Genomic DNA, 70,161 nt, shown 5'->3' with positions numbered 1-70,161 from the left:
GTCTCAAAAGCCCCAGCAGGAGAATGACCAAAGCATCTTCTCTTAGCAAATCAATGGTGGGGCTTTCTGTGTTTGCAAATAAAATAGACCTCAACCATGAAGAGTCCTGGCTTCTGCAGTATCTATCTGCATTGTAAATCCAGCTGCGAAGACCTGCTCAGGATCACTGCCAGATGTGACTGACCCCATGAGAAGAATGCTGTTGTGGGAAGGAATCTGTAAGGGGAAAACAAAATAGGATCAGTGAGAACCTGGAGGTGGAAAATACCTGTTGGATCATCCACCCCTTCTCATTCAGCTGGGCAAGCAGCAAGGATACAAAGTCAATATACATCCCCCTTTTGCTTGGTAACAAGTTGCTCCTTGTTCAACACAACCTCCCTGCATCCCACCTCTGACCCATGGATGCTTCGCTCCTGCTCTAAGGCTGCTGCCTTCAGCATCCCAGCTGGCTTGGCAGCAGCCCATGGCCACAGGCGTTTCATAGCTGCAAGCGGGTGAGGGGAGGTGTTGGAGAAACCATCACGGCAAGCCAGCAGGACTTGGTGTCTAGAGGGAGCAATACTGGCCCACAAGCCACCTCATTTGCAAGCAAAGTCCCTGGAGGGAAATCCAAAGAGGTCACTGAAACCTTCAGGCAGCAACATCTTATAGGAACATGCAGGGAGGCAAGGAGAGGGCAGAATCCAGCCCCATTCCCCACGCAAGCAGAGCCAGGGCAGACTGGCTGCAAACCCGGAGCTGGGTCAGCTATAGGTAGAGAGCCTGAAAGGAGATGTCGGAAGGAGATGTCATGGAAAATATTTACTCTGTGAGGTCAGTGCACCCTTGGCTTGTCTTTGGAGGGGACTTTGAACACAGGAGGGCAGACGTTTCCCGCATGCTTCTGCAGATGAGAGACTGTGGAAAGCAGGCACTTCGCTTGGTTGGAAAGCGGAAAACCACAAGTGGAAAGTTCTGTGCATTAGGCAAAGCAACTGAGCCTTCAGCTGCTGATTGATGGGTGCTTGCTATTAGTGGAACAGCCTACTTTGGGAAAAAAAGGAATGAATCTTTGACAAGGCTTACCAAAACAGAGAGGATGCCTCGGAGCAGAGCCATGGACCAGCAGCAGTTTGACACCCTGGAGGTGCAGGCAGGCACTGGGTTCTGTACTAGAGGGAAAAAAATCACCCCCAAACTGTAGAGTGTTGGAGGTGAGGTGTGAGCACAGGGTGAGGGGAGCCCTTGCTCTCAGCACAGACAGGCGGAAAGGACTCAGTGGGGCATCCCCTGCCTATTCTGCTGCCCTATGGAGGCAGCCATCCTCTCCCCATCACATCATCCTGTGCCACCACACCAGGGAAGGGTGGCTCAGAAAAGAGATCCCAGTCTCCAAGTCTGAGATGAAACAACAGGCCATGCATAACAGGGTACATATTCCCTGATGCTAGCCCACACAGCAGCCCTGGCAGCCACAGCTCATGCCCTATTTCTAGCAATACCAACAGGGCTTTGCATCCCCTTCTCCTGGGGTTTGGCTCCCTGGCACAGAGGTGCTCATCCTTACCTTTGAGGCTCAAGCTGTGGTTTGAATATTGATCCAACTGACTCTCATCAATGTATGTATCTCTGGATGAAAACAACTGGCCCCATGTAGATGTGATCACTCCTGGGTGTTCAGGCCACCTGAACCAGATGATGCCAAGCATTTGAGTAGCTCAAACAGAGAAAACCATCTTCTAAAGATTATAAGGAAAAGCAGACGAAAACGCTTCACACCTCCCAAGTAGCAGCTTCAAACAACAGCTCTCAGCACATCGTGCTTGTCCTAATTGCTGAGCAAATTGCTTGCCTTAAAGCAACCAAAGCAATGATCTGATACTCTTTGCTCTTCCTATACTTTCCAGTTGAGTAAGCATCTCAGGGGACAGTTTCTCTCTTTATTTCAGGTTGAACTTATAAAGTGGCAATTTTGCCCTAGGGGGCTGTGGCTCCATCACTCCTTGCAAGTGAAAGCAGCCAGTGGAAGCTCCCAGAGCTGAGGCCAGGTCCAGCAGCACTGCCAGCGGTGATTCAAAAGGTAGGACTCCCACCCATCTGACTCATTTGACATCATTCCCAAGCCCTAGTGACATACTTCCTTTGCATCACTTGTTGCTGGAGATGATTAAGAGATCTGAGGTATGTTCTCAAAAAGATGTTCTATATCATTTTAAGCCCCCACACATTCCTGTTTGCTAGATTCCTTCCCCCTCCTCAGCTTTGACTCACTACATTGCCTGTCACTCCATTCAGCAAGCATGGTACACCTCAGCCTCCTCTTAGATGTATTTCAGCTCCTCACCCCTCCCCAGCTTGTCCCAGTCTCATCTCAGCATCCCCACAACACATCTCCCTTGGGGCGGGGGGTGGGGGAGGGGGTGGGGGGAAGAGGGGTGTGTGTGTGTGTGTAAAAGGGAGGGGACATTTTCCTAACAAAAAAAAATTCCCCTCTGAGATCATTTGCGCCAAGAGCCCTCTGGCACTCTGTGCCCGCCTGGGACAGGGTCTTCAGCACCTGACTGCCAGGGTGCTCTTCTAGGAGCAGTAATGGCAGGAGTGTGGTCCCCAGCTCTTCCACCCACAGCCTTGGCACCCACCCATCCAGGTGCCCCTCACCTTAGCTGAGCACCACCATGGCTGGGACACTTGAGCTCTGGCTCAGCTATTGACTCCAGCTTACCCCTAAGGAGAAGGATGGGGACCAGGAACTACTCCAGGCTCCAGGGTGGAATTTCACTCACTTCAGTGACCTCATGCCTGCAGCACACTCTAAAAATACAAATAAACAAACAGGCAGCACAAAACCCACCCTGATTCCCACAGAGGGTGGCTCAGCCAGGCCCTCCCTGCCCTGGCTGCTTCCTCTTTTGTGAAAAAAATTGAGATGAGGGAAAAAAAAACCAACCCAGATAGGCCAGATCCTGTCCTTCCCTGCTCTAAGCTGAGGAATATATTTAGAAATTGATTTGGGTCAATTTACTGAATACCTGGACATGGGGTCAGAAGAAGGCATGTTCCATGTCCTCTTCATACTCCTTGCTGTGCTATGCCAGACCAGTCAAACTCTTCCTATCTCACATGGGCCCTCCTGTCCCTCTGACTACCCTGCTGTCCCTCTCATCCAAAGCTCTCTGCTGCAGATAGTCCAGGCTGGGTGCAGCAGCCCCCCATGCCATGGCAAAACCATCCCTACCCACCAAGAGCATCTCATCCTCATAGTATCATTGCCTTCAGACATCTCCTGCCACTTCAACAAAACCTTTTCTTCCCCATCCTCACCTAAGCAGCTTCATACTCTGTGTTAACTAATTTCATCCCCACTCCTACCTTCCCAGGTCTCCCCAGCTGCCACACGTCATGGGCTCATCAGCACTCAGTCCCCACTGGGAGGTTGTTAGCAGAAACCACCCATAAGCCCCACACTGCTCTACTTGATATAACTTGTGACTGAGAAGTCTTCTTCCTACCCTCCTCCTCTTGCATCTGGGAACACAGCAAACTCAGGATGGAGGTGCCCTGCCCTGCCTTTGCCCCTGCATAGCAGCACATGTCCCCTTGCATGTCCCCAGCCAGTATGCCACCACTCCCAGGGACTGGCAACTGAAGGGGACAGCAGACAGCGGAGGTCATGGTTTCCCTTGCACCCAGCAGTAAATAAGCTCTCCAGAGCAGAAGGGGAGGGAGGAGGGCAAAAAGCCCAAGCAAGATGTATTTTTGCAAGCAGGCAGATTAGGAGCTGGCAGCAGGCACAGCAGAGCTGGTGTTATCTGTGAATGGGTGCAGGCTGTTACCCGCAGCTCCGGCTGCGGCCAGAGCAGGGAAGTGGAGAACGGGAGGTTGGGCTGAGATGTTTGCTCCTTGGCCAATGGCTATTTCTGACTTTGAGAGCCTGCAGCTGAGACCAGAGAGGGTTTACAATCAGCACCTGGATGCTTACAACTCAAGGAATATCCACCCACCCTGGGCTGGAGAAGCTGCCCTGCCTTCAGACCCTTGGAGCAAGCTCCCCCCACCCTTCCCATCACTCCTGAACCCCTGCTGATAATGCCCCATGCTTAGTGACATGCTGTTCCATGCACTGACACCTCAAGGAGCCACCAGGCTAGTGAGGTCCCCGGGCAGGGAGCAGCTAATACAGGGAGCTGATTGAGTTACAGGCCAGCAGTTGTATCAAGTTTACCAGCTCCCTGCTGCATATCCTGTACTGGGAGGATTCCTGGAAGCAGGAGCTGATTTCACACACCCTCCCCATGCTGCACAAACACACGGGCTACACCAAAGGCTGATCTCTGCACGTGACCACTGCTGCTATTACCCAAGTGGCTGGCATGGAGCAGCCACCCCCTTCTTGCTCTCCTCATCCTCCCCTGGCTGTATGCCTCTCATCTGCAGCACAGGGCTGGCCACATGCCTTTTTTTATTCTTCTTCCCCCCCTCTTAACACTGTTTAACTTTTACCATCTCTCTCATCTTAAAGCAGAGGTGGTGGCCCTGCCAAAGGTGCTGGAGGTTTCCAAACCTTTGATGGGGTGGTTAAATCCTGGGTTTTCTCCACCCTGTGCCATTGGACTGCTCAGGTGAGCAGAGCATCAGCCAGCCACTCTGGGAATGAATAAAGTCCTGGAGTCCAGACTCTCTAAGTCATGTATAAACACTTTACCTGTGCAGGGAAACAGGGTGTGAGTGTTGAGAAATTAGTGGTTTAGAGTCACTCAAAGAACCACAATCATAGGCATTAGCAAAAGTAGTTTTAAATTAATTAAAAGCATGATTTAAGTTTGATGTCAAGGTTCACTCTATTACTTATTATGTGGGTGAAACATACAAAGGAAAATTGACAGGCTGAAAGAGCTGGGCTTATTCAGCCTGGAGAGGAGAAGGCTCTGGGGAGACTAAAGAAGCTTTCCAATACCTAAAGGGGGCCTAAGAGCAAAGCTGGAGATGATTTTTTTGCAAGAGCATGTAGTGACAGGACAAGGGGGAATGGCCTTTAACTGAAAGAGGAGTGATTTAGATTAAATACTAGGAAAAAGTTCTTCACTGTAAGGGTGTTGAGACACAGGAACAGGTTGCCCAGAGAAGGTGTTACTGCCCCATCACTGAAGTGTTCAAGTTCAGGCTGAATGGGGCTTTGAGCAACCTGGTCTAATGGAAGATGTCTCTGCCTGTGGTGGGGATTGGAACTAGATGATCTTTAAGGTCCCTTCCAACCCAAACCATTCTATGATTCTATGAAAATTGAGTTAAAATTGAGCTAAAATGATTGATACGGAGACCAAAGATACAAAAGGCTAAGGGAGACTCTCCCTTTGAGTCATTATGTCCAGATTAGACCCAGTTGCTCTCTAAACTCCTGGTGAAGTTTAGGTGTGGCTAGGTATAATTTTACTCTCAGACTTGGTCAACAGTTTATATCTAAAGGGCTACATATGTTATCAGTTAGGATCGCATAAAGAATCATTGTATCAATCCAACACAGACACACACATACACACAAACCCCTACTGTTAAAAATTCCAGTTGAGTTCATGCTTTCACATTACTCAACAGGTGAGGGTTGAGCCTTTAGAAGTGGAGAGTCTTCAGCCCAGGTCCCATCAACAGCTTTTGGGAACAGTCCTCTCATTATTGCCAACTGGAGAGTCTGCAGGCTCTGAGAGGCATCCCACTCAGAGGGAGGTGCTGGCCGCAGCCCACTGCAGTCCAGGAGAGCTCAAAGGGTCTCACTTATGACCACTATTTATACAGTTGCAAGATGATTTGTTTTAGTCATTAGTAAATGTCCATCCTGGCCACAACCTGAGTCAGTAATTACTGAAACTGTTTCAAAACTCCGGTGAGAATGGTACCAGTCCTCTTGGGCTACGATCAAGGGAAGGAATGCTCCAAGGCTGTCAGGATGACTGATTATCCCCCTCTCATTTACCACCTTAACCAGGCAACAGGAGTCCTGGTGTGGTCCGTGCCACCTCCCACCTTAGCCATGCAAGAGCCCCCAGTAGGCCACCCAACTCATTACACAAGGCAAAGGACTGACAGGCATTCCTGAGATCACAGAGCAGCCCAGAAGAGGCAGGGAGAAATGCACCACCACAGTGGGTCAGTTGCAAGAGTATCACTTGCAAACCCAGGCACTAGGACAGCAGTTTCCAGCCCTGGGGCACTGGGGTCTAAGGTTGCTGCAATACCTTCCCTCCATCTGGCAGGTAGGGATGGAGACAGAGCAGGAAGATTTTCCTGGCTCCCCTGGGCTATGCATTGACACACTACACATCTCTGATACTGTACTCTGCTACTCAGAAACTCAGCCTGGAAATTTTCCATGCACAGCTTCCAAAAGCATCCTCTCATATGGAGTTCAGGTTCTTTCTGCAGCCCTACCAACATGTCTTCTCCCTACCAGCAGATGTTGGGGTGGCAGTTGCTTGGTCAGTAGGGGCTACCTCTGTCTTTCATATCTGGGCCAGCTGACTCAGCAAGATGGCAAGGTGCCCAGGGACTACCACCCATCCTTGGTGATAACACTGCACAGGAGATCTTCTTCTGCCTAGTGTGACACTGGGCAGAAGGGCTGGGAATGGGCAGACACATCACTGCTGGGGAGTCTGGGAAAAGGCTTGGATTTCTCCTAGCCAGCCTCTCCTGCATCCCCATCAACATTCCAGCAACACCCCTAAGAAAAGGGAAAGGTTGGCCCAGCCAGGAACTGTGCCCCTGCTCTGAGATCTAGCTTTTTTAGCCTCAGTGCTCACAGGCATGCAAAAGACACAGCTTGCCACAAGCTTGCTTGCACTCTCCCTTCCCTGAGCCCCTCCATGCCTCTAATCCCAGCAGTGCAGGGCAGAGTGAGGTGAGTGCTTGCAGATGCCCTTGTACCCTGTTTGCACATGTGAGCTGTTCTGGATGGGGATCACATAACTAGCATCAAGCAATATGCAAGTCCATGGCCAGGCACAGTGCAGCCCTGGCTTTACAACCCAGTATAAAATGTTTATTCTTCTTCCTTCTTTGGAGCAGCATCGTCTACAGCTGGTCTTTACCGGGTATCCCACCTGAATCACCCTCATTTGTGTAATGTCTTCCAGCATAAGATTTCAGGTGTCCAGCATCCTCTTAGGGCTCCTGCTTTTAGAATCATAAAATAATTTGGGTTGGAAAGGACCTACAAAGGTCACCTAGACCAACTCCATCTCCCACCCCCATTACTTGCTCTCTGATTTGCTTTAAATACATCCCTTCTTAAGACATATTGTTTATGTCTTTCAGAGTGGTTTGTGTGTCTAAATCTTTCTTTTTTTATCCAAGATTTCTTTTTGAGATAGGAAAACTAGGAATCTATCCTGAGCTGCCACCAGGGCAAAGGTTTCCTTCAGATATATTTACACATTCAGGAAGAAGATAAGGAAAATTTAATCTTGCATGTATTTGACTTGAGACACCTGCACCATTCCTTCATGGCAAGTGAAACATCTTCAAGCTGAAAGTTTACCTACACCTAAGGTTTTAGGTTTGTTTGGTTTTTTTTTGTTAGTTTGTTTGGGTTGGATGTTCTTTATTTGTGTGTGTGCATTTTTCCCATGTAAACAAAGAATTTTGGAAATAAATTGTTGGATTTGCAAAGGGTCAGCACAGCATTCAGCCTGAGTGGGCTATAGGAACACAGCTAGTGAATACTGCTGCATAAAAACAAGGGAAAAGGAGAAAGGGAAGGACGGGAAAAAGAAGAGTAGGAAGCATATGCAGCACTGAAGAGAAATGCCATGAGCAGCCCACTTTTGAGATTAAGTCTCCCAATGCTCAGCTCTGTTGCCACATGGGGATGGATCAGTTCTAATACCATGTTGGGTCTGGGTCCCTATCCCATATATATGAACACCCTGTCCCCAGCACACCAATAACATGTGAGGGAACCCACACTGAATGTCACAGAGGAGTAATCTCAATGCTGACTTTTAGTGTAAGCATCCTTTCCTGTGACCTCTTCAGAGAGCCCCAGCTCCTCTGCAGGCTCTGTCTCTCCCATCACATCTGTGTGCTTTTGCCCCCTTCCTCAATCACACCACCCCCTCCCCCCTTCCTTTAAGTACAAACATCATGTAAGAACAGGCGAAAACGCAGTTAGCAGCCAGGCTCCTGTCAGCACCCGTTATCTCTGTGTATTAGCTGCATCCTTAGTGAGCTGCTTAAAAATAAAGGCAGAAGGCCATTGCCCATGGACAGGAATTTTCCACCAGGTAGGTACAGCCAAGCTGGGTCACGCGATGCAGTGCCCTGGCTTGCGCTGTGTGCCATCACCATGAGAGGCAGCTGTGCCCATGGGCAACCCCTTCCTGCACTGCCTAAATCGCACTGCCCAAAAAAGGCACTTTTCATGGGCCAGTCGAACCCGAAACACCCATGACCTCGTCTGAGGGGGACAGTCTCCAATCTCCAAATTAATCCTGCATGGCCACTAGCTCACTTGAGACTCAGAATGACTTTGACACAAGGCCTCATGCATGAAATGGTTTAATGCTGACCTTTGTCCTTGCAACATGAGGACTAAGCAAAGGGATGGCTTTCTCAGTGATGGGTGTCTCTGTTCCATCAAGTTGCCTAAAGAGTTTTACTAGAGTCCAGCCCCAGTGGTGTTGCTCGGGATGGGGACTGTGGGCTCTTTGAGGCTAAAGACATATCTGTGTGGGAAAGCATCCTCAAATTTGCTGGAGGGGCACTTCCTCTGCAGCACAGAAGCAGCCCGCTCAAGCTGTCAGAAACCAGCTGAATAGCTACCAGGGCAGCCTAAACTGCTTCCTCTGACCATGAGCAGTGAAATTAGAGGGTTTCCAGTGGAAAACTCCACTGCCTGCTCCCCAGCCCACTTTCCAAGCAGCAGGACTGCCTCTGGCTCCCTGCCACTCCACATCTGGAAGGGAAGCATCAGAAACAGACATGCTGGGTACTTCCGTCCTGCAAATCTGGGAACTGAGAATGCTGTTTCATTGTGCTGGGGCAGGGAGGGTTTCACTGGTATTATTATTCCAAGCTGCCTTCAAGTTCTAGGAAAACAAAAGCTTCTTCCTTGCCAAAGGGAGGACTGGCTAGAGGCAGCCACTGGAGAGGAGGGCTGGGCTTCTAAATGCTACATTTTGGTGCTTAAATTTAGCCCTAGATTGAAATTCTGCAGACGAGGTTTTTTTGGCTGTCTGATCTGCATTGAGACAAAGACAGATGACCAGCTTGACCAAAGAGGACTTTCCAGAAGCAATAGAGATGTCAGATATTGATAGCTCTGGCTGTGCCACCTGCTTTTTTCCTGGGGCACAGAAAGTCATTAGGCTTTTGGCCTCTTGTACTCCAGCCTTTAAGCTTTACAATGCCAGTCCTTAAGCTTTAGGATGCTAGTCCTTGCCTGGGAAGGGAACCAAGCCCACACTTCTATTTTATCATTGTTATTGCTGTCTATTTCCCCCACCTTTAGTGCAGAGCATGGTCAATAGCTTCAAGTTAAAAAAGTCTTGTTCACAGCAGGTCTCCCCTGTAAGTTTAGGCCCCCTAAAGATGTGTTAGACACTCTTTTTTTTCCTCCCAAATACATAATTTAAAGGCTCCAACCAGAAGTTTTTTTTTAATAGTGCTTGATCATAGCACCTGGGAAGCTGGGCATTGTCCAATACTTGCCAAATGCTGTCACCACCCACGGCCAAGCTCTGTGGCCTCTGCTTGGGTTGGCCATTGCAGTAAAAGCCGGCAAATAAGAAAGCAGGAGGAATTCTGTTTATTTGCTGGAGTTCTGCAGACAATTAATATGGCCTTGTCCTTTGGATGAACCTGGTTTGATAAGGATCCTATTCATACTCCAATGATTCCTTAAGAACAGAAAGTTGAACACAAGTGAGCAATCCAGCTCTTGTCTATTCTATGCCTGAAAGGGAAACACGCCTCCAGGCTTGTACCCCTGGGAAAAGAGAGGTGCTCCAAGCTTTCAAGGCTTTTCTGCACAAATCTAGTGCTGCATGAGAAGTACCCTATAAATGAGGCAGAAGGAACAGGGAAAGGTGGGGAATCACTCCGATATAACATGACACAAGGTCACTTCATACAGAGGCTCTCCTGCAGCTGCTTTCCCCAAATAGCTATTCAGCCCCAAATCCAGACCTCTGGATTTGTTCAGAGATGCTGTATGTGACCACTGGCTGACTGATAAGCACTGGAAGTAGTGTGTGTCTGAAGAAACATCCTTACTTTAAAGGGCACCTAAGAATAAAAATATAATGGTAGAACTTCTTTAAGATGAATGGACTACAAATTGCAAATATTTTTTATACACAGAGTGCTAGAATAATGTAAACAACCAAACACCCAGTTTCATGGCTTATTAAAATCCAGGGGAAGCTGATCCTCTTTGCACACGGCTCCCTAGGGATGAACTGTCTCACTATGGAAGGGCTAAAATGCTACAGGGATGCACAGAAAGCTCTTGAACACAGAAAAGTCTCAGCAAACACAAAGGTAGCTTTGCCTGGAGTATATCTGCCCTCTCTTTTCTTAAATACTAATTCTGACTTAAAGGTAAATGTATAACACACACAGAAATATGTGTTCCTGTCTAGGAAAAGAACTGCAAATACACACTGCCATGCACAAGCTAGGAAGAGCAGAAATGCAATCAGCTTCACGTTGAGAAACTTTTCCCTGCTGCCTGCATAAGGAGAATCAAGTGGATTCAGTGAGTTGCTTAAGCATATGCTTTTCTAAACCTATGGCTCATTGAGAAAGAAGGATCAAGGAAAGGTGCTGCCCACTGCATGAGAACTGTAATACAGATGAAATCAAACTTAGCTGCTCTGCCAAAGCTTTGAGTGATCCTGAAGATATGGGGAATAAAGACTAGCTCTATTTAAATCAACTCAATTGCTCCTCCAATCCCCATCTTCTTCCTGGCAAGTGCTTTTGCTTTTAACCACTTTTATTGCTTCATTTCCCTGAGCAGTCACTACCATGACAGGATCAGCACTGTCAGAAATACTCACATCTTCAGATTAAAATCCAATTCTGCTCTGAAGAGCAGCTGTGGGAGTGTTGAAGGTGATTTGATTTCGATGACCTGCAGAAACTGGTCATACAAAGCATCAGCTTTGCAGCCCTACCAAGGAGTAGAAGGGGATGGTGCCACCAAAGCAAGAGGTTGCTGCTCAGAAGACTCATGGGCAGCACATCCAAGTTTCATCATGTCTTTTCTCCATAGAGACTCTGTCATGCTTCTTCAGGGTGGGCTCCACTTGTAAATAGTTGAACCATCCTAATGAATCCAAAAGGAGAATTAGAAAGCTATAGGCATAACAAGAACATTGTGTAGTTTTATTGCCCAAAGTCACACCTTTGCTTTTGGTTTGCATGAATTCCTGATATTTTTGCAAAGGCTTATTTGACCATGGTAAAAGGAATGTATCACTGGACTCAAGCTCCTTTGGGCCAAATTTTTCCTTTTCCTGCAAGCGCCACCCCCTCTCACTTCTACATGGTTATACAAATATACATGAGAACTCTCTGAGTTTTTACCACCCTGTTAATTTCTAGCAGGTCTTCCTGAAAACAGCCCTTCCTGGATGCCCTCTGATTTCACAAGTGCCAAGACCTTTTTAAACAACCCATAGAAACTAGGGGAAACAAACTTGAAACAAGAAAGGCAATCAGCTGGAAAAAAACCATAAGCACATGCCTCAAGCTCATCCTGTGGAGTGGACCAGGGGAAGGGGAGGCAGAAAGCCAACAGTGGCCTCGATGCCGGCTGCATCCCACCCGCAATGATGTTGGCTGGGAGGGCAGCCCGGCACAGCCTGCTGCCTCCAATCACACTGCCGGCAGCTCCTGTTGCTATGGCCCTCAGGTCTGAAACTTTGGAAATTAGGTAAAAGGTCTAAACAAGAAGCTTTTTTTTCCACCTCCCCCCACGAAATGGTGCCCCTTGCCTAGCACAATCCCTCTTCCTGCTGAGCTCTAGGAGGAAAGCAGCTGGGATGAAGAATTAACTCTCGCAGTCCCAGGGGCTTTCCAAAACAGGAGCAGCAACATGGGGAAGAGGGAATGTACAAGCAGATCTTGCTTCTTACCTGCCCTGTAGTGATGAACAGGAGAAAAAAAATACATGTGTGAGGATAGAGGCCCCCAGAACGGAGATGGATTTTAAATGGGTTTCATGCTGGTGGAACAAGCTGCCTGGTGATCCCAGGGAGTGGGAATTTTCCATTCCCTGGGTACAATTTGGCATTTCTGAGGCTGCATCCTACACCTGGAGGGACTCATCTTCCCTCCTAGAGCAAAAGATAGTCCTGACACCTGTGCACACAGGTCCCGAAGCTCTCCCTTTAGCCTAGCAAGGGGGCAGCTCTGCTCAGCAGAGGTCAGTTTGGTCCAGGCCAGACCAAGGGCATCTCTGTCTGAGGCTGGAGTGCTGGTGATTAGAGACAGTGCTAAACTGGCAATGCACCTGCCTGCCACAGGCCCACAAACTGACCTGATGCTCGTCCTGTCCCAGAGGCAGCCTGCAGGCATCCACCTGTGCTCTGTGCTACATGGCATGCCTGCAACCCCCTGCCCACTGAGGCCACCCCAAGCATCACACAGATGTACCTCAAGAGGCCACCCATCCCGCTATGAACATCTCTGCCACATCAAGGTGGGCTCACAGGGAAGGTGCTGGCCCTGTCAGCAGTTTTAGGGGTTACCCCATCCAAGCCCCATTGCACTGCTGCTCTCTTCAGCTGAGAAGCTCTTGGCTACTCAGCCAGCCTTTCCAAAACCTCTTGTCTCAGCAGTGAGCCAGGCACCCTCATGGCACAGGGCCAGGCAGCTCCACAGAGTACAGGAACTATGACAAAGGCATCTTTGTTTCTCTTGTCTGCTTGCTACTTCATTCCAGCACTGGGTGACACCTATGAGGTGGAGCCATCATTCCACAGAAAGCCTCCAGCAGTGTTTCCCGGATGCTGCATCAACACAGCAGGATAGCGTTCCTCATACCCCCCTTCACCTGACACCAACCCAGGAGCAATCAAGGCAGGATTTATCCACTCTCTGCTTGACCACGTGTTTGTATTAATTCTTCCTGGAGCAGACTTGTGTCTCCATCTCCGCCTGTCTCTCTGAGAGCTAGGCTCATCTCCCACTCAGTACACATCTTCCCCAGCACTGTGAGGTGGGAAGCTATGAAAAGCTCCATACACATTTGACCTTCTCTCTTTCAGCCTTGTTATGCAGGGAAGTTAAGATAGATAAACTACAGGTGTCAAGTCTTTAAAGTCTGTAGGGAAAGGAATTATCTTCTAGAAAGACAGCTAGAGAAATCCCAGAGAGATGCTGGCCCAAAACTATCATAGGTCTGAGATGGAGCAAGAAGTCTTCAAAGCAAGGACAGACCAGGAGCAGAGCTAGTTCACATATCTAGTTTGAAGCTGGCCATGTCTCTGCTTACACATTTCTTGTTTTCTTTCTCTTGTGCCAGCAGGTAACCTGTTTTTCTTCCAGCAATCAGGTATGTCTAACAGAAGTATTACCTTTCCTGACAATCACTGTCTTTGCCATCACCCGAAACCCGCACAGCAGCCACAACAATGCTACTCCTTCTCAGAAAGCATGGTCTGCTTTCTTGCAGATGATCTCACTGACAAATGAATCTCCATTTGGCACAACAGCTAGACTTAGCTACAGCAAAATACAATCACTTTTAGAATATCCCCATGATCTTTGTTCACACTCTCACCTCCCTGCTTAGAAAAAGCCCACCTGAAAAAAAAAATGCCCTTGGATATTAAACATCTGCAGCTTTAGAAAACATCAGCTAGGGGGTACTGAAAAGGAAAGTAGATACAAATCAGTGGAGAACTTTGCTGCCTGAATCTTGCTTGGCTGCTCTCAGCACTGTCAGGCAGTTTGGAAACTGTGAGCTAATCTAGGATGGAAACTCATGCCTCTCCCACCAGAACAAGGTCCCAAGGCAGCTCAGGTCCTGGCCATCCCCATTGCTGTCCCATGCTCAAGAGAGCAGCAGGAGCCAAGCTGGTACCCAGTCAGATTGTGTAAAATACGGCTGTTCAGATCCCAGGTTGCACTGGCGTTCTGGGGGGTAGCAATAACCATCATTTTCCTTGCAAACTGCCTTTGATCTCAATATATTTGGGATTCTGAAAAGATGGGTCCTATGCCTCAGTTTTCCTTCTAAATACAGAGCTGCTCTGCAGAGCAGTGTCTGTCTGCTACACCATCTGAAAAACAGCACCAGACTCGAAACCAAAAGCAAACAAAACCCAAAACTTCCCCCAGAACCCCAAACTAACCAAGACAGAAAACCCTCAAAGGAGATGGCCTTGCTAGGCACAGTTAATCCTAGAGAGCCTGATTTCTAGAACAGCAGGGGTATGCCTTGGGTCTCAGCCTGCCTCACACACAGCTGGTTGCGGCTGACTTCATGACGTGTGGTTAGGAGGAGCCAAAGCAGGGCTCAGATGCTGTGTGCCCGCATGGGTTAAAACTGCAGTGTACAGCTGGTTGCTCACAAGCTCTAGCTCCAGCAGTTGGCAAGAGACGTCTTTCAGGCAGTGCACTTCCCCAACACCCCCCCCCCCCCCAAGTTAATAATTTTGTTGCTCCCACTGACAACAGACTGCAGAAACAGAAATGAGCTCGCCCTTTGCCCGGCCTTGTTACTCAGCAGCTCCTGGCCCTCCTCCTCTGGGAACTTCCCTGTACCCAGCTGCCACTGCAGGGACCCACAGACTGTGCCCACAAAGTATCCCACAAGCCACAGGGACCAAGGCAGGCAAGAGGTTAAACTGGGAGCCTGCCCAGGAGGCTGGTTAGATCAGTCTGGTGGCCCTGTCCTAGTAAAGGCAGAAACAGGAGCTGTGTCCAACACCTGGGACTCAGGGCAGTAATCCAGGAAGCAAGGAAGAGGACACCTTGCCCAAATCCCAATCCACTTCAATCAGAGCAGCAGCCTCAACACAGTCTGAACTGCAGTTCATGAAGCAACATCCTGCCTGAAGTGCCATGCAGTTACAGCCAAGCACAGCATCCTTTAGCCCCTGTCTCCAACAGCCATGTTACATGGTGGTAGGCAATTAAATAGCATCTCATTCCCCCCTAGGGCAAGCAAAACAATATTCCTCCCTGTCTCTGTAAGAGGAAGGAGATGGGATGGATACAGGGTGGAGTAAAACTTAATGAGGTGCCTTCCCCTTTTCAATTCTCTCTTGCCACATAGGGTTTAATGGTTGGAAAGCAATCTGAAATCAGCAGATGTCAACAGCACTGGAAAAGTGCACCCATGCAAATGAGTCATGAGCCCAGCACACCCAACTGAACCTAGAGACAGAGCAGAAATGTGCAAGACAATAAACCCTGTGCAGCTCCTAGCAAGAAGAAACCCAGTCAGGCAGAAAAGGCCATCCATGTGCATGATTTATTCAGTGCCTTCCCCTCACCCCCACTGCTCCCATCACTGCTGTTTTCCACTTGCCACTGTGTTGAGGGGATATCCATATTGCTCTGGAGCAGTCACCTTGGTCCCTGTGGACATGGTAAGCTGGAGCCAGCCAGCACAGGTACTGGGAACAGCATGGCCAGGACAGAGGCATTTGTTTATTCAGCAAAGGGCAGAGGGATGTGCAAAGCAGATGAAAATCTCCAATAGTAGCAACATGATAGACACAGTGCCTCTGACAGCAAAGTTCCATTCAGTGCCTCAGGACTAAGAACCAAATCCACAGGGTGAGTGGAACAAACAAAACACCTGAAACAAAACAAACAAAAACAACCAAACAAAAAATCAGTGTTTTCTTATGGAGGAAGATTGCATGTTTCCTCATGACCAAAATATAACAAATGGCCCAAAGAAAGAAAAAACCGACACCCCCCAAAACAAAACCAAACCCAAACCTACCAGACAAAAATCCTCACATCTGAACATGTTCCTTCCCCTTCAGCTCCTCTCAGCCTTCTCCAATCTTCCACATTCTTCTCATCCCACTCTGAGCTAACTGTTAGTGCATTAGTGGACAGACAGAGCAGAGGGATGGGAAAGTTCAGCTGAGCATTGAGAGGAGTCACTATTTTAATTAATTCAGCACACAGAGCCGCTTTGCTCTGACCTGTCCTTTCTTCTGTGCAGAAGACAGGGGTCTGAATGAGAGTATGGGGTAGTGCTGGTATGGGGGGGGCAGCATGGCCTGGGGGCCAGCAGCAGAGAGGCAGGTGTCTGCAGGCATCAGAGCCAGAGGGATGACTCCTGCTGTGCTGGGGAGATGGAGCAGTGGTGCCCACAGGAACATCTGCTCCTGCTTTCTACTTTCCATGCCACTGATGTTCAAAACAAGCTGTTCCCAAGCCTAGAAGAAGGGCTGGTGCCTGCCTCCTGGTACCTGGAAGAGGGAGGCACAGTGTATCCTGTGGGACAAGCACACGGTGCTGTGGACACTTTCCAGAAGGGCTGGATGCTTTGGCAGGGCTGGTGCTCTCACCTTGCAGCATGCACAGGCAGAGTGTAGCAATACACACATACACAGCCCCAGCTGACACAGAAGTGTCTCATATTTGGTTTTGCATGCTTCAGAAGAGGACTATCCAACATCAAGCGCTTAGAGACCTCCCTACATGACCAAAATCCTGTCCAGCAGCAGCTGCTGCCTGCTTCAATAGTGCATGCAGACAAAAAGGCCTGACATTATTCAGAACAAAAAGACAAGTACTGCAGCATTTGCTTTAGATTTTATGTGAACAGCTTCCGCTGGCTGGATGGGAGGGGGAGATGAACAGGGTGAACCACTGGGTGTCAGAGAGCAGTTTGGGCTAAGATGTCACTAGCTCCCACCCAAGACATCCCATGACACCAGGGTCACACTGTTTGCACAGGCACCTTGGAGACTGATATGGCTCAGCCAAGGCCCATTAGAAACCCTGGGCTTGCAGGTGTTGCACAGAACCCATGTGGCACCACTGCCTTTCCCCCATCCCAATCTCTACATGGAGATTCATGCTTTACTCAGACCAGATCTTCCAGCCAAGGCTCCCATTTTAGGAACTTCATGACCTTCTCCAGCACAAGCTCCCCAGCAAGCCCAGGCTGCCTCTTTGCAAGGCATGGAGAAGGGCTGTCTTTTGTTTCAAGAGGAACCATGTAGACTTATGCCTACACATGCACAGGCTCAAACTGCATGGCTGACTCCTTCCCAGGTGCTTTGGAGCACAATGGGTGGCTCACAGGAGTGACTCAGAGCTTTTCTGCTCCTCCATGCTAAAGCCCAGATGAAACACCTCCCTCTGACCAGGACATTTCCATGGCACAGACTGCTAGCATGCCGCAGTCTTTAGGATGCTCTTTAGTGCCAAACCACCATCCCTGGAGTGTTTCTGGCTCCTGGTACACGGGGCACACCTCCAAATCTGTGCACACCCACAAAACAGTGCAGAGGACAGCATTGTTAGAGGCTACCTCCCTCCCCAGCCAGCTTCACAAGTAGCTTTCTTCATCCTAGAGATAAAAACCTTTCAGGCCAAAGCATCTCTCCATCTCTTAATGAAATGCTTCCTCACAGGTCTACAGCTCACATTGACAGTGTCACCCACTGATCACTGGCAGAGTTATTTGCCAGAAGGGAAGGCATCCATGTTACAGTGAAAACATTTTAAAGAGTGGATGGAGATCTTGCCAAGAGAGCCAGCCGCACGGGGAGGTGATAAAAATGGAGCCAGTTAATCACCCTGCATGTGTTATCTGTCTGGGTGGAAAATAGTCTGAAAATATCTGGTATTACAGAGCAAGCGCATAGTTTTCAATGATTCAGCCATCTGAAGCCTTGGTCTCCAAGTTTCAGAGACAGGCTAAGCCCATCTCTAAGCCCAGCTGTTCCCAGGCAGCTTTCTAAATGGAAACAGCATTCAGACAACATAGCCCTGAGCACAGATATTCCCACCTTGAACTTCATGGCTTGCTTAGGATCCCCTTAAAGCAGAGAAGACGTTGAGCAGATTGATTTTATGGTTGATGCAAATGTTGGTCCTAACATTTTATCAAATACCTGCTGGCCAGCATGCTTTCCAGAATCCTATGGGTTCAGCTCAGTAGAAGAGGAGGACCCTTTTCAGTTGCTTTCCCAGTATTTCAGGCATCTTGGCCAAGCTCTGTCTCAGGACTTCATTGCCCAGAAGAAGCTGGGCAATACAGCCAGCTGCCCAGCATTTCCATGAGTGATGCAGATGGGCTTGAGCCACCAGCTTTGTGATGAGAAAAAGCAGCCTAAACCTGGAGCTTATTAATGATTTTCATTTTAACAGTGTGTTTGGCACTGGGGAAAGCTGCCAGCAAAAACTGTGGAGTCTAATGTCTCATCCACCCACAGGACATAAAAAAAACACATCAAGGCATTGCTGCTATCAGCTTCATCTAAAACCCAAGTTTCCTTCTGAACCCACACAGCCCATTCCCAAACATACTGGGTCCTGAAGGTCATCAATCCTGAGCTCAGGAGCTACAGGCAGTGGGCTCAGGTTGCTGGGGAGCCAACAAACATCCTGACAAGCAGACATTGTTGTCCTGCACCCTACACCCAGACAGGCTGGTGCCTCAGGGACCTGTGGGTGCAAGATCTCCAGGGCTCCCCCAGATCCTGAGTGGACAAGGGTCACATCCTGCAGTTGTGGCACTCTGGAGGGCTGTCAGTTGTGGGACAGAGAAGCTGCTTGCACAAATGTGATCTTCTCCAGGCTCTGCAACCTGCCTGCTTTCCATGCCAGCATGGCAACCCACCTTTGCCACTGTTTTTCAAGCTACAATTGTTGAAATCTCCACTTCCATTTTTCTCCCACAATAGCCCTTCTGAAAAAGTGCAATCAAACCACAGAGCACAGAGAGTTCAACAAACAAGGGGAGGAGAGGAAGGTATCTCAAGACATGGTGTGCATGTCTGGGCCAAGCCTTGTAGCAGCCAAGGAAAGGGCTTGCTGAGAGGAGCCATGAGCATAACCTGTTCACAAAGGAAAGTAGTGCTCCTGTGGCAACTAGCTGGCTCCACCTGGGGCAAGGGATTAGAAACCTTGGCAAAGCACTTCTGTTCCTCCCAGCAAACCAACTGTGGCTGGAGGCAGGGATTAAACCCACCGGCAGAGGAATGCAGCTCCTTCCCCCTGCAGAGTCCAAGTTGGCACCACATTCCCACTTAAGACATGGCTTACATAACACAACTTATGAAAGCAAATAGCCCAGCCATGCCAGCCTGTGGGCAGACTAGGATGGAGAGGAAAAACAAGTAATATTTTGGCTGAGGTAAAGCCTCGCTACACCCCTCCACTGCTACCCATGCAGCAGTGTTGCACCATCTCACCAGGGGGAGGAGGAAAGGAGCACTGAGGGAGAAGGCTTGAGAGAGGCAAAGGGCCTAGTCCTACAAGACTGTGAAGAGCTGCAGCCCTAGTGCTCATTCTGCAGTCACAGAATATGGATTTTCCTCCTAATTTCCCCCCCTGACCCTGGGTTTCTCCACAGCCAGGCAGGTTCCCATTGAGGTCAACCTATGTATGCTCTGCATACAAAGCCACTTCAAGTTTCTGGGGCTAACCCACAAGAAGCACCCAGCCCCAGATCTCATTTCTTTCAGTCACAAGCCAGACACTTCTAGGAGCAGCTGTAAGAGGTCTTGATCCACATCACCTCTCACTGGGGCTGGAGACCCTGGAAACACTTCAGTGTGGAGCAGCAGGGTTGGGTCTGCTCAAAGCTCTTCTCTGTATGTTCTCATCAAAGATCATTGCACAAGAGAGTGGTACAGTCCCAAAACACCCAGCACTAGCTCATACCAGAGTCACAAGGAACAAACTGAGATCACCATTTCTTCATGAACCAGGCAATTAATAAGAAACACCTTTAAGATTCCAGATGGGTCATTACTCAGTGACTGATGTCCTTTACAACCTACATGACCTCAGGAAAAACTATTTGTCTCCAATATTGCGAGTCTTACAGATGGACCTGCTCCTTTATCAGCAAACAGAGTCAGGATTCAATTTAAAAGCCACAAGAGCTAGCATAGTGAAACCAGACACTGCACATAGATGGGCAGTCCCAGTAGCAGAGCCAGGAGAGCCACTTGTGCATGGAGGACCTACTCACAAGCCACCCTAGGTCTGTCTGGATTTGCCAGTCAGCTGGGCATGCAGGGTCAGACCTGAGGAGATCTCTCCTTTCAAGAGCTGCCACTTGTTTCCTAAGCAGCTGTCCTCAGTTTAATCAGTAACTGTACAAGTGGCATGAAATCCCAGCTCAGCTGAAGCCAAATTACTGACATCTGTGATGGCAGGATTCCCCTCCTGCTCTACCACCTTTCTCATCTGGGTCACCCAAGAAACCACCAACCCACCACACTTGACCTGTCCCATGGGCTGGGCTACAGCACCTTTACAGAGCATGCCCTGGCCTCCTTCAAAAGATCAAAGGACCTCCACCTTCTATGGCTCTGCACTAATGTCAATGAACAGCAAGTGTAGATCTCAGCCATGACTTTTCTGAACACTGTATTGGAGGAGCTGCCTCCAGGAGGCATTTCAAGAGAGCAAAGTAGGACTACTCTCATAACATGAGGTTCGAGCATAAACAGAGTCTTGCAGAGCTAAGCAAATCAGTAGCCTGTGTCTGGCTCCCTTCCTGGGACCATCCCTTCCCATCCTCCACTGCAGAAAGAGATGCAGGACAGTCACACGGGCCAATATCAACATCCCAGGAAAAGAGAAAAACAGAGACTTGGAGAAATAAAAACTATTTTCTCTAGCAACAAGAAGTGCCTTTCTCCCCCGCCAGGTAACAGCATCCAAAGACAGCTCAGCAAAACCTTACCCACCTACCACTAGCTGATTTCTTCTCTAGAAGCTGTGTTCAGGAAGAGAGGTGGTCAGACCCAGAGTATGCATAAGGATGAAAAGGCTGATCTACAACAAAGATGAAATAGTGCTAAAAAATATTAAAAGGGAAAAAAAAGGAAAAAAAAAAGAAGTGGTATATGGATACTGGAGCAGCATAAGGGCACTCTGGGAGTGTGCAAAGCTAGAAGAAACCCAGTGAGACACACCTGATTCATCAGGCTTTTCAGAAAGAGAAAAGCTCTCATATCCTCTTGGTAATTGGGCTGGCACAGTTCAGTGTTAAAAGATGCTGCAAGTAAGATCTTGATTAGCTCATTTGCTGCAGGCTATATTTGAAGGGAGCTGTGGCTAATCTTATTTTGATTGCCTTAAAATTCAGTTATGGGGAAAAGCCTGGTGTGTGAGCAGATATATTAATCGTCTTGGAGCAGCCTTGTCTCCTGAGCTGGTGTTTAGTTAAAAGGGAACAAAACCAACATGCACTTCAAAAAGCTGGTGCTACTTTTGATTCCTTCATTCACAGCAGTTCTTCATGCTCCAATGTGCCTAGCAAACCCTTTGGGGACAGTATGTTCATTTTCTTGTATTGAGTGAACATTTCTGTACCATTGTTCACATTTTAAGGATGTGTGAGTAAACAGGAAAAAGGGATTGTGTTCCTCATGAAAAACTAAGATTAAAAGTAAAAATGTTTTATATAAATACGTAAGCAGCAAATTCAGTTTCTGAAGATTTCAGGCTCAATTTAGCAAGAGTTCCACAGCCTTAAGAGGGAGCCTCTCTACCCTGTATAGCTGGGAAATGGTGTTTAGGTAACTGCAAAGCAGACTCAACAGGAGGCTTTAGGCAAAAAAATCAGAAAACAATGTCTAGAAGAAAGATTTATTTTTTCTCTTTCTAATTCATTATAACTTTTTAACATATTTTTTACTAATTATCTGAAAAGTCTTTTTGCAGCACAATGTTGATTATGGAGCAGCATTTTCTCTATAGGGAGAGCAGGAAAGGGTCCTCCTTCCACAAACCCTTTTTTTTGTGGTTTGCTGGAATTTTGTTTTCTATGGGATTTCTAAATTCTGTAGAACTTGTATAGAGGAGGCTGGAAAGATTCACAAACACCCATACTTATCCCATAACCCTGTCTATGGATGGTCACAAGCCCAGTCCCTTTCCCACACCAAGGAAAGCCCACTCCAGTCACAGATGGAGAAACAATCACTACCCCATTTTCTGGGGAGCACACATGGATTACAAGACCACTGCCCAAAAAATCCACCCCACAAATGAAAGCCAAAGCCTACCCACGATCAGGGTCAAATTCCCTTCAAACAGTGAAAGCAACATGCATACAAAGGCAGCTGCCAGGCTGACTCACAAGAATGATGCACAAGTCAGAATTAAGATTCTGTTTTTTATTGTAAAAAAAAAAAAAAAACAAAACCAAAAACCAACAACTATTCGGCAGAAGTCCAAATGCAACAGAATGTAACTGGCACCATCGAAGACCCGAGTGTAAAATCCCGGGATGTTTGAACTCACCAGCATAAGCTGGGAGGTACCAGGGCTGGCCAGGAGGGATGGGTGGCCTCTCTCTTCTCCTAGCCCCCATCGCAGCTGGAAAGCAGGCAGCCCAGCAGCCAGGACACAACAGTGACATTAATGGTCTCGGTAAAACCACTCAGCTTTAGAAACTAAGAACCTTGGGAAAGAAAAAAAAAAAAGTATCTGAAACTTTTTTCCTTTATCAAAAGCCCTGCTTTAGTGACATGCTAACCCTGCTGGAAAGGTTAAACATCCACAGCTCTGACCAGAATGCAGTCAAGTTGACCGATCAGCTCTCAGTTCAAGACACTTTCCTCCTGTTGATCTACACACTAATGAGCACACTGCAGCTGCTCTAGTTATGGGCTTCCCAAGTCTCGGAACTACCTCCTGCAAATTCCAATCCATGCCAAAACAAATCTCTTCCAAGTCTCATCCACTGAGCCCTCAAGCTCACCCTCAGTCCCAACTGGAGGCCCTCTGACTGCATCCATAGCAGCTCTGCCTGCTCCAACTGGGTAAGCCATCTATTTTTTTTAAGAAACACTTTCATATATATATTTTTTTGTAATTTTTATATTTAAATATAAAAATACTACTTCACTCTGTGTTATGAGACAGAGATCAGGTGACTTGCAGTGACAGAACCAGGAATTTTCACCATTCCTGTGCGTAGCTCAATATGCCTGACAATTACCAGGAACCTCAGAGCAACTAGAGGGTGGAGATCTCCCCATCACACAATACAGCTAGGAGTACATGGGGGCTACATCACAGCTCCTGTCTTCCCTTCTCTACAGAATGGAACCAACTTCAGAGAACCATTAGTCTGCAGAGAGCCAGCAGTGGAGGCAACAAGACAAATTTGATCCTTGGGGAAGTCAACTGTAATTTTAAGCTTTCCACTCACCTACCAGCTTTCTGCCTGTGTAGTCTGTTCCTGGAAGCCACTGGATCTCATAAGATGTTCACATGAATTAGACAAAAAAATAAAACAGTGGTTAAAAGTTCTCTAACATCCTCTCCTTGTCTTCTGACGAGTCAATGACAACCAGAAATTGATAGAACTAAATTTGCCCTCCTCCCTACCTCAAGACAACAAGAGTTACTGAGACACAAAATGTGTTATCCTGTACCCTTGGGATTACACCTAGAAGGGAAGTTTAGGGGTGTGGGAAGTGCAGGGGGAAGGTGATGCCTATGGATGCAGTCTGCTTAGTTTTTGTACTCAAAAGGCTCATCTCCAGTTTCGTTGAGAAGACATGTGCGGATGAGGGCCTCTGTCACAGCATAAGGATCACAGTTGGCAGAGGGCCGACGGTCCTCAAAGTAGCCCTTCTTCTCCTGGCCCACATTTCTGGGGATACGGATGCTGGCACCACGGTTGGCAACGCCAGCGGAGAATTCATTGATATTGGATGTCTCGTGGAAACCAGTCAGGCGCCTGGCGTTGTCAAGCCCCCCTTTGGGGTCATAGGCACGGATGTGGTACTGGTGACGCTTGCTCAGCTTCTCAATGGCTTCTTCAATGTACCTGCAAAGGAAGCAAGGAAGAGGGGAAGACACGGTGAGTGTCTGATGGATGGTACAACTGAGCCACTTGACTTACATCAAGGTGACAAGAGAGTCATTGCTGTCCTTAAGCTGCTTCATGATGAAGCCTTAAGCTCTACCACATCAACACAGGGCTTCTCTCCACTCCTACCACTGACCCAGGCTGGTTCTTGGAAAAGAATCCCCATGGCCAAATCCCACAGGGTCCTTCAGTAGTGCTGTGTGTGAGACAAGACCAGTTCAATCCCTTGCTAAATCCCACAGGCACACTGCCACTGGAGAACTTGGTCTCAAGAGAAGAGACTGCTTAACAAGTAAGTTTCTATTCAGGAAACTCACATGAGCCAACCTGGTCTAGGCTGGTTCATCATCTCAAGACATCACTATGATTAAGTCAAGAAAACCACTGCTAGAAGGAATCCACTCATAGAACTCTACTGCAACCCAGTGCTGTAAGGTCCCTGCCTCCAGTCAGTACATCAGTCTCATATAGGAACTCGGGTTTTACATTTCCAGGATCTTCATGTTTAAGAAAACACAGCATTTGCTTCCACAGCCTGGCCCAGGCAGAAGCAAATGGTCCTTCTCTTTCATCATGGTTATTAAAAAGAGAACAAACAAAAACCCCCCAAAAACCACCAAACTATGCTGAGTTTGTTTGTCTGTTCCCAGCACTGGCAGATCAGGAGCTGGACAGCCTGTTAGGAATAGTTGCACCCTGGCCACCTGTGCTTCTGTCAGCACTGATGGAGCTATATTGTAGGCTGAATTTCCCATGAAGCACCAAAATGGGAGTCTACCATTGTACAAAATAAAAAAAAACAAACACAAAAACCAAACAAACAAAACAAAAAAAAAGACAGAAAACCCCAAAACAACCCACCTAAAAAAAACATCCCGAAGAAAGTCTCAAACATGCCAAACTGACATCTCTCATGTCACCAAAAGCCCTGCAAAAACCTCACTGCTAGCAACCAAGTCCAGTATACAGCCTAGTGACCAGATGCTACCAGCCCAGCTCAAAACACTTACTTGAGGCCTCCTTCTTCCCTCATGCTCTTGGTGCTGAAGTTGGTATGACAGCCAGCACCGTTCCAGTTCCCAGGGATGGGTTTGGGATCGAAAGACACGACAACACCGAAGTCTTCACACACCCGATGGAGGATGAAGCGTGCAATCCAAAGATGATCCCCCATATCAATACCTTCACATGGTCCCACCTGGAACTCCCACTACGAGGAGGAGGAGTCACAGGCTTATTGGTGCAGTCGCTTGCTGGGAGGCATTTCCCACCCCCTTATGCTCTGATCATTGATAGAACAAAACTAACAAATCAGAGCAGGCAGCAATGTGCTGCCTGGAATTTTTCTGTACTATCTCATTATCTGAGGCATCTGAAACAATTTACCTGGGCTGGCATCACTTCTGCATTGGTTCCTCCAATTTTCACACCAGCATAAAGGCACGCTCGGTAGTGGGCCTCCACAATGTCTCTGCCATAAGCTTTATCTGCCCCTACACCACAGTAGTACGGACCTGCAACAGCACAGGTGAACAGCAAGGGGAATGTGAGTTTCTAGAAGGAAAAAGGCTTAAATTCAGTGAAGACTGAGAACAGAGGGAAGAACTCTCCATATGCTTCAGACATGTAGAAAAGTCCCAAAAATCTGTTTTTCATGGAAGCACTAATAAAGCAGAGCGCTGATGAGAGCAAGTCCCTCTGAGAGTCTGGGCTTGTGCTCTGTAGTGCTGGACATGAGTTTAAGTCACCTGCAGACTATCAAACCAAGCAGCAAATCTGGTTGTGGCCCGTCACCATCTTAGCCTTTCCATAACAATCTTAATCTCATGGTTTAGTTTTTGCCAATATCCTGCTTGCTATTGTCCATCTCCAGCTCAGGAAACCCCTACAAATCTTTCAGCTTGCCTGAACCACTTAAGCCATGCTGTACTGATTAGAATTCAAGCACTCCTGAGTTGATCCAGCACAGACTCCATGAAGATTACCTTGTGGTCCAGGGAAGCCGTTGGAAGGCCAGCCAAATGGATGTCCATCTGTCCCCAGAAGAGTGTACTCTTGCTCCATCCCAAACCAGGGATGCTGGTTGGATACCATATCCATAATTCGTTTGCAGGTGTGTCGGAGATTTGACTCTAGAATGAAAAAGCAACATAAGCCTCATTCACATCTTCACTTCCAATACCCATTTCCACATTATTCACAGTTTGACTCCCAGCAACATCAGGGAATAATCCCAGGGCCAGCTCTTTCTCCACCACCATCAGTTCATTTGCCTTTTACCTTCAGGGCAGGGATCATTACCATGTCATACATAATGCTAAGGACATGACCAACATTTGGGCATGTCTCCCTCTTCCCTTCCCAGAAACACCATCTCCAGCAGGAAAAGGTCCATTCACCTGCAGACTGACGGTTGTATTTGAAGACCTCACAGAGCACGAGTTTATTTGGATCCTTGCGAAAAGGGTCCCGAAACATGGCAGCAGGTCGGAGGTACATGTCACTGTTGGAGCCTTCAGCCTGGAAGGTGCTGGAGCCATCAAAATTCCATTCGGGGAGATCTGGAGCAGAGAGGAAGAAGCCAAAGTGACCTAAGGTCCCCAGGCACCAAGAGGATGGTCTCCCTGCGCCTTTCAGTAGTACAAGGGTGAAGATGTTTATAGGAACAGGCCTATGATAGATTTCATCCCAGCTCAGCTGTTTTTGTTCCAAATGGGGGAAGCAAAACAAACCAACAATCAACTCACAAAAACACAGAACACCAAAACAAGAGAAAAACAAGGGAGTGCAACTTCCCCGCCACCCAGGAAAGCACGATGAGCTGGGCTGCTGGCCAAGCCCAAGCAAACCGAGCAGCACTGAGAATGTTTCCCATGTCGCAATAACCATGTGGATGAGCAGAACACCCAGTCTCCTCACAGAGGTAGCTGGGCAAGCTGGAAAAGGGCAGAGCATGAGACATGTTCAAGCTGTATGAAGGAGAGGAGCCACTAAATATCCCATATTCACGCTGCATGCTCTGCAGAAGGTGGGACAGCAAATCACATGTAGGTGGAATCTCATATGGAGGAGAACTACGGCCAGCTTTGCCCCCTCAGCCACCCATCCAGACTGGGCACTGCCCTCCAGGTCAAAGCACAGCAGGGGCAGTGAACTCCACTAAGCAATGTTATCTCCTCCATATCCTGGGGGGAAAGTGGGAGGATGGGAAAACAGAAAGATTTCAAAGGAGCTGTGCAAACCACTCCCTTAGAGGGAGAAGGGAAGAGAGGGGAAAGGGAAAAAAAGAAGGGAAAAAAAAAAGATAGTTCTGCTCAGTCACACACAGCATTTTCATTTCATAACTGTCTCCTGCCAGCACCATGGCAACCTGGGGAAAATCCTAATGCTATTATTGTGTAAGCTGGGACTGTTTGTTCTGAGGGACACAAGCTCTTAATTACACCGGATAGCTCCATTCTTTCCCCTCCACTTTCTTCTGCCAAACTACTTCCGGCCAAAACGAGTACTCAAGAGTCAATGGGCCACCGAGCCCCTGCCAACAGCCCCCTCTACAGCAGGACAGTGCCAGGGGCTGGCTCCCAACCCCAGGCATCTCACTGAAATGCCACATCTGGAGAGCTGGGAACATTCCCCTGGGGGATATGGGGGAAAAGGTAACTGGATGGGGGTGAAGAGCAATGTTTTCAAGTACCATTCTTCCACCATGAAAAGAGAAAAATGGCAACCCTTCTCTGGAGCAGCCAAGCAGCACAGCTGCTTCTCCATGGCGCAAGGGGCTGTGAATCCTGCACCTGCCCTCTCACCTTCAAGACTCTTGGGCTCATGGTCCAGTGTGCGGGTTTTGCAGCGGAGGTGCTCCCCTGTCCCATCAATCCAGATGTACATGGCTTGGACCTTCTCTCCCTGTGGCAGCTTCATGTACATATGCTTAATGGCTTTGCTGAGTTGGGAGCTCGCTGAGGTGGCCATCGTTGTGGTCTGGATGAGGGGGTTCCTGCAAGGATGATACAAAACACAATCCCAACGGTGAGCCCTTCCCTATGTTCCCAGACTTTTGATACTCCAAGCCAGGGAGGAGCACGAGACAGCTTGGCCACAGGGCTCGCTGCCATCTCCAGCAGTTCCATGCCATTCTGCAGACAGAAAACAGCAGCCCAGACAGATGCAGGCAGCTAGGAGAGTTTGGCTCCAGAAGTGATGCCTTCGGAGTACCATTAATACTCAAACTCCTGTTCACATTTGCCAATAAACTAATATCGCTTATCCACCATGTGACAGCCTTCAAAAGTGCTCCTCAGCCCTGTATGAACTTTTCACCTCCCCACTCACCAGGTTGGAAAGCCAGGCTACTGAACAGGAAAGTTTAGCTGGAGCTTTCTTAACATTCAGCGAGGGGGACCTGCCAGCCCCAGCTGCCATCTCGGATCAGCTGGTCTGAAGTTAAACAAGCCTCGTCTAGAAAAAAGGAGGAAGCGCAAACACAAGCAACAGGCAGCGCAAGCAACCTCTGAACAACCCAGGCAGCAGCCTCCAGGCAGCGATGGGGAAGGAGACTGAAGGGGCTCTGATCCCACACGTCGAGAGCTGATGCATCTCTGGAAGCCCTGCACAGCCTGCAGCGGGTATCCCGGGGTCAGACAGCTCATGCGTGTCAGTACCAAAGCAGCAGGGTCTGCAGGAGCTTAGAAATGTCATCGACTTGTAAATGTGAAATGACTTGAAAAGTCACTCCAATACGTAGTCACATCTCTTCAGGGAGGCTCGGCTGCCCGGGCCAGCCCCCCCAGCCCACCCTGCTACGGCGGTGCTCGCTGCCCGCCCGGGGAAGATCCCCACTAGCCCTACTCCCCTGCGAGCAGCGTCACCCACACATTCGTTCCCCGGCAGGGAAGCAATTTACGCAAGCAGCTAAATAGCCTCGTGAAGAAAGAAACCTGCGAAAAGCATCTGTTCTCAAGAGAAACCTCGAGCTGCCTCTTCCCACACACACACAAACAAGCGAAGCAGGAATATTCCCCTCAAAGCTCTGCCCTTCGGCAGGGCGGCACAAGGCGGCGCTACCAACCCCCCACCCCGAGGGGCTACAGCAGAGAAGGGGCGGGCGGCCCTCTCCCACCCCGCGGAGCCGTTACCTGCGCTCAGCGGCAACGGGCACCAATCTCCCACGCTCAACTCGCAGGGCCCCACCCGCCGCCGCTTTATGGCGCCGCAGCGCCGGCCCCACAGCACTGATTGGGCAGCGGCGGTGGCGGCCTGGCCGGGGGGACGAGGGGCCACCACCCCGCCCCGCTCCTCCTCCTGCGGCTGCTGGGCTGGCCGTACCCCCCGTCCCCGCGAGAGAGGGAGGAGGGGGCAGGGTCGGGTCCTCTTTGCAATCCTCTCGGCCCGAAAAAATAACCCCTCATTTCGCATAGTTTTGAGAAAGCGGCGGCGGGAGCAGATCCAGGGCTTTCCGCGGGGTTTACATTAGCAGCTGCCTCTGCATAACTCTTAGGGATGGAAATCAGCCGCCTACGGTAAACAGGGCAGCGGGGAAGAAAGAGGGGGAGGAACTAGAGCCCCCTCTAAACCCTGGCCCAGGCTTGGTGCATAATGTTTGGGGATGGAAGAACAGACAGTGCCCACTCAATCCCCCCTTGCCCCTTGGAGCAAGCAACAGGCTCTGGCACCTGAATCCTCTGGATCCGAGCTAAGACCCTCGCTCCAGGAGACAGGATTGGTCCCTGTCACACAAGGGAGAAGAAATCTCCAAGCCCCACCGTGGGTGCAGGAGCACCCACTACAGAGACACCCGGGTGGCAGGAGGCATCCTGCAAACTGCAAGCACTGCCCAGTATTTTTCCACCCCGCAGCTTGCTCTTGCTGTCCCATCCTGCTCCTATTCAACTCTCTGCACCTCCCAACCCCGGCCCAAGCGGCAGGGGAAGAGCAATGCCAACACTAGCAGAATGAGCTGCCACCCATGGGCACATACCTGCATGCACACACAGGTATCAGGCCAAGTACACACCACCCACACACCTGCCTCCAGGTGACAGGATGCTGGGCTGCCCCATGCCAACCTCGGGGGTTGGCACCCAAACTGCTATCCCTGGAGCTGGACCCTCTTGACTGTCACAACCACCTTACTGAAGGCACAGCCTCTCAACAGCCAGGGTCTGGGAGAAAAGTGGACAGGTAGCGCTGGATCCTCAGCCAGGAGGAGGTAGAAGTGCTGGCTAACCCTTCACCTTGATTTATTGCCCATCTCAAGAACCAGGTCTACACCCTCCCTCTGGGGACAACCCCTCTTACTCTTTAACACCACTTTGGATCAGCCACAGTGTGTGTTAATCCCCTGAGGCTGTCCAGAACCCAGATAAAATTAGTGCTTTTCATCTCCCCACATTGACTGGGCAAGACTGCCTCCCCCCAGTACCTCCTATGTATACAGATGTCAACACCGAAAAAAATGCTATGTTTTACCCGTAGAAATTAGCTCGGGATCTTATATTCAGGCCAGGTTACCTGAATGTGGTTACCTGAATTCAGCAGCTCAGCTGAATCAAAAGCAGGCAGGAACTGGTGCTGAGACCCAGTCAGGCCAGGAGAGCTCCAAAATAGCTCCCATAAAAGGGGGCTGTCAAGCCACAATGTAAAGCTGTACCCAGCCCTTTTCCCTAGGTTTGCTGAGAGAGTTTGTTTAATCAGTACACTGACAGCTCCAATAGCTCCAAATTCTTAGAAATGTACTTGATAGCTGCAAATTTCCCAGAAACTTTGGCACCAGTTAACAAGCCCAGGGTGTTCCCAGGTGGAAGTCCCTGCAGTGCAGGGTGACCCTCTGAGCCTTGGGGCTGGGCAGTTCCTCTTATCACTTGCTGAGCGCCGAATCACCCCAAGGAGAAGCAGAGAGGCAGAGACAGCTTTGCAATGTAAACATCTCCCCATCCGATAAATACATTCCGGCCAGCAAGCCACTGCTTGGGAGGACCCCGCAGCGTGGACAAGGCTTTCCTGGTTGGGGTGGGAGCATTTCGCTCCCTGCCCCGGGGGAGGTTTGGTGGCAGGCCCCTGACCTCGCCCTGTACGTGTTTATGAGCCAGCGGAGAAAAGCCAGGCGCCGGAGCTGCAGGGCAGCGCCCTCTCCCGGGAGGCCAGCAGCGGAGAAACGTACCCTTGCCGCCCCGCAGGGCTCCCGGCAGCTTGTTTACCGCCTGCCGTCCCCTCCTCCCCTCCGGCCGTCGGGTTTTTTTGGGAAACACGGCTCACGCTGTGCCTTCTGCCAGCTGCGTGCTCCAGTGACCCTTATTGTCGCCAGCGTTCAACGAGACAAAAACCTCATCGGGGAGCTGCGGAAGGCACGGTGCCAACAGGTGACACCCCCCAGGAGTGGACTTAAATCAGCCTTCAAAGGGCTGCGCTCTAAACAGGCAGCGAGCCGGCCAGAGACAATGCGGCGCTCCAGGGCGAGCCCAATGTTTTTCTTTCTTCCTCCTATTAATTCATGGGAACACCTTTATTCGCCTGCCCCGGCACTTCCCTCTGGCACAGTTTATATCCTGCGACAACTGCCAGGGTTGGAAAGCACCTGGTGAGCTGCGTGAGTCAGGGCTGGACTGGCCAGGCTTCTGCCTCCAGGGCAGCAATGCAACGCGGAAGAGACAGCACACAGCTGGGACAGAGGTCTCTGGTCTCTCCAGAAGAGGTCTGGGGACCAGGACTGTTGAGTCTCTCACAGTTGGCATGAGATGTGCCTGCCCTTACGTGTGCCCAGTCCATTACTCCCCCAGCATCTCTTTTTCCAACCCCCAGCCAGGAGCCAAGCAGCAAAGGGTCATGGCTTCCCTCTGTGCTGTGCCTTGCTGGGGCTTCTGTCCATGTCCGTCCCTGTCCATGTGACCCCCCATCCCTGACCTCATATTCCCCCCCAGCTGCCCTGCGCAGCCCTGGATGCCTTGCACCCTCCCCCCCCCTGCCCCTGCTGCCCGCAAAAGTGTAGCCTCGTAAATTTGGGAATACGTTAAAATGCAGAAATGTCACACCATGAGGAGGACAGGATGCAATTCAGCGCCAAAAGGCAGAATACTAAACTTGCCTGTGGCTCAGGACTTGGGGCAGGTGGCTCCTTAGCTTTGCTGCTACAGTGCTAGGACTCTTTTCCAGTGCCCTGGGGCCATCTCAAAGGGTGGCCAGACCTTGCAGCTGAAGAGCTTGTCAGCTCTGGGATCAGATTGTGGATCTGTCCTGCAAAGCCCAGGTACCCATTTGCTTTTCACCAGCATTAACAAAAAAAAAAAATCTAAACAGAAATGAATGCTTTTTTTTTTTTTTTTTTTAAATAGAGATGTCACAAGAAGGAGGAATGGTCCATTTTGTTGTGACTGGTTAGATCACAGGAGGAAGTGTGATGCACCCAAAATGCCCCTGCTACCAGCAATGGCACAGCTGGGAGGAGAGATGAGCATAGGATCATAGAATCGTAGAATATTTTGGGTTGGAAGGGACCTTTAAAGGTCATCTAGTCCAACTCCCCTTGCAGTAAGTAAGGGGCATCTTCAGCATCTCTCACCATGCCCAACAGGTAAGACATTCCTGAATTCAGATACATTATTTTCAGGCCCATCTGGGAAATCACTTTGGGCTTCAAAGTCCTGCATAAAGACGTAGGCTGGATGTCCTGATGCTGCACCACCTCCATCTCTGCCTACTGCCAAGTACAATTGCCTCTGCTTGGACCAATCACAGTGCACCCGCTGCTACTGAGACCTCAGCTCCGAAGTGGGCTCACAGGGCTGGAGATACTAAAGATGCACCCCTTTTACCAGCAAGGGCTGGAAAAATAAAAGTAATGCCTCATCAAGACAAGCAGGTGCTTCATTTACAAGTTGCCCAGGTAAAACTGGAACAGCGGTCACTAACTGAGGACAGGGAGCTCAACATGGGCTGGGGAAACATCTGCACCTGGGAGGTGAGGGGGGACTGACCTTGTGCAAACAGCAGCAGCGGATGGGTGTCCCCTGGAGCCCTTCAGGAGGCTGACGAAACCCCCTAAGGCAGGGAGGCGGTAGCTGCTTGCCCGATAAGAGAACAAACATTGCACACTACGTAGCAGGCTCATGCTGTCTTTGAAGATGCTGCCAGGGTCAAGGGTAGCTGAGGTCTGGTGAACCAGGGGCTTTTGGAGGCAGAGCAGGTAACCTGGGCTGCACAGATGGCAATTTAAGAAATAAAATTAATAAATAAAACCATGCAGAAGCATATGCAAAGAAAACAAAAAAGGCTCCCTCCCCATGCAGTTCAGCACCCATGACACCTTTAGGGAAGAGGGGCCTCAAAATGCAGCAGCCAGGAAAGCCTTGACCAACCTCCTCCTCTCCCATTGCTTGCACCTCCCTCTTCACCCCTTTTCTCAGCCACCTTGGTGACGGTTGCTGTGCTGGATGCCCACCTTGCCACCCCTCACAGGAAACCATGGCATTGCTTCATCCTGCAGCAGCCCCCCTCCCTTGCCTCCCCGAGGAGAGCTCTTTACAGGAGGGGCATTGCGGCTGCCAGCTTCAAGCTGGTTTGGCAGCAACCCTAGCAGGCAGCACTTACCACTTGCTGGCTCTGCCCTGCACTTGTGCAGACCTTGCGCAGAGGCCGAGCGTCTTCAGTGAGCGGTGTCCGCCACCGGGAAGCACGTGCTTGCCTTCAAAAGCAACCAGGGGAAGCTGGAAGATGAGAACGTCAGGGGCAGGCAGGATTTGAGACCTAGAAATTGCTTGGCTCGGTTTGCTCTGTACAAGGGTGGAGAATATCCCAGGGAGCACTCAGCACATGCCTTTCCCTGCAGTTGGAAGTCAGTCACAGTGTGCAGAGTTGTTTTTGTTGGGTTTTTTGGTTCTTTTTTATTAGTGCTGTTCACACTGCTAAATGCACTCCCAGCTAGGTCAGGGTCATGTTAGCTGGGGCTGGCAGATAATTTCAGCCTAATAAACCTCACAGCTCTGTAAGTGAGAGTGCAGAAATCCTCACATAGCTGCCCAGGTGGATTAAGTTGTAGGATCCGGGCCCAACATTGTAAATTATAAAACAGAACTGCGAAGTGCTGTTGTCCATATCCCTTCCTTATGACTGAACTAGGTCCCCATCCTTCCTCAACACATATTTAACCTGGACCGGTAAAGCCAACACACCTGGATATGGGTGTAAGCTTACACAAGTGATTTTGCCTTGGCTGAAGAAGAGGGAGACAAGCACAGAGCATGCTGCAGGGGCTGTCAGGTGTAACAGGTCAGAGCCCAGCCTTCGTGGTCTACCCCAAGCAAGGAAACTACAGACGGATGGCAATAGGCTCAAAAATACCTCTAATTAATATAAGGAAATACCGGAGATGTCCTTGCTAAGCAAACAAGTCTACACACCCAGAGCACTGAGCATGAAAATCATACATAAAAAATAATTCTAGTATGTTCAAGAAAGGAATTCGTATTTAAAGTTGAAGTGTGATACCTGAAACCTCAGACAATTCCTTAAAAACTTTAAGGTGCTATGGGCCAAAAAGTAATACACCCATTGCTAACAGTCTTTGAGGTGTCCTGAACTGTTTATATGAGAACAGGCTGAGGCTGTATGGAGGGAAACAAAAAAAACACCAAACAATCTTCTTCCGAAAGATCGCTTTGAGCATGTAATACCTACACTAGACAGAGAGCAGGTTTGTGCAGCAAGGTGCTTGCACCACTACCTTGTGCTGGGGCTTTCCAGCTTGCAAGGATTGTAGACGATCAGCTGAGACCAAAAGCAATGTTGAGGTATTCAATGTTGCCATGGGTCAGTGGGTGCCAACTGGAGCTGTGGGGGAAATAGCCCCACCATTCCTCCTGCCCCAAAGGGGCAGGTTGGCTTGCCTGGGGAGGCTGCAAGCAGCCAGTAACTGCAGACAGTGAGGCTGACCCTGTGGTTGGGCAGCCTTTGACTTTGCTATACTGGTTTATGTTGGGCAAGGATAAGAGACCCCATCCCCTTTGCCACCCCAGAAGTGTGATGCTCTGCCCTGGCAGAGGCAGCCTCAGGTCTGTCAAGGGTGGGATGCTCCCCATGCTAGGGGATCATAGAACCATAGAATAGTTAGAGTTGGAAAGGACCTTAAGATCATCTAGTTCCAACCCCCCTGCCATGGTCAGGGACACTTCACACTAAACCATGCCACCCAAGGCTCTGTCCAACCTGGCCTTGGACATTGCCATGGATGGAGCATTCACAGCTTCCTTGGGCAACACATTCCAGTGCCTCACCACCCTTACAGTAAATGCAGGACACAGGTAATTTGGACTTGGACAGTGGGGAGTGAGGCCCTTCTGACGTGTTTGGTGTTGCAACCCTATCCTTATCTATGTATAAATAGGGTCCAGCCACTGCACTCTTCTCTAAGATCCCTTCATGGGGAGCAGTTTCCGTGGTCTGTACTCATGTCCACCTATTTTTAAAGCCTCTTTTTTTTTTCCTGCAGGTTAGGCTGAGTGGAGCTCCATCCTGACAGACCTCTTGGGGTCTCCTCTTGGGGAGAGACTCCATGGAAATTGCTCTCTACACCCCCAGAGTAACTGTGTTGGCCTGTTTCTGCTCACAAGCTCGGTCCTTTCTCAGCAGAAACCAGAACAGCCCCAGTGAGGTCAGTTCAGAGGTGAACAGGCATCAGCAGAGCTGCATCAGTCTCTGAGTGTCTCCCTGGATATCTGTTCAGTTTCCAACTGGAAAATGTACTTTTTTGACGGTTACAATCTTTTCCTGAGGACTTTCGAGTCTTTCATGTGTGTGACAGCCACACCAGCTCATCCCTAGCGCTCTTCTCATCTCTCGGGTTTAGCACCACAAATTGTTTTGAATTTGTGAACAGAGCAGCACCTCCCCAGGGTCTCGCAGAACTCCTTCTGCCTAGCACCACTTGGTCAAGCAGATGTTTTAAGGCTCATGGCTACTCCTTCCCCATGTTAGTTTGGGGTATGGCATAGTGACCAGCTCACACATCCCCAAGCTGTGACAGAAGGAAGGTGAGTGCATCCCCAAAGGGCTGCGCTCAGCCCCATCCTAGAGCTGTCCTCACTCAGCAGCTGATGCAGGGCAGGCATTGCCAAGCTATCCTGCAGCAGTGCACAAGTCAGTCGTCACCCTCACCTCCCAAACCCAAAGCATCACCCAAAGTAGAGCATCCCTTTGTTGGCACCACCAGAACATACATCTCACGTGAACCCTGAGGACATGCACACCCCTTACTGCTGCTGAACCCAACAGCCTCAACCATGTGAACTAATACAATGTAGCCAGTGCCTTGCAGTGTGGCAGGACAGGACCTCCGCAAGTCACACACGTGTGCACAGGCAGTGCAGGCATGATCTCTAACAGGCTTTCACAAGTCTGTAATGTCCCTTCTGGCTTGGTACAGCACCAGTTATGCTCTTTGCACAGAACAGCGCAGTGATGTACAAAGGAATGAGCTGACTTACTCAGGGTTAGAGAGTAAGTCGGTGCCAATACCCCAAGATTGTCACGCTGGGGTCCCCAGCACCAGCCCCACAATTAATTATTAGCTGGCCGTGTACTGATTGCGGCTGCGGAGTCCCAAGTCTGAAACGCAGAGCCGTGTTGCTGCCGAGGACAGCCTCACGTTCCTGGTTTGACAGCGCCACCTGGTGACATGTGCTCGCTTTAGGGGACGCTGCGGGGTGCGCCAGGGAGTCTGCACACTGCTGTGTGGTTTATGCCCATGCTGGGGACAGTCATAGGGATTGCAGGCACAGCGACAGAAGGGGACATGACGCTGAACATAATGCAGCTGCGTTTTGTTAATGGCTAGAGCAAGGAAACTCAGGGCTGAAAGGTTGGCAGAATCTGTCCTGCAGCCAACCTCTTCGGCAAGCACAGAGAGATCTCCAGTATAGGAAAGGCCACAAAACCTCTGCTCCACACTCTCCACAGACCACAGACCCCTTCCCATTCCCACCAACAGCACTGAGCTACAGACAAGCACACCCACCTCTCTGCTGCAAGGCACATCAAAGACCCCAGCCACGATGGTGCCCAAAACCTGACACCACAGCATTACAAATACCCACCTGGGGTGCAGATTCCTCCTCAGGCCAAGGAAATAGGTTACTGCTGCTTCAAGAGAGACACAGTTTGTTCTTCCTTTTTCCTCTTCCCACTGGAAGGTCTTCAGGATTGGGTCTCAGCCCCAGATCTGATGAAGCAGGACAGCTAATACGAAATCTGCAGTTGCTCTGTCTGGGGCAGACATAGTGGGGTCTCATGAAATTTCCATCACTACCTGAGCAGATGTCCTGGTAGCAACCACACGCAGTGCTGAGGCACTACCCAGAACCCGGTTTGAAGGCAGGAAGTGGAGGTAGGGGAAGGGTTTAATTCCAGGACTGCCTAAGTGCGCTTGCAGAGCTGGAGATTACGAAAGCAATATTTCCCTGAAGGGCAACAAAAGAGAGAGGTGCAGAGAGCTATGTGGTCCTTGAGAGTCCTCTGAGAGTGCTCAGTAATCCCACCGAGAACTCACTAGGTAAGCATGGAATTCTATAACACATCCCAGGGACACGGCATCATGATGGCCACTGGTGAGTTACCTTTGCTGAAGGCTTCAGCCCCTCTAAGCATGCTCCAAAGGGAACAGCAGGGGAAAAGCAGTGTTAGCCCTCCAAAATGTGTGTTCTCCCTGTGACACATCTGTGCCTTCACTTAAGTGGACATTTTGAAGGACACCCACCCATCAGTGGGCTGATGCCAGCCCACTCTTCCTTTGCATCCAGATCTTTCAGACATGAATAAACCTTCACAGGATAGCAGGAGGTGCTGGGTGCTACTGACACAATGCCTTGATGTCCTGGGTGGAGGGGGTGGGTGTCTGCAGTGGTTGTCACTCTACCCAGAGGCACAACCTTCTCCCAGCCTGATGGTGCCTGCTAATTTGGGGTGATTTGCTATAAAAATCTGAGCAAGAGGACTCAGGTCACCAAGGCAGTGGGGGTGAAACAGCAGCACCAGAGCACAGTTTCTCTGCATGATAGTAGTTATGCCTGGTGTCTGGGTAAGGTGAAGGAGTAGTTTGTCACCTCCCACCGCAGCAACTCCTTTCTCCTGTCCTACAGATGCTACTGCAATTGTGCCCATCCTCCATGAATCATGAACCTTTCCTATTCAGGAAGCTGCCATTTGAACTTTCCAGCTCCTGCACGCAGCTGAACCTGGTGTTTTCCAAAACCCTGTGTCACACCCCCAGAGCAGATGGATGCACTAAGAACCAATTTTCAAGGACTGTCCCAGGTCCACATCGTCCTCTATGTGCACATGACAAACCCATACTGTACATTCCCTAGAGCTGTCCCTGTCAAAACTCATCCTTGGGTTCATATTTATATATGGGCAATACAAAGCCCAGGTAACTTTCTCTTTTCCCACTTGTAGCAACCATAGCCTCCACGGACATGGGGCTTCTGCTGAGAGATGATGTTTTTGTCGACTTTTTCAACACATTTCTGAATCTTCCTGTAAGTCCACTCTGCACCATAAAGCCCTTTTGAGCTCTTCTCATGTGACCTTCCAGCTTCTGTGGTGGTAAAGCCCCCAGGAAAATTGTGAATACACCACATACAGGCTGGAAAATGAGGGAAACCTGAGCACCTCAGATTGGAGATAGAGGTCTGCAGGGGAAGGTGATGCCCTTTCCTGTAGTAAGAACTAACTAGAACAGCTAGGCTATGGGCTCCCATGCCACCCTCCATCTCTTTCAGATCTCCCCTTTCCTTTCAATGCAGGTTTTTGGCCAGACACCCATTTATATCAGCACTACAGGCCAGTGGAACCTCTGGCCAGAGGTGCCAAGCCATCTGATGAGAAAATGCCTCTTTGTGAGGAGGGAAGAAGGAGGAAGGGCAGAGAGCAGGGGGAAGGGAAGAGCTGTCCTCTCATTACAAAGGCCACTCTCTGGCTCTCCTGTTCATGCAGTGGGGGATTATTTCAGATGCAGGCATCATTTTGCCTTTAAGCCTTGGGAGAAGCACAAGCCATTTAAAATCCTGGTGCAGCTTATGGGGTCTGTAAAGCCCTCCATAAACACTGATAGCTGGAGTTGAGAGCATATGTGGTGGCAGAGAAGGACAACACAAACATGATCCCTTAGCACCCTGTGTCCCTCCTGAATTCATCAGGAGTGAAGTCCCGTTGATTCTCAAACTGGCTCAGCCCTCTCCATGGACATCCCACTTCCCCACAGTTGTAAGCACCATTTGCAGTGCTCAGATCCTGTAGCAAAAGGGAACCTGCTCCTCTTGGTGCTGCTGGGAAGCTGCCTTGCCTTCTTGTCTGGGCTCTGGGAAAGTGGGCAGGCTGCATGCAGCCCAGAGTCTCCCCTGGTCTGCAGGCAGAGCTCATGGAGATGAGGGCAGGGTCTATAGCTTGAGTATCCCCATTCTTTCGCAGCAGGGGGATGGCTTGCATCACTCACCATCTAACAACAGGGCACCTTCCCCTGCCTCCTTCTGCCATAGCAGCAGCCCTTTACTTACCGTAATCCCCAGGCAAGAGACGGCTCCTGGCTCACAGTCTAATCCTCTCCTTGGGTGTGGGGATTGCAATGCAGGATCTCAGTCCCCCGGCTTTACTGGCTTGGCTGGAAAAGCACCGTCTGCCTCACTTCTGCAAATCCAGCCTTTGCCTCCACCTCGTCCTCTGCCAGAAGCTCCTGGGTTTCGGTCGGTCGGGGGAAGCAGGTGAGTCATCGCGGCACAGGGGAAATCGGATTGGCTTCACCACAGCTGGGCTTCCTCTCACTGGGGCTGTCACCACCTGGTGCCTGCCCAGCGGTCCTGCCTCTGCTCTGGGTTAAAAAGCCATTGCAGGGCCCAGGGTTTCCACAGGATGAATGGGGCTTTATCCTGCAGCCTTTTTAGTACTGGCTCTCCTCCTCTGTGAAGTTGAGCTGAGATAGCTGCTTAGCAGGGTTTACCATGCAGTTCATGGGTGGAGGAGGGCTGGAGAGCATGGGCATGGGAAACTGAGGTGCTGACATTTCAGGTTTGCTGCGATGGGGATGCCCAAGCCTCTCACACTGTATTACTTCATCACTTCTTGTCTGATGAATGCTGCACTGTGAAAACAGGCCTGTGCCATGGTTTGTCTTACCAGTAGCAAGTCTGTGCTCAGTTTACCCCTAAAATGAGCCATCTCAGCCCAGCCAACTGCTTTGCCAGCTTACATGTCAACACAAGGGAAGGCCACTGGAAAGCAAGCTATGGCAGCAGGTATGCAGGAAAAAAAAAAAGTCATCAAAGCTTGCTCCTGTGCTGTTTCTGAGTGCATTGCTGCTTCTTGTCCAGTTGGGTAGAACATTAAGCTGAAGAAAGTTGAGAGCAAGCCCCAAACTCAAGCAAAAAAGATGGATGTTTGCAAGGGGAAGAGGCATGATAGCTGGGTAGACTATCACCGACATAAGCAGGTTGCCCTTGCAAACATCATGCGCGCGCCACACAGCCTGTCTGAAACTCACATTTCAGTATGATTTGCTGGTATCCTCCCTCACAGCACTGCTGCCCTACAGCAGCCTCTGTCAGGGAGGCCCTCTGGGGGGTGCTAATGGGACCTGGAGGGCTTTCTTGGCCACTGGTTCTTTCTTTGCATGCAACCCTGATGCTGTGCTCTGCACTCTGACAGCAAAATTGCTGAACTGGCAAAGCGCTGACTGGTGGCTACTGGAAAAGTGCATCAGTGGGAGCCAGGCCATGTGGCACTTTCAGGCCTTCATCCGAGGAATGGCAGGTGGGTACAGGATGCTCCACAGCCATGCCTCACCCAGCTGTTGGCAAGCTGCCCAGTGGGACACAGGCACAGAGCTGGGGGCATGGGTAAGGACCAGTGGACAGGGGACACTGCAAACCTAGGTAAAGCTGTTGAAGATGTGCCAGCAACAGAGCTCCAGATGGGCTGTGTACACTAGGATATATAACTATGGTGCTTCTGTATACTGCTCCCTTGTGTCATCCAGGCAATCTTTCCTTCTTTCTTTTTTTTAAAAACACAAGCTGCTTCGCTCATCTGTGGAGCTTTCAGGGACTCCCTCCAAATCCTGTCCCTTATCTGATCTGTAGGGGAAGAACTGACCAACTTCTGGCTCACCACTGAAAGGCTCCTGGGGCTTGATGAGTCAGATGAAAGGCAGAGGGATCTCTACCTGTCCTTGTTCAACAGGCTGAAGGCCACTCACCTGCGTGAAGGCTCTAGTGTCATCACTCTCTGCAGGACCATCACTGGTATGAACCATGGAAGCTGGGGTTGAACAGTGCCCTTCTAGAGAGGTGAACTTTTCTGGATGCTCCCATGTAGTTGGAATACTATCAACACTTTTCTTTGGCTGGAGAGCGGTCTGAATGGAGCCATCTCCCCACCATAATCCCTGGTACCTATTTCAGGATCACTGCCGAAAGCCAGGCACATTCAGTCCATCAGCACCAGGAGAGAGATCCTAAGGAAGATGCAGGAACAGGCCCTTTTTACAATTCAGAGTTACTGGCTCCCTAAATTCTTCATCCACTGCAAGATGGGCATGAAGGAAGAGAAATTGTGCTGGCCTTTGCTGCAGGAATATCAGGAGCGTTTATTATGGGCCAAATCAGAGTAGCCCTCAGGCTTTTCAAAAAATCTTTTCACAATGCATATTAAAAGGAGTCAGGGTTTGTCAGGGCCCTACTGCAGCAAGAAGGCCAAAGTGGAGATCTGGGCTCTAGTCAGGGAAGTAAGAGACATCCAACAAATGAAGATGCCCAGTTTTCAAGTGCAACCAGAAAGGCAACCAGGGCCAGCTGGGAGCACAAAGGAATCTTCTCTGGATAAGAATGCTTTGGAATCAGTTCCACAGCAGTCAGAGAATCCTGCAAACCCTGCCTTTGGAGGCAAAGGAGGAGCAACCTGTCACCAACGACCCAGACCTAACACAGAGCAGGTTCATCACCTGAAAGACCTCTGTAAAGAGAAAGTCCTCTCTAACTTGTGTTCCTCTGCACCTGTTACCCATTTGCCATCCCTGGAAAAGCCAGTCAAGACCTTGGGTCTTCTTCCCTGGGCCCTTTGTGCTGAGACCTGTGCAGGACGGCCCTTCAGGGATTTCTTGAAGTGCCAGGACCGGCCCATGGAGACTCTTTTCCTGGACCTGTGGCATGACCTGGAGGAATTTCTATCTGCGGCACTGGACCCCAGCAGAGAAAATAATTTCTTCCTTGCGTCATTTGACTGGGGAGAAGATATGCAAGACCTACCTGGAGGAGGGCACCGTTCAGCAGCTTCCCTTGGAAACCAGAACCCTCAGGAGGCTGAAGAACCATCTGATGTCTGGAGAGTTCTCCCCCTGGATATTCAGAGCCCAGGAGGAGATTTGCAAGGTACAGAGCAATGCTGGCAGTGGTCAGGCTGGGAGGGAGAGCTAGCCTTGGCACCCCTGGGCTGGTGTGAGGGCTCTGGGCATTCGTAAGAATAGAGGTATTTGAGAGAAAAAGAATATTAGGAAAGGAAAAGACTTACAGACATAAGCCACCTTATGCTAGAGGCAGTGATCAGGATGCACAATGTCAATGGAAAGGAGCATCCTCACTGTCTTGCTGGGCAGTAGAGCAGAGATGAGGAATGCATTTAGCAGCTAGTGACCTTAGTTGTTGATGCACACACTAAGGGCCAGGGGGATGGCAGGGCAGAGGCCATCCTTTCGCACCTGAGTTAGCGGTTCTAGCACAACACAAGTAAAACACATTTAAAACCCAAGCCCTTCTGAGCAGCTTCTGAGCAGCCCAATGGACCACTCTGGATGTACAGCCCCTGACTGAGCTGTCCTGGGCATCTAAGTGAGGTGTACCCTGCCCACAGCATCACCACTGCAACTCAGGGTACAGTAGGCAATTGCTGCTGGAGCACTGACTGAGGATAGCCCACCTTTGCTTCTCCACAGGTGCTCTACGGCTTCTATGAGGAATTTCTGGCTGATGATGACAGGACATTCCTTCACTTTATGGTAAAGGTGATGCACAGGGAACATGGACACCCTCATGGGGTGAGCAGGCACCAGTGGGGAGATGAAAAGTGGGAGAGAGGGAAGGAGAAGAAGACAAGAATTAGCTGCAGTGGTCTAGCACCCCACAGTGTCCCTAGCCAATACTGTTACAGGGTGATACAGCAAAACCTGCCTTACTCAGGCTGCCTGGAGCAGTGATTCTCAGCTCTTCCACCACAGCATCCCATAAGTCAACAGCACTTCAGGCACACCCTGCAAAAGCTCCCATGAGATGGACCATGACCTGGCCCAAAAGCAGGGAGAAATTTAAATGCAGTCTTTCAGGATAGGCAGGGGTGAAATCAGCAGCAGGCAATGCACTCAGATTCTCACTTCTAGGAATTAACTCTTCCCCTTTTTTCCTTGCCCACAGCAAATACTGCTATTAATATGACTCATGCAAACACATGTGTATGCCCCTGTCCGCACACAAGCACCTGGCCAGCAGGCTGGGGGAAGAGATCATGCAGCCTGTTAGTGTATGATTCAACTACACTCAAGGTTTCCATGTTTTTTTTTTTCCACTGTGTAAAGGGATGATTTAAGCAAGCAGTCACACAAGCACTCATCTTCGTGGCAGTGGAAATCCCACTAATACCTCATGTTTATTAACAACCTAAATACCAGCCTTACACCCATAAGCCTCCTTACAGACAGAAACCCTCAAGCATCCCACCTGCTTGGGTCCCCTCACAACCCACACAGGCAGTCTTGCCCACTGCAGACAGTGTTCTTCAAACTATTAGATCTTTCACCAAACTGCAACATAAAATCAGCAGATGAGCCTGGAAATGGTAAGGAGAGGCTGTCAGGGCTAGTGCCCCCAAAGACCTGGCTTGCAGAGATGCTAGTGTCCCTGTAGGCAGATAGGGCCTGGCAGCTGGAAGATATCGTGCTGTACGAAAAGATAAGACCCCTCTCCAGGTAGCCAATAGCGTTCAGGTGATGAGGCGGAAATGACATCGTAGACCTAGGTTACTGTTGTGGTTTAAACCAAGTCCCCCAACTCCCTGAGAGTTAGGAAGGAAAATCCAAAGAATGTAGCCCTCACGGATTGAGATAAGAACGGTTTAATAGCTAAGGCATAACACAATGATAATGATACAGCCAACAACAAGCGAAAAGAATACAACACCCCACCAGCCACCGACCCATAACTCACTCCACCCTGCCTGGCCGAGCACCGCGTGCTCCCTCCTCCATTTTCCTCCAGACCTCTACCCCTCCAGCCCTCTCTTTCCCAGTATGCATCCTGGGCATCACGTGCTATGGTATGGAATACCTCATTGGCTAGCCTGGCTCAGGTGTCCTGTCTCTCCTTCCTCCCGGACTCCCCTCCTCCTCCTGGCTGAAAAAAAAAAAAACCTTGAACAAAAAACACCCTCAAAACATGCTCAAACCAGGACATTATCCACCCCTTATTCCGTACCATTCATGTCATGCCCAGATCCCACATTTTCAATACACCATCACTCTTAAGTCCACCCCTCGATCATGAGTCAATCTCTATGTTGCATCTCTGGACTGATGGCCTGAAGTATCTGGGCCCACCAGGCTCAAAATCATTCACCATCCCCTTCAGCAGTTCTACAGCTTGCTGCTGGGGACTCCATACAGCTGCCTTCCACTTCCAATGCTTCCAAAGCACTGGAGGGGCCCAGTGGATCAGATACTTGGCCATACTGTCCCACGTGCCCTGCCACTCATGACTGTTCAGCCTTGGGGACAGTCTCCTGGTGCTCCTATATACTTGTCTAACCTTAGACAAGACCCAAACCTGATTCTGCTTAACTTTTGCAACTGGGGCTGATGTAGCTGCCCTGCTTGCCAGTTCTCCCACGACCAGCTTCTCTTCTCCCGAGTCCGGATCTTCCTCCTCTGCCTTGCTGGGAAGTGCTGCCTGGTCTCCTGTATCCTGCTGGGGCTCGGCGGGTGACTTCCGGGGAATATTCTCGGCTGCTGCGGGGTTCGGAACAGCGGAGGGACTCGGTTCCTCCACTGCCTTGCTGGGAAGTGCTGCGTGGTCTCCTGCATCCTGCTGGGGCTCGGCGGGTGACTTCCAGGGGACACTCTCGGCCGTCGGAGGGTCGGGAACGGCCGCGGGACTCACCCCCCCCGCTGCGTGATCCTGCCGCTCAGCTACCGCCCTGCTCCGCTTCTCCCCCGCCTGCTCCCGCTGCTCTGCCACAGCCGTTTGGTTCACCGTGCTGCTCTCCCTGGCAGCCTCAGCTGCCGGCAGCTCCCAGGGCCGCTCCTTCCCGGCTTCACGCAGCCTCACACAGATGAGGATAAGGACAAGGACGGCGAAGAGCAGCGGGACGGCCTGGTACAAGTCCGAGTCTATGGCCACATCCATCCCCCCCTGCTGCCGGAGCCCCACCGTATTACAAGCCTCCGACACAAAGTACAGTGAAACAAAAGCTTTAGCCCAAGCCCCATGATCGACAAACACAAACACATCCAATCCATACACAAAGTACCCGGCAAAATCCTGAAACCGCGAGATCCAGAGAAAAACCTCTAAGAGCCAATAAATCAGCATTGTGACAAGAGACCATAAATCCGCTCAGATCTGTTCTTATCTCAAACCCTCGGGCCCCACGTTGGGCACTAAAAAACTGTCGTGGTTTAAACCAAGTCCCCCAACTCCCTGAGAGTTAGGAAGGAAAATCCAAAGAATGTAGCCCTCACGGATTGAGATAAGAACGGTTTAATAGCTAAGGCATAACACAATGATAATGATACAGCCAACAACAAGTGAAAAGAATACAACACCCCACCAGCCACCGACCCATAACTCACTCCACCCTGCCTGGCCGAGCACCGCGTGCTCCCTCCTCCATTTTCCTCCAGACCTCTACCCCTCCAGCCCTCTCTTTCCCAGTATGCATCCTGGGCATCACGTGCTATGGTATGGAATACCTCATTGGCTAGCCTGGCTCAGGTGTCCTGTCTCTCCTTCCTCCCGGACTCCCCTCCTCCTCCTGGCTGAAAAAAAAAAAACCTTAAACAAAAAACACCCTCAAAACATGCTCAAACCAGGACAGTTATATAACACCGTGTTCTCTCTCAATAAACACCATTTGCCGTCCACCACATTGGTGTCTGTGAGCATTTGGACCGAGCAGCCAAGGGTAGGCCGTTGCACTGTTCCTGAACTAGGTAGTCACGCCTTTCGAAGACAACATGTCCCAGTCAGCAAGAGCTGAGCATTTTGGAAGTCAGCTGGCAGCTCCTGACCCTGATTCATAAATGCTCTTGGTTGTACGTTAATCAGCTGCCCAGGTTTTTAAGCAGCTCTTGTCAAGGATATCACTGCTCAGAGCACAGGGCTGGTCTGGGAGTGCAATTAGCACTTCAGCAGGTGTCAAGGCCATGCTCCCTGCAGGCACTATTCCCTAAGCCAAACTCCTCCTGGAGACCACCACAGTGATGACAGGGATACTTCTCGGGGGTTTAGCAACGTTATTTTTGGTGCTTGCTCTCAGCTGCATGTATCTTGGTCAGAAAACAGCCACTCTGACCTTGCTGCTTGGTGAGTCATGCAAACTGCTTACCAGTGGCAAGGGCCAAAACCTGCAGGAGGGTCTCAGTGGTGGGCAATGGAAGTACTCACATGGCACTGGCCAGAGCCAGCCCCAGACACAGCAGCCAAACAAAAAGGCAGATGAGGTTACCTGTCTGCCCAGGGTTGTTTTCAGCCCTCCTGGGTGGACACTGATCTCTTCAAGGAAGCTGCTGCCTTGACAGTCAAGCTGTTGTCTGGACTACCTGGAGGACCTACTGCATGTCCCTGGTATGACCCAGCAGCAAGCAGATGTGAGCCAGCTTTAAGAAGCTGCAGAGATATGGTTAAGATCTATGCTGAGCTTTAAACTCCTGAGAGTTTAAAGCTAGAGCAGAGATCTAACTTGGGTAGCTTTGTACTGTAAAGCACAGTAAACCATGCAGCTAGCTCATGAGGCACAGTGCAGGAGCAACTCCTCAGGTGGGGTATGTCCCCTGTGCAATCAGCTTCTGCTCTTCTCCCTATAGTCTCTGCAAAGCAATGTCCCGATGCCTGAGATGCAAGACCACACTGTTGGGAAAGAAGAACGTTTCCTCCTGTCCCAGAGGATAAACCAGTCCTTGAAGTTGAGCCAGGCCTTGCATGGCACAAGGAATTTGCAAGGTCTCTCCTCCAAGCACTGGCAATTAATTGCCACTCAGGACCTCCGAAATGGGGGCTCCACCCAGGCAGAGATGGAACCTCTTCTGTGCAACACCAGTAAGAGGGGGCTCTGAATTTCTGCTGTAGTTCATGTTGACTCAAACTGATAAAGCATACTTTGTGCACCCGTGGTGACCAATGCCTGTAGCACACAGATGCATTACTGTATTGCTGACTGGGCATGGACATTGTGGAGCCATTTGGGACAGAATATATGGGAGCTATCAGCTAAAGTCCAAGCTTTGGCAGTGACCTATGGGCCAAATTCCCTCCTGCTAGAACCAGAGGTACCAAATACTACATCCCTGCTCTAGCCTGTGTCACTAGATCAAATGAAATCTGCAGCAAAGCAACTGAAATCCAAAGCCACTGACAGCCATTGTCACCCCATTTCCAGATCTTTACGCTCTCCTGTGGCCATGCTGGTACAACACCTCAGTTTTGTTTTCTCAAATTATCTTTTGGGAATGACATCAAGTTTCTAGGCACCTATCAGTGATAGCAGTCACTGTAGCAACTCTTAGTGGGGGCTCAGTCATACCTGAGAAATGCAGTGTCACAAATAGATCATAGGAACAAGATACACAAGGGGAAAGAAAAGGTGAGTAACAATTACAATACATCACTAAAAACAAGTTCTGAAGGGCTGTTAAAGCCAGAAGGAATGAACATGGGATCTTTCCCCTCTTCTCTATCTGATGCAGACTCCCAGAAGATGATGTCAAATGAACTGGCTGTTCACAAACCTTCACTGACTTTGGATAGCCCAAGCAACGAAGGTGAGCTTTTAAGTCTCAAAAGCCCATCAGTTGGTCAGTCCAGTCTGAGCAGGCTGGTAGCAGGGTGGGCTACAACCATTATGCCCTTGCAGGTGCTCCAGCATACCCTTCGGGGAGTGGACAAACAGAGGTCTTCCCTGCTTGTTTCCCATTATCTAGTAGAACATCTCCAGAAGGAGAGGCCTAGCCACCCTTGAAAGGCATGTATTTTGGGGTGTTAATCCAGCCAGAGAAAGTGGGAGGGCTTCTCTGAAGCAGATGCTGAGGAGGTCAAACCATGCGAGGTGAAGAGTTGCCACAACACCACTGTCTCCTGCACTGGGTTCACCATGCAGACAACAGCATGGTGGCTCTGGGGTCTTTTGCCCTGTGGCCAGTTGTGAGCAGGCTCTGGCTGTCATTTGAGGAAGGGGCCAACCCTGTTCTGTCCACACAGCTGTTGAACACAAGAGCAAAAAGAAGAGGACTCTTCCTGTGAGAAAAAACAAATCAAACATAATGAAGTCTGCTTCTGCTGTAGTAGCTAACTCATCTAGAAGATTCAGGTCTGGCACCTTGCAGCACAGGGCTTTGCTGGTTTTTGCTACTTCCACTCTTTCAGGAAGCAGATTTTTCACGGAGCTTTCTTGTAGTGTCACTGCTCCCTTGCTTCCTCATTGGGCCTTCTCAGATGTAGAGACCCCATGGGTCTGAACTGTAGTTACCAAGGAAAGAAGAAAACTATTTTAACACCCCCCCACACACACACACTACAGTTCAGATTTATTTCTCACACCTTGTGCCTGCCTCATGCAATTCATCCTCAATCACACCCTGGCATGGCACCTGTACTACAGCTGGGCAGCTCTCAGATTCCCAGAAAAATCGCTTAGAACCATCCTGTGACCACACTTAAATCTCCATACTCACTGACCGCGTGAATGTCCATATAGCTCATGTTTCGCCTCCTGGGAATACTCCAGGCATGAATCCTTGCAGTTCCACCCTGGGATATAAATGGTAATCAGGACCCAAGTCCCAAGTAAGAGCAGCTCTTATTGTTACTTGTGAAAGTCAGTCTCGGGAGCCATACCTAAAGCACATATTTGACCCAACCCACTGAACTTCAAAGGAGTTCTTTCTAACCCCATAAATGACCTGAAATCCCAGTCCACTTTGAGCTCTGGTTTTCCAAAGCTCCGCTGAATCCTTTCAATGTCGCCATCCTCTGGCTTTGCATCTATTGATGATCTCTCGATGTACCAGCTGCAAAAAGTGAAGGCTTTCCACCCCAGAGCACCCCCTTCATGGCCAAATGCATGAAGCCCTCTGCTATTCAGAGGCAAACTGTTGTTTATTCTCAGTAAGAGAGAGAAGACCACATGCTCCTTCTCCCACTAGTCCCTCCAGGTGCCCCCTCCTTACCTGCCTCCCTCCCTTGGTCTCTGTGGGGCTGCTCAGTCCATTTGCAGATTCTGAGGTCTCCATCACAGTCCCAGAGTCCTGCCTTCTTCTTGGCTCCCTGAAGCCTCAGCCTCTTTTTCAGGCTGAGACCAGTTCCCTTGGATATATGGCAAGCAAAGCTGTTTGACAGGTGCACCTACATCAGAAAAAAATCAGCTTGTCAGAAGAATTCCCTCCCTGGATTCCCAGTGGCTCAGTGGATGATGAACTTTAAAGTCTTTTCAAACCTTAACCATTCTATGGGTCAGACAGACAAGGGAGGCTGTGCTCTACTGGTACCTTTGCTGGCCCATCTGTTTGCATATCGCACACACCACTTATCCACATATTTCTAGCTCTTCTTCAGCTGTGTCTTTCTTGTTGGAAAAGCAAGCACAGAGGTCCTGGGTATTTTCCAGGTCACTGGAGGCACAGAGATCACATCGCCTGGTGTTTCCTCCTCTAAAGGCACTTAATGAAAATGCTGCACAACCCTCACCAGCTGCAGTTCTTCAAGCAGTTCCATGAGGAGCACAACACAGATAAGCTACTGCATTTCTGGATGGCTGTGGAGAAGCTAGCCAGAGACCAACCCAGAGATAAAGAGCTTCGTTATTAACAGCATTGTCAGAAATTACTTTCATGCTGAAACCCCAGCTGGTAGGCACCCTCCCATCCCATACTTTACCCCTTTCATCATAAAATCCTCCTTCCTGAGCTGGGTGCTAGTTGCAGATTTTATATCCTCTTGCAGGGACTTGCCAATTCCTCTTTCCCATCCAGTGAAGCATTTATTTGCTGAGGCCTTCCACTGCCACTTACAGTTCTAGAAAGGTGGCTTTTTCATTGGCAGGATCTACAGATCAACACCTGCAACATGCAATTCCTGTGGTGGCAGAATTAGCTCTTCCCTATCTTGTCTCCTTTGGATGCTCTCAAAGTCACAGCTTCACTCCCAAAGTATGCAATTAGTGCAGTGCAGAAAAAAAAAAGGATGAGAACCAAAGTCAGCAAACAGCAGAGAGGGCAGGCAATGGTGGGACAGGGTGAGGGTAGGAAGAGATGTCATGGTGGCTAATGGGTGGCAGTCAGGGGCAGGCAGTGACCACACTGTCTCTTCCAGAAGAGCATCTGAACTGCCACAATTCTACCACCAAAGAAATAAATGAGGCTGAGGCAGTCAACCCCACATGTTGATGACAGCACAGATCTTTGTCCAGAAAACAGTGGTAAAACAATGGTGAGCACACAGGTCAAGCTGGTTCCTTAAGCCCAGTGGTTATACAAACACACCCTTCCCAAACATCCATCCCACCCCAAGGTGACAAACAGCAATTGCTACAAACATATTTCCCAATGAACTTTCAGCTGGTCCATCAAAATCCCAGCCAGGCCCTCTCCTCAGCAAAACTGCTGCTGAAGCTGTTTTTACCTGTGCAAGGCCAGCAAGGCTTGTCCTATGGGGGCAAAATCACTGTTTGGCTAGCAGGATGCTGGTCTGGAGGGGGCAACATGCTGCAGATAAGCAGGGCAGACACCTACAAGCCTGCTATGTGTAAGAACAGAGCCCATGGAGGATATTTACCCTTTTCGCCCACCATGTTCTATTCCCCAACCTGCTCCAAGCATATGAGTCCAGTGGGACCCCAACCTTAGAGCTACCCCCATCAGCTGCCCCCCAAGCTTAGCCACCATCCCATGAAAGTTCTGCCCTCATCATGCATCTGGATGCCAGCAACATGCAGCCAAAAAAGGAAGTTACTTTTCTCAAAAGGAAAGTCACCATCATCAGCAAACTCTTCTTGAACTCTGACATTCTGCCCAAATTGTGGGTAAGATCCTGGGACCCATCCAGGAAAGCTGGAGTCTGCTGTCTGCTCATTGCTCAAGACCATTGCATCACAGCTGAGAGGGACTGTGGGGAAAGGGGAACCAGGCAGACGTCTGGATCTGCTCCAACAAAGTATGCTGTGAATCTTCAAGAGCATGCTCTGAAGCTTGGGACCTCCACTTGGGCTCCACAGGATGGGAAGCAATCCATCACCAGATCCACGTTAGCACATGACGCAGGTAGTCTGAGAACAAGTGTGTGGACAAGGAGACGGTGAAATCCCCTACCTGCCAGAGAAATGCCAGAGCTGAAGCACCAGGATGGGTGCTGCATGCCACCAATTCAGTCTTCTCACTCTCCAGAGAAAAAGGTCACTGACATCCCCTCCTCACTGCAGCCACCTCTTCTTGCTGTAGCCATGGGTGTATCTTTCCCATTGGAAAGCACAGCATAGTGCTTTCCACAGAAATCCAGGGGGGATACTACCCTTTTATCTGGGACAGTCAGCTAGGATGTAACTAGTCTCTCTTCTTAGAAACTGCTGAAATGCAAAGTGGGGTCAGGGAGAGAAACATGCTTCTAGGGCCCATCAGAGATGCCACAAACTCCTTTGGTCAAGAAGGGTCTCTTCTATGGCCAGGTAAACATCTCTGAAGAAGAGAGATTTTATCTGGAATTTATCTTCCAAGAAGCTACCAAACTGTGTCATCTACCACAAAACCAAGGTCATCATCTTCCCTGTCCTGATACACTCCTGGAGAAGGTAGACATCATCCCCTCTCTCTCAGAGTGGGGTTGGTTCTGTGGATGCCAGCCTTTTTCTCCAGTCACCTGTTTCTCTGACATGGTAAAATGCAGATGAGACACTCTCCAGGAGCTCAGGTGCACATGTCTGCTTGGATTTGCTATCTTCAGTGTTTCTCATACAGGCTCAGCACATGGACGGTGATGAGGAGCTTTCAAGTCTCCAAGAAGGACAGGGTGCAAATCTCTTTGCTTAGGACAAGAACCTCCTCCAAATCATGGCATTGACAGTCCAAGTAACCTAAGCACCTGTCTCTCTGCTCCACACCTGTCCTTAGGCTTGTTCTTCTAATGCAGAAATGTCCAGACCTGGGTTTTTGGTGTCCCACGGGGTGCACCTTAAGAGCCAAAGTTTTTCCTTCACACAGCCATGAGGATGCATGTGGTGCAGGCCTATTGGAAAATGAAGCATCTTTGAAATAATTCCTTTCCAGCAGATTCAGTCAAAATTTCCCAGTGGGTTTTTAGAATTTTTTTTCGGGAATAGGGAAGTGGGTGCTGAGACTTCGTGAGCAAAGAACTGTTGCATAACTCTTTTTTGCATTGATAAACAGTTAAAAAATATTCTCACACACCTCCTAAAATAGAAATAAAGCAACTAACCTTCTGGGTTGCAAGTCAAATGAGAGTAAGAAAAGGAGGAGAACCCTGCAGCCACACACCAGGCTCAGTGGCATTACACAGAGAATGCTCTGAGCACCCTAAATGGAAAATAAGCTTCATCAGGATTTGAGGTGAAACTCACTGGGAAAGATACTTTTCCCTCCTTATCCACTTGTTTAGTTTCAGTAAACTGAGTAACTCTAAACTGAAAAACACAAGGAAAGTGGTGCTAAGCACTGTCAGTCTGCCTGACAACCCAGCTCCTTGACTGAATATTCATTTGGAAATTGTCTAATTGATTTTTGATTAAAGGGGGAACCAAAATAGGCACATACTAATTTTGCTTTGACGGTCGAGTGGGTGTCATCAAGCTGTTGTTCAGCTCCCTGTCATTTATTGCTGTCAAATTCTAGCTAAAAATCAGGTTTATACAATTTTGATACCTACAGGCAGGTGCTTGAGCTGCTGCTCCCCAGCCAAGCTGGGGTAAAACCCTTGTGCTTGCGTTCTCCAAGACTGCCAAGCCACACTGATTAACTTAACCCCAAAACCTTAGGTATTTCCACTGGATAATATGCAGTGCTCAGCTTGAGTCTCCACTTTACAGAGCCCTACTGCAATTCTAGGGCCTTCTCAAACATAGTTGTTTTAATCGCCCCCAGAAAAATCAGACAAAACTTAACCCATCACAGATTTATTCTCAGCTAGCAGTAAGCCAGAAGTATCATGTTACACAGAAGATGTGTTTTCTGGTACAAAGACACATGTTGGCCAAGGTTTTCAGGAAACCAGTGGGGAGAGAGACATTTAATCAGTACACACGGTTTCCATCCCCACTACTACCTGAGCAATGCAGGCTATATCGAGTTCACAGAGCCCCACTAAGATACTGCTCTGGAGAGACGGACATGGATGTGTAAAAAATACTGAATTTTCTGACATGGACATTAATCCTGCAATGACTGTCCCTGGGATAGTTTTCCCAGAGCCACAGCTTCTTGCAGCACCTCTCAGGAACAAATAACCAGAGCCAGGCAGACAAAATCACTCAGCTCGAGTGATGTGTCTTGGGAATATATGCATGATCTCTCAGATCCTTCTCATTTCCCCTGCCCTAGCCTGCATGGCTGGCATATTCAGCCTGGTGGACTAGGAAGGGTAGACACCATCGGGCAGATCTGTACCTGCAGGGTGCACCACAGGCTGCTTCCTGCTCTACATCACCTGTCAGCCCACAGGCAGCCCTGGCTGCAGCACCCCGTCAGAGGACCAAACTAAATCAGCAGGAAACCAAAAAATAGCTGCAGGTTCTGAACGCACTAATGCCCCTGGCACCTTTTGCTTGGAACACTTTTCTGCATTTTATCACAGTTTCACCAATGACCTTTATGTGGGGGTCTTGCTTTTCTGACGTTTAGATAAAAAGCTTGCTTTTCAGCTGAGAAAAATGGTTATGTTGTCTCTTAAAGGCACCAAAATTGTTAGGGAAAATACCTGTAACTCCAGAGAAAACCTCCTACCGTCCACGCCTTGCTTTTTGCTGATTTTGAGAGTTGCTGCTTTGTGCACGACTGGGAAGGTGGCAGACTTAAATCCATCTCTATTCACCAGGCGTCACTGTGGTGCTGTCTGTGCCTTTACGCAGAGCGAAGGGGCCGGTCCTGCTGAGATTGGGCATACTACCTGCACCCCACTTCACGAGCAAGAGCATGGAGCTCCTCTTGGGAGAAGCTGCCCACACCGGCACAAAGCTGGGAGCACGTCTGTCCGTGGGGGCAGCTGTGCAAATGTGTCCCCCCATTTTTCCAAATGCCATTTCCTTGCAAGCCTCCCATCTGCCACACAGGATGCCCCAACACTGCAACAGAGCCAGGGTGGGAAATATCACCCCCGCCCTGTAGCCCCCAAACTGCTCCACAGTCAAGATTTGGGTAACCCAAGTGCTTGCTCAGCCACCCTTCTTTAACCTTTGTATAAGTCCCATAGGATTCAAAGAAGCATCCTGGTGTTCTCCCTCATTTGCTGTCAGAACCCTTGCCACACAGTACTGTTTCATCTCTTCTCCCTCACCAGGCAATCATGCCATCATTGTCTTATCACTCACAAAAGGCATCCAGATGCTGCTGCCACAGCCCCAGATGACAATGGAACAACAGAAGGAGCCAAAAGGTGCTGAAAGGAGTGCTCCTGCTCTCAAGGGGAGCTCCAGCTGCCCAGGACTAGAGCTGGGGTTTAGGGCTTCCTATACTGGTCCATGATAGGAAGTTTGTGCATGTTGTTTTCCCCAGACTCAGATTAAAGTCTTGAGAAAGGGCTCTACCTTCAGAGCAGGTAGGTGGTCACAGAAGCAGTCTACCTCCTCCAGACCACACCAGCAAAAGCACGTAGAGCAACAGAGCCACAACTCCCCTTAAAACCTAAAGGCCAACTGGGTGGGTCTCTGCTGGTCACCCTCACCTTGTCCAGTAACACTCACAGCAAATGGCCAGTTCCTGCACCTCTCCATACCCTGAGCACCTTCCCAGGAGCACATAGCCATGTTGCTCATCTCTGATCACCCGCACCCTGCCTCCATCAGCAGTTGCATCATGACCACTCATGCAACATCTCTCCCTTCCCTGCAGGCATCAGGGGAAGGACAGACCTCCAAGGAAGAACAGAACTCCCAACATAATGTGCACACTGTGCAGAACAGGGGCGTGCTCCAAGAAAACTCTGCACAGCCCAATCACACTGCATAGCTTGCACTTAATCAGCAGTAAGACCTAAAAATAAAGTAACTCACAGCATTCCCCAGCTTGCCTGGTAACAGCATAGCAGCTTGCACCTCTGGAACTACACCAGGGATAGGCCACAGCATGTATTTCCACCTGAGCTGATACCCTTTTCCCCACAACAGTTTCCTTCCTTACACGTGCCTGTAAAAGACTGCATTGCACATAGCTGGGACCCACCAACAATGCAAATAAATCACACTGGGCCCAAGCACACCACCACCTTTTAGGTCTTTCCCAATCTGGAAGGTGCTTAAAGCCAGAAAGCAGTCACAATAAATACTTTGCCTACAAAAAGGGCCCCTCAAAGACCAGCCACCCCTAGAAGCTGCTCCAGCCCTGCTATGCAGGGAGCCACACTTCCCACAGGAGACTGAGACTACTCTGATCTGCATGGCTCACAATCTCATCGCAGCTCTTCACTCTTAAATACCTCCTGTGGGTGGCAATGCTAAGAGAGCCCACCTGGCTTACTACTCAGCTGTCCCTGAGTGGTGAGTTGGTGCCTGCCTTGCCACAGCCTTTCTGATTTTCCAATCAAAATCAACTCAAGGCCTCAGAATGTGTTTTGTTTTTTTTTTAAGCTAGTATGTTTACAAAGCACTAACCAAATGATATATTCATTTTCCCCAGGTGAAACTGAGTCAGAATGGCTTTGCCTAGTCACCAGGAAGCTGCAGAAATCCCAAACGCTCTTTGGACCTCATGAAGAAAAGACCACTTTATCACACCTTGCCTCTGACAGCTCCCTAGCAAGCTCCCAGCTTTGTAATTTTGAGCTATTTTTAGCCACTTTTTAACCTTTAGATCCTAGAAGACTGCATCCTGGGAATAACACAGGTGTATTTAAGGCAGATAATGATATTTCATGTTTGTGAGGTTTTTGCTTCTGGAGGATCAGAAAACCTGAACAACTCTAAGCAGATTTCTATAAATGAAGGACTTAGGAAGCTGATGCCACTATTACAACCTAAGCAGATCCTCAGAATTGCCCTTGCGGTGTAATTTGATTTTGCTCCCAAAACCTTCAGCCCCAAAAGCTAGCTGCATTTTTATGTGCTTTTTACTAACACTTCAGGCTCTGCAGCCTGAGCCCAGCTGAGCCCACTCCCTAGAAGGCTTCACGGATGTGCCTGAAGCTCAACACAGCAAAACCACAGCCAAAATGATCTTCACTCCACTGCATCTGCAGACTGGTTTTTTTTTTCCCAGTGTAGCAGATGAAACACATTGACCTGGGACCATGCCTGTGCACAAGCATGTCCTCAGCACAAAAGTGACAGAATGAGGAGCAGCTGATCCCATCACATGGGGTTAAGCCAGCTGCCCTGCAGGAGCAGAGGAAAAAGGCAGAGGCACAGCAAACAGACAATGTACAGGCATGATAGCAGGGGAATGAAGCATGTAGGGCCAGATCAGCATGCCCTTAGGCACCACACATGGTCTGCAAGCCTGCCCCTAAAAGGCAGCACCTCCCAGGTGGGCACTGATGCTGGGAGCCATCAGCACATCAAGCAGCATTAACTGTAGCAGCTGGCTCTGCCCCCAGCTCCCCAGAACACCTTTATCCCCAGGCTGCACCCTCAGACACTGCCATACTACCTAGTTTCCAAACTGTCCAGCTGACCTTGCCACTGGATTTCCATCCTGCCTGGCCTCTGACTGAGCACTCACTCATCTTCCCTGATCCTGCAAGGAGGAAAGGCAGCCTTGCAGGGCTTGGTGCTCTCCCCAGCATTGGTCTCAAGTCCCGCATGCCCTCTCTTCATGTGGGCTGACACTCTGTGAGCAACAAGCTTTGCAGATACTGTGCATGGATCAAATTTCCCCTCTGACAGCAGCCTCCCGGCAACCTCTGGCTTCTCAGAAAGCAGGACCCAGCCCTGCAGACCATGCAAGCCTTTCCTGGACATTCTTCCCAGAGCCTGATTTCCCCAGAGAGACAGGTCACAGCCTCCATGGGTTTGATCATTGCTCTGGTTTGGACATCCTTGAGAGATCTCCGCTTTCAGGAAGGCTTTTCCACAGCCTTTTAAGGTTGCTAAGTCATAGCCCTCTAGCAAAACAGCAGAACAATGCAAGAAGATGCAAAGGTCAAAGCAAGCCAGAAATGTGGTGCTTTACAGCAGGCTGAAGGAGCCCAGCCTATTGCCTCACCTCTCCTTACGCAAGAGCAGAAACATGCTGCTGTGGCATTGAGCCACATATGCATGGTGACATGGTGCTCCATATAGTATCCCCGCTCCCAATGCTGCTGGGACGTGGACATACATCTCTATGTGTCCTCCTGCTTTCTGACCATGAGAAGACACAATGAGCAAGAAAAAATAAGTAAGGAGGAATGGAAAAGATAAAAATATTGACATAAGAGGAGTCGATATTCTCCCGGTTGCATTTTCTCTATTGGCATATCACCAGTGGCACAGTCAAGCTCTCTTGTTACATTCACGTATTTTTTAAAAGGTTCCCAAGACCATCAGAGGACCTTTTGCTCTGAGCCAGGACCGCTGATGCAGGCTGGCACATGGACCTTACCAGCCGTGAGCATATTTATGGCAATCTGCAATCCAATTCATGCACAGCGATGCCTCCTAGTTTGCAAGTAAATACATCTATTATCATACACAGCTAAAACAGATGTGTAGGCTCAATGATACATTCTGGGCAGCCATTCATTTGTAGAGGAGATGGGTCAAACACATCCACTCCCAGAGTTTTACATGTATGCAAACACATACATGCAAGCATTGATGCTAATCTTCACACCACAATTCATCCATGAAATCCTCACCCTCACTCCACAAAAACAATGCAAAACCCCTCACTATTCAGCCTGTTATTTCACAAGAGACAGCTTGCTTCTGAGGACAGGAAGCCTTCAATACTTCCCAACATCTTTTCCCATCAAATACCCATATAGGCCAGAAGCAGTTCATCTGAACAGTGACAAAACCATCCATCACCTTACCTAAACAACCAAAAGGTACCTCCACAGGGAGGCTAAAAATCCCAGCCCTTTGAGCATTTTACAGTGGTGCAGACTATCTGTGCAGAGGGGATGCAGGAACCTCATTCATAAATGAGTGTACAGTCAGTTTTCCAGGCGAGTTTATTCCAAGTTTGGTTCTCCACAGGCTAATTGAAAGAATTACAATCTCAGTTTGAAAAAAATTAAAAATCTTTTCAACAGCTGAGAAATATTTCCATATGCAACATGTAATCGTTGTGCAAATCAGAGCATTAGTGGAGAAACAAGCAAGCCCTTGGACAATCAGACATACATTGCATGCTGTAGGATTTCAGAAATGGGTTTGTGCTATGAGCCTCCAATACCAGACCTCTGAGCTGGCTGCATGCTGCGGCTGTATGGGCACCAGTGCTGTGCAAGTGAGCAAAGTCTGGCAGGACAGTAATACCCCAACAGTGGCACTGGTTTGGACACAGGAAGTGCTGAAGCGTTGCAGATGCAGCCTGCCACAACAGAGCTTGTCCTTCCCAGGAGAAACCAGTCCCTGCAGTCCCTCTGATGTCAGTGACCTTCTTCATCTGAGTCAGGAACAGTAGCAGTTTTGTGGAATTATACTCCATGTACCCACTCCTTGTGGAAACATCTCCTGTGTTTCTCAAAAGAAGTCCTTCAGGTCCCAGCAGGCTGGCCTGAGTGTGTCTTTAACAGATCAGACGAATAATGAGCCATTGCCTAGGCATCTTATTTTCTGGCTGCTGTGTTTCAGAAAAACTGAAAAGATAGGATTCTTGTCTTTCTAAGGTTAGATGAGCAGCTCATTAGTACAAGCTGTAGGGAATATTTGCCCTAGCAGGGAGCTTGAACTCTTTTTTCCTCTAGCAGAGTCCAATGTCATCTGGTAATGCCTGAGCTCTTCCCTTGCCTCCCAGACATATCAGGTTTATGGTGGCTGTCCCACATCACCCTACTCTCCATAAGGATCAGGGCCTTGCTCTGTACATTACAGATGCAGATAAGCCCAGAGGGATGGAGTAATCAAGGAGGACTTGGGCTGGCACTCAGCTTGGTTCCTCTCCAAGCCTGTTACACCAAACACATCCAAAGCATCTTCAATTTCTTAGCTTAAGTCCTCCATGCTCTGTCCCTGCATCTGCTCTCTCCCATCTTCTTACCCACTTTCTTCAACTCTTTTGCAGATGAAGAAATAGGGCATAAAATGAGGCAGTGATGGTGGGATTGGACAGGGGACAGGAGGCAATGACATTCTACAGAAAAGGGTACTGAATGTCTGCAAAGTGTCTGTATTCAGGATTCTGGCGTAAACTGTTGTACACATAAATGGTAAGTGCTGGAAAAAGCTTCAAGAAATATTCAGCATGGTCTCCTATTTTGTTGCTAATCCTGAAAGAGAACAAACCCAAAAAGGATTTTTAAAGCTTGCCTAAAGACTCAAAATATCCAGGATATCCTTGGTTTCCTTGCAAAGAAAACAAAAACAGAAACAAAAACAGAAACAAGAACACCAAAAAAACACCCCAAAAACTAAAAAGCCACCAGTCCAAAACCCCACAACATTCCAGAGGCTTTCTGATAACACAGGAAGGTTTCCTATAAACACTTGAGCTGCAGCTTTTCTATACCTTCCCTAAGCTACTTAATCCATTTTTTCACTATTTCTCCAGCACCTCCATCTGCCTAATCCTACCTGCATCTTCACTGAAGAGCAGTGCTGGCTACCAGCCTCAGTGAAATCATCACTAGGAGCAAACGCCACCTCTAACCTCACGCGCAAGCACGCATGACTATAGAGGGTTAGAGACTAGCAGCTTTTTAGGAGTCAAGACCTCCTAACAGGATCTTCTAACAGGACCTGTGCTGTTATGTGATCTGTATCTCAATGCACTTAAACACAGTAAACATCAGCACTTTGGAAATACTAGCAAGGTAAATAAGAAGGCTTTTCAAAGGTATAAAGGAAAATACACATATTTAGAGGGATCTAAAAACCTTTCTGGATTTATGGCAAGAAACACCAGTCTGCAGCAAAAATAACAGCCCAGAAGACACGTTCATGGTGTCCTCTGCTGCAGAGCCATGACCTGCCTTAGTTGTCACAGACACCTCTCCACCCCCCAGCCTGCTCTGCAAAGGCAAAGGTGCAGAGGGAGTGCCATCAACTCTCTGATGCTGCTGCCATCCCTGTGGAAGAGAAGGCTCTGGTTGAGGATGTTCATCTGTGGGAGATAATCTAAGTTCCTTTTCTTACCCTTTGGAAGGTGATATTGAGGACTGACTCCAGATTTCTTGCAGCCATGACACACGATCTTTCACACACTATTGTGCTGCCAGAAGAGATAACCCCTCTAATGAGATGAGCTTTAATGGACTTTCTCCCACATCCCAGTTGTGTTCTCCCTTCCGGAAAACCATCTGAAGATTTTTTTTCTCAAACCCACTGACATTTCCAGATACCCAGATGCTCCCTGCAATGCAACTGTGGCAGTGGGAAGGATGTGAACGTGTACCTGATATCTGGATGTTCATCCAGGTTTCTGATGAGCCTCAGTAGGTCAGTGACGTTGTTGCTATATTTGAATGATCTTCCTTTCTTGGGATTTTCCATAATGTTCAGAACATCTTTGTTAATCTGGAAAAAAAAAGCACATAGATGATTCTCCGCCTTTCAAACACCACAAAAGCAGCACATCTACCTCCACTCACCACACCTACTGCCTTTCTGCAGAGACATCATCTTGCATGAGTAAATCTTGTGACTCTTAAAAGCATATTCCCCAACATGAGCAGAAGAGTTCACTCTGCAAGGCAGGTACCACACAGACTCCCTGATTCTGCTGTTTCCTGTCTATGGCATTTGCACTAGGATGTCAACATGGAACAGGAGATTTTCATGTGTGCCTGGAGGGCAGGGGGAGACTTGGGAGTCTTGATCCAGTTGTGCCACTGGTGAAAGGACCACATGAGCTGCTGTATTGAGCCAAGACTGTCATATCTCAAACAGTGTGGCATTTCTTTCCAAGATGCTCACTGCAAAACCAGGCCTGGTCTCACTGCTTTTGAGCCAATCTAACAAAACATATTTGGCAGGAATTTGCTGGCAGCAAGGGCCAGAGGTCACCAACAAACACCCCTGAAGGTTTGCCAGCTAATTCTATAATAAGCATCCCCTACTAACACCCCAGTCAACTGAGCTCCTTTTACCACTAATGCTTTTAGTCCTGAGTACTCCAATTACATGGCTTAAATTTAATTGTTTCCCCCAGTTACCTGTATTTGCTACTTTTGAAGCTACTTTTTCCAGTTAAAGTTTTAAATGGGGCTTTTTCCTAAATAGGAAAAGCTTCTGCCTAAATGTTTCACTCAAACCTTGTACTAATTCAAAGAGAAGAGGATTACTTCCTTCGTCCACGATGGATAAGGAAAACTTTCAGTAGCATTAGGAGCTTGAAAGACAGCTTTCCTGTTGTGGAGATCTTTGATTTTATTCCATACAGTCTTCAGGAAATTGAACCTGCTGTGGAATTAGATGATTCATTAGCTGCAATAGGACATTGCTGTTCTCAGCACTACAGGCAAATTCCTACCAAAAACTTTCCCTTTGTACTCCCAGGACTTACGTCTGTTTGCTCCAGAAATACGGATGTTTGCTCAAATCTTCCAAGCCTTGTTCATCATGAGACACCAGGCTACTTACAAGATCCAGAGCCTCATTGTAATCTGGGGAATCGGCAACTAAATCTTCAGCACTAACTTGCTGAAGGGGCTTCTTACCCCCTGTTAAAACATACAGCACAAGACTGCCAAGGGCCTGCAGAGAAACACATCACTGCTCACACACCAGATGCATGAAACTTCTTACCAAATGGAAAAGGATTATTATTCCTAAATAAGATGACTGTATATGTGAACACACACATGTACCTATAGATGTGCAGAAGTATGCAAATACATAGAAACACAAACTTGGAAGCTGTATGCACAAAGACAGACATCATAATCATGTTCACAGGGTTCTCTGGATATGCCAGCACCAGCTATAGCCTTGCATCCTAGCTACTATGATACTTCTGCAGTGCTTTGGGCTTTCCCAGAAATCAAAGTGGTTTCTAACTGAGGATGCAGAAAGGCTTCCCCTTAGGATTCACAGCTACAGAAAATACCAGAGAATACCTGATATTTTAAACCATTCATTGATCTGCAGAGAAGTTACCTCTAAATCTGAGTTTACAAGTTCTTGTTTGCCTTCAATCAACTTCCTTTTATTATCAAAGTCCGCGAGGTAAATTTTGCCACCTAAATCTGAGGAAATAAGAGAAACTGTTAATAAACAAAGTTTATGGGGGAAACGTTAATGGTGGAAAATGTAACAGTCTGTCATTGACTTCTGGATGGCCCCTTCTTTAGAAAACAGTTCTCTGAAGAGATCTGCTGTGGGTTAATCTGCAAAGATCTGGAAAGGAGGACAGATCTATTGAGACATGTAAAGTTGTTCTGTTCATTCTTTGGCTGTCCGCAAACATATCTATACTCACTCAAAGAGGAGATCTAATACCATAGACACCCAATTCTGCATAAAGACATTTGGGGTTTTTTGTTTGTTTTGGGTGTTTTTTGTTTTATTTTGTTTTTTGTTGGTTTTGTTGTTGTTTTTTTTTTTTTTACAGACAGCTATGAAGCATCTTCTCTAAACTGCAGACATCAAGAAAGAAAAATGAAAACACTGAGAAAGCGAAGGATAACCTATCAAAAAGTTGCTGGGATGCAGATCCTGGTGAGCAAATCCAAGGGAGTGCAGCTCCCTCACTGCCTGGAAGATCATCCTCAGGGCACCTTTGCAACATATTTGGCCTTCTGGTTCCTGCAGATGTTGTTCAAGATTTTTCTCCCAGAGGGGGAAGCATAAGTACACATAGCCTTTTGCTTTCTCAAACTGGAAGAGCTTCAGTAGATGCTCACAGTTATTACATTGTTCATAGAACTTTTTCTCTTTGTCACCCTCTGTACTGCGGCTTATTTTTACTGCTACCTCTGTCCCATTATAGATCCCCAGGTAGATGCCACCTTGAAAAGTGTTCTGAATTCTCTGCTGGATACATTGAAATGTCTTCAGTTTGCCAATAACAGGGTGATATATTTTATATAGCTTTTTCAGCTGATCCCTCCAGCATTTGCTCTTTGGCTCCCAGTCTTTGAAGGCTTGTGGAACAAACTTGGCATTATACTGGCGAAGAAGAAGTGCCATGTTATGAGCACGGTTCCTATTTGCAACAGCTATAAGGTCCCCAACATCAGTCCTTGCTCCTTTTTCACACAGCAACTTTGCTATATTGTAATTATTTTTCTCTACAGCCACCATAAGTGCTGTGTTGCCCTCCTCATCTGCATCATCGATATCTATTTTGCCCTTCTCTAATAAGGCTTTCACCAAATCTGGGCTCTGCATTTCAACAGCTAGGATGAGGGCAGTTTTCCCACATTCATCTTTGCTGTTCACATCAACACCATGATCCAGCAGGAAAAGGCCAATGGAGACAGCTGACTCGTATCTTTCCTTGGCACAACCCTCCTTGAGGGCATGGATCAAGGCATTCCTATCTTTGTTGTCACAAATATTCATGTCAGCCCCCATTTCTTGGACAAGAGTTTTTACAACTGAGAAGTGGCCCTTCCTACAAGCATCCATCAATGCTGTCACTCCTCCTTTATGCAGTTTCTCTTTCTCTTCACTAACTACCCTTCTCAAATTCACATTTGCTCCTTTGCTATACAGGAATTTCAAAGCTTCTTCCTTCCCATACCATGCAGCCTCCATGAAAGCTGTGAAGCCATTGTCATCATAGTCATTAATGTTTACCCCACGATCAAGGAGTAGCTCCAGTATATTCACATTTCCTACTATTGCTGCCTCAATAAATGCAGTGCCACCATTGTCCTTCCTGGCATGTGGACAAGCACCCTTGCATAGCAGAAGCCGGACCAGGTTCTCTTCATTAGCTTGCACGGCACTCTGCAGTGGTGTCCAGCCACTTTCTGCTTTGGAGTTCACATCTGCCCCTTTCTCCAGCAGCTCCAGCACATCTTTCATATTACTGTCCCTCACAGCAGCATTTAACTTGAAGGCAAAATCTTCTGCTGTCTCTGTGCTGGAAAGGATCGATGCCTCCTGCTGGCTGTGAGCTGTAAGCTCCATGGTGGTCAGAGGGAGGGCTCTGTATCTCTGACGTTCCTCACCTGAGCCCAGGCATCCCACTGAATGATGGGACTGGTGCAATGCTCAGTACTTTCATCATGGTGGATGCTCTGGGTTTGGCTGAAGCACACTGCATAGGATAGGCTGCTATTTCAAGGGCTTCGTAGACTCGAACTAATTAGGAAACAGAAAAATTTGTTTTATTAGACTGTGAAATTTCACCATTTACATTTGATGTCTTGCAGGTCTATGTGAGAGGCAACTAAGAACAGCAATGCTAAGTGCCAGCCAAGAGAGCTATGTCTTGGTGAGAAGCACCACTTTAGAACTAACCCAGACATAAGTGCTCATCATGCTTGCTTGCTGGGTCTCAGGGCTAATTACAGCCCAAGCAGATATCCCTCAGGGTGCCTGGGTGAAGGGATGGGAGAGAACCCACTGTTTTCTTGCTATAAATGCTATTTCAGACTTATTACAGGTTACCTAAGAAATCATCCCTCAGCGATGTTTTCAGGTGGAAAAATGCAGCAGACAGGCAGAGATGGGCATTCACCTTCAGTTTTGGATGGCAGACACACACAGAGTCCTGGAGAGTCCCCAATCTGATACCTGGAATAAGACAGAAAGACAGCATTAATCTGTCCTGCTTCCATAGGCAATTAGGAGACCCTACCTGAGTAGAAGCCCTTCGTAAGCTTTTCATGACATTAAGAAGTTAGTCAGGTAGAACCTGATCTTTTTCTATCTAGTACCTAGAAGAGCTGGAACTCCAATACCCATTCTCCTGACTGCAAAGGCTGGTCCAAGTGGTCAGCACTTCCAGGAGTCACTGTCTGACAAGCTGAACTGGAAATAAATGATCTAAGGCAATCAAAAAACAGGACAGAGAAGTCCAAAGGTATAAAGGCAAAATATAAATTCACATGGATTTACCCTCAGGAAAGCCAAGGACCATTTTATGGATGGTTTCTCTTCTGGCCAGCAGGAAATAAATACCCTATTTCATTGATTCAGATGAATTTCATTTCCATGAAGTAACTTCCGTATGTGGCCTTTTGCCACATAAAAAAAAAAAAAAAAAAAAAAAGAAAAGAAAAAAGAAAGGTTACTTTCCCTGCTGGAAATACAGCACAACATCCCTCGGGCACGGCGGGGTTCAAACTCCTTGCTTCTTTTGGGAAGTCAGACGCCTGGGGAGGCGGAAGGCAGGGGCTGTGCACTTTCCTTCTCTGCCAAGCTGAAGAACCACAAGATGCCCTACACCAGGAAACGTTTAAACGTTTCTATCCCGCCCCACTGACTTTTGGCCAGGAGCTGCTTGCATCTGCGCACTACGGGCACCAACTGACAGGCAGAGTCTTCCAATGCTGCCTAGTGTCACATGCCACCACCTACCACAGGAAGGTGAGAAAGGGACTTTCTGCCCAGAGGGAACCCCAGACATTGCTTAAAATGCCTTTAACACTAAGGAGCAGATTTTCTCAGCAGCCGCTTTTCACTGCTGTTTCGTAGCAATTATCCCCAGATAGTGTTTGCTTCTCAGCAAAGTCTGTAAGTATATGCTGTCCCTTCCCCCAGCAAGGAGCATTTTATCCACTTACAGGGGGGTGCTGTAGTTTTGGAGGGTGTTTAGCAACAATTTTCAACACACAGCAGAGTGGTCATGAGCAAATGCTCTTTGTGAACAGTCCCACACACATAGATCCTGTTTACAAATGCATGCTCAGCAGTGGTTCAGGAGCTGAAGGTTCAGACATTAAATAAGCCAGTGCTGGGGTTCTGGGGGAGGGAGGGTGTCCTGGGTTCAGCAGTAACAGTTATTTTTCTCCTTCTTAGCAGCTGGTGCAGTGCTGTGTTTTCTGCTTTGCTCTGAGAACAGTGCTGACAGCACACCAGCGTTTTAGTTGTTGCTAAGTAATGCTTACCCTGATTAAGGACTTTCGAGTCTTTAATGCCTGTGAGAATGAGGAGGGGCACAAGAAGCTGGAAGAAGCAGAGACAGGACACCTGACCCAAACTAGCCAAAGGGGTATTCCATACCACAGCACATCATGCCCAATACATAAACTGGAGGGAGTTACCCAGAAAACTGGAGGGAGAACTGGAGGGAGAAAGCCCAGATCACTGCTTAGGTTGGGCTGGGTATCAGTCGGCAGCAGGTGGGGAGCAGTTGTATTGTACATCACTTGCGTTTGTTGTTTTCCCCTTTTATATTCTGTCCTCTTGTTATTTCCCTTATCATTATTATCATTAGTGGCAGCAGTAGTAGTAGCTTTGTATTATACCTTATTTACTGGACTGTTCTTATCTCAACCAGTGGCAGTTACATTCTTTCGACTCTCCTCCCCATCCCTCCGGGAGAAGTGGGAGGAAGGAAGCTATGGAGTGAGTGAGCGAATGCTTGGTTCTAAGTTACTGTCTGGGCTTAAACCACGACAGAGGGAGGGGCAGGAGTTTTGGGGTTTTCTTTGGGATGCAGGAAGTTGGGTTGGGATTTATATTTTAAGCATTTCCTCACCTTTTGGTAAATCCATCCCCATGAAGAAACTTGCCGTGCTGCTAAATTTCATCCAGGGAACCACTGTTTATACCTCACCTGATGTGTTCCGACCGTACCCACGTTGGCAAGCAGGAAGTTCCCAGCTGCCCAGGCACTGTCCTTCTTGTAGGCAGCTCTGTGTAAAAACAGTACTGCCTGAGGAAGTCCAGTCTTTCAGCCCTGCGTGCAAAGCGTGTGCAGGAAATACGTAACAGAGCCCAGGCTGTGACATGCCACCCACTTTCCCCCACTGCCTTCTAATGTAAGTTCACCAGCATGCAGAGCCCATGCAGCCTCTTCAGCCTCCTCCCCTGAACCGTGCCAGCTGCAAGATTCATACCACACTTGAAACAGGGCTGAAATTGTACCAATGAATTCATGCTTTTCATGATATGCTGATTATATTGGTTGTGTTTCAAGGGACAAGGAGAACAATCAAAGCACTAAAGGATGAGTTATCTGCCAGCTTGGCAATGTGACCCTTTGGTTACCTAACTTGGCAAAAGAGCTAACTTTTAAGGTGTCCTAAAGTGAACTACCTTCATTATAATAGTTAAAATCACAACAAAGATCAAAAAGACCCTGGGCCAGTTGAAGACCCCTCCTCTGAGCATGGGTGGTGATTAGAATGACATAGCAGATATTATAATTATATGTAGATTACAACCAATCATTGTAATTGGGAGTATACTACCTTGTAACTTTTGTATATAAATGTAACAAAGAGGGTCTGCATTCATGGACTCTATTTGTGTAACAGTCCACCAAGCACCCCAGCCTGAATCAACTCAGTATCACTTCCAAGAGTGTGGAATTAGTTTACTGCACACTGGACATGAATCCACTTTTTGGACAACATTAGTGCATGCACAAACTGGCATCCACATATGTACACAGAGACAGATGGATACAAACATAAGGGCATGAATGAGGAAACATACCCTAAAGGGGCACAGGGATGCAAGTTTTACAAGCATATCCAGATCTTCATGTACACCTACATTGCTTGCTCACATCTGCATGCCAGCTTTCACAAAAGCTCTACCTATGCATGAGTCACATTGTCTTTGTACCTAACCATCATATTGTATAACCTGCTTTCCACAGCATGCAGAGCATCAGCAAGGTCTAGGAATATCCCACAGCCTCTGGGTAGAACTTCATAAGGTTTGTATTACTACAGGAGACCTTGACACAGCCACACAGGGACAAAGACCATGAAAACTCAGGGAACAATCTCAAATCACTCTCAAGGCTGTCAGGATGCCATTTTAATTCACAGAAATTTGCTGAACTCAATAGCATCTCTCCTGGGTTCAAGCAGAGCTGGGGCTTAGGCTGCCAGTGTTTAATCATCCACAACTCTCCACAGGCTGTAAAAGAGATAAACCAACAGAGCAAGGGCACATCACAGGTTCAGAGTCAACAATAAAGATGTAAAAAAAAAAACAACTCAAACCCCACAGGTCATGATACACAACAATACGATGTCACCCAGCCACAAAAGTACAAAAGCCTTCTTCAGCTTGTTGATTTACTTTAAGTAGTTCATTATGGTGGGAAGATAAGAAACCCTAGGATGGTAGGAACCCAAATTCTAGGATGCTAGGAACAAGTTTTTTGCAACAGGCAGAAGTGTCCTGTGCCTGTACCCCAGCAAAGAAGGATTTGGTGGTAACGCTTTCCCTCTCTCTCATGCCTGATCCAAATTGCTTTCCGCAGTCATAAGTTTAAACTCTTTGTCCCTGACAGACAGCTTCTGGGGAATAGAAGGGCCTCAGAGGGTTTCTAGAGCACAGGAGTCATAGAGCTCCTCTCCACAACCATTCCTGTAGCCTCTGGGCTGTGTAGTTCCTGCTGTATTTGCCCTTCTGCAGTCCTTATTTACCACCCCATTCACAGGGAGCCAGAAGACAAGCTGCTGAAACACAGTAATGAGCAACATCAAGGGTGCAATTAAGCAATTTTTTTCCTCCATCCTGTTGGACCTACACCCATTTTGCAACCCTTTCCCAGAGATAACATCTCTGAGCATCTGTGCCCTGACCAACAGCTACAATTAAACATGAGGTAAAACACAGCCACAAAAACTGCCTGCCAAAGTCAAAATAATTTTAAAAGTATCTAGGAATAGTAGCATGGCTTTTTAATTCATGTTCCATGGACTTGCTTCCTTATTTTCTTTCCAAAAGGGAATGTCCCAGGGTTTATATGCTTGGTCACACTGGTGTGACTTTCAGTGCTGGAACACAGCCCTGAAAAGTAGTCCACAGACAGACGCAATTTAAACACTGACAGGTGATGTGGTCCACATAGGAGCATCAAACACATTTCACTTTACCATGGAGTATTTTTACATTTTTAATCTGCATTTGCTAGGTTTTTAGACTGCTGTTCAGTCCTCATCACCACAAATAAAAAAGATCAGGGGATCTGCCAGCAGGAGCGGGCTGGGAAGAAGAGGTTAGGACCTTACCATGTAGGGCACTGTGTACCAGTCCCTGAGCAGAGGGGATCCATCAGAAACATCCCAGATCAGCCAAAACAGGTCAAACAAGGAGCCAGGCTGAGGATCTGAGCTTAAACGCATTTCCCAAGCAGCAGAGGTGGTTCTGCAGCAGCATTTCTCCCAGCTGTTGCTCATCCCCAGCTTCTCCCCACAGGCTGAGCCCAGGTTGCAACTGTACCATATCAGAGCAGCCTCCAGCACAGGCCAGCCCAGCCCTAGGGAAGCAGGAGGGCTGCAGAGCCCAGCACTGCCCTCAGCACCCCAGCACTGATAGAAAGCTTAAATTTTATCAATCTTTTCTCAGTTCCCAAAGCACTGTGTAAATAAGAATCCTGCACATAGCTGGACCTGATTGGTAACCTTGACATTTTGCTGCATGTGTACTGGGAGGGAGGGTGACCCATATGGAAACACATTACA

At 48.7% G+C, this 70,161-nt stretch overlaps 3 protein-coding genes across 9 annotated transcripts; 1 reads left to right on the top strand and 2 right to left on the bottom strand.

The window, feature by feature from the left end:
• Positions 1–22,598: 22,598 nt before the first annotated feature.
• On the bottom strand, positions 22,599–39,732 carry GLUL (glutamate-ammonia ligase). Of its 5 annotated transcripts, none has more exons than XM_031047209.2 (10): positions 39,568–39,732; positions 37,111–37,279; positions 33,611–33,726; positions 32,998–33,216; positions 27,835–28,025; positions 26,428–26,589; positions 26,014–26,160; positions 25,415–25,542; positions 25,039–25,238; positions 23,668–23,986 (listed from the first exon to the last, which is right to left on the bottom strand). In XM_031047209.2, the coding sequence occupies exons 4-10, from the start codon at positions 33,129–33,131 to the stop codon at positions 23,668–23,670; spliced, it is 1,281 nt and encodes a 426-aa protein (XP_030903069.1). In that variant the 5' UTR covers positions 33,132–33,216; positions 33,611–33,726; positions 37,111–37,279; positions 39,568–39,732. The 5 variants fall into 5 exon arrangements, with proteins under 5 accessions (XP_005147117.1, XP_030903069.1, XP_030903070.1 ...); XM_031047210.2 differs by having other exon boundaries at positions 33,611–33,704; XM_031047212.2 differs by lacking the exons at positions 32,998–33,216; positions 33,611–33,726.
• On the top strand, positions 37,608–52,103 carry RGSL1 (regulator of G protein signaling like 1). The gene is given in 18 exon segments (XM_031047191.2): positions 37,608–37,620; positions 38,468–38,583; positions 38,794–38,910; positions 39,642–39,771; positions 40,712–40,816; positions 41,146–41,307; positions 41,467–42,269; positions 42,271–42,432; positions 42,993–43,055; positions 47,130–47,341; positions 47,986–48,116; positions 48,520–48,628; positions 49,974–50,087; positions 50,089–50,165; positions 50,629–50,691; positions 50,694–50,745; positions 51,211–51,337; positions 51,993–52,103. Coding segments are annotated over 18 exon segments (2,667 nt in total).
• Positions 52,104–58,623: 6,520 nt separating this feature from the next.
• Positions 58,624–69,818, bottom strand: RNASEL (ribonuclease L). 3 transcript variants are annotated; one of them, XM_005147137.3, is made up of 8 exons: positions 69,709–69,818; positions 65,177–65,302; positions 63,244–64,867; positions 62,714–62,802; positions 62,121–62,311; positions 61,900–62,017; positions 61,011–61,132; positions 58,624–59,886 (listed from the first exon to the last, which is right to left on the bottom strand). In XM_005147137.3, exons 3-8 carry the CDS (start codon positions 64,691–64,693, stop codon positions 59,751–59,753), a joined length of 2,106 nt encoding a protein of 701 aa, XP_005147194.2. In that variant the 5' UTR covers positions 64,694–64,867; positions 65,177–65,302; positions 69,709–69,818; the 3' UTR covers positions 58,624–59,750. The 3 variants fall into 3 exon arrangements, with proteins under 3 accessions (XP_005147194.2, XP_030903158.2, XP_030903160.2); XM_031047298.2 differs by lacking the exon at positions 69,709–69,818 and adding an exon at positions 65,627–65,735; XM_031047300.2 differs by lacking the exons at positions 58,624–59,886; positions 61,011–61,132 and having other exon boundaries at positions 61,956–62,311.
• Between the last annotated feature and the right edge of the window lie 343 nt (positions 69,819–70,161).

The sequence above is a fragment of the Melopsittacus undulatus genome, chromosome 6, assembly GCF_012275295.1.
Source record: "Melopsittacus undulatus isolate bMelUnd1 chromosome 6, bMelUnd1.mat.Z, whole genome shotgun sequence".
NCBI classification, from domain to species: domain Eukaryota; kingdom Metazoa; phylum Chordata; class Aves; order Psittaciformes; family Psittaculidae; genus Melopsittacus; species Melopsittacus undulatus.
Note: the sequence above shows the minus strand (reverse complement) of the source record. Positions and strands in the feature narration are given on the sequence as shown.

Bases quoted from the DNA above. Each gene is read 5' to 3' on its own strand.
- GLUL (XM_031047209.2), bottom strand. From the start codon at position 33,131: ATGAGCCTGCTACGTAGTGTGCAATGTTTGTTCTCTTATCGGGCAAGC. The intron at 26,161-26,427 runs GTGAATGGACCT...TTTTCATTCTAG, and splicing joins ATACAACCGTCAGTCTGCAG to AGTCAAATCTCCGACACACC. The intron at 23,987-25,038 runs GTAAGTGTTTTG...CTTCCTTTGCAG, and splicing joins AGGGAAGAAGGAGGCCTCAA to GTACATTGAAGAAGCCATTG.
- RNASEL (XM_005147137.3), bottom strand. From the start codon at position 64,693: ATGGAGCTTACAGCTCACAGCCAGCAGGAGGCATCGATCCTTTCCAGC. The intron at 62,803-63,243 runs GTTATCCTTCGC...TTATTTCCTCAG, and splicing joins TCCCAGCAACTTTTTGATAG to ATTTAGGTGGCAAAATTTAC. The intron at 62,018-62,120 runs GTAAGTCCTGGG...CTAATTCCACAG, and splicing joins TATTTCTGGAGCAAACAGAC to CAGGTTCAATTTCCTGAAGA.